Raw genomic sequence first — 56,846 nt, forward strand, 5'->3', positions numbered from 1 at the left:
AAGCTATTTATAGCCCTTTGTAACTTTTTAATAGTTGGAGCAAAAAATTACTTTTAAAAGCAAAAAGTAGCAAAAAAATAGTAAATAATTTTGGTATTATTAATTTTTTGCTTTGACTTATGTATATGCTTTTTTTTTACAATGATGTGGAAGCTTAATCTTAAACTATCTGGCTCTTTGTAATTTTTTAATAGTTGGAACAAAAAATTACTTTTGAAAGCAAAAAATAGCAAAATAATTAGCAAATTAATTTTATATAATTTATTGCGTTCTGATAATTTGGCTTAGATAGCTTTTAATATACCTCTCGCGTAAATTGATACAACCCCAGTGTATCAAACGCTCCTTGCAATTCTTTTTTCTGTAGAGCATCAACGTCTGAAATTCGATCTTGTGTACTATTTCAAAACGTCGCCGTCGGCCCTTGAAAAATCAATCTTTGAGACTCTCAAAATGCTTATAGTCAAGCTTTTGATGATGAAACTTTAGTAAGTCATACACAGTGTTTCACGTGTGGCATTGACTTATAACACAGATCGAACGTTGGAAATAGAAATTACAGTCAACTTATTTTATGTAACACGTGCATGGAAAGTGGCCCATTACGCACGCTACGCGTGCGTGATAGACCACTTTCCACGCACTTGCAACATAAAATAGGGTGTGCAAGCCGTGCGTAAAGACTCGCCTTCGGCTCGTGCGTCAACTCCGCACCCGTGAATTTTCATCTTACAGCACTTGTTACACAAATAACTATTTGCACATTACGTTTTAGCATTGTAAAAAATATTGGTGTACGAATTTCTTGCATAGGATCTCTTAAATTTGGAGCAACGTGTAAGACGTCATATGAAGTAGAAAAGAATTGGAGCATTAGAGCCTCCACACAAGACTCTCGTATGCTAACATAGCGTAATGTAACGTGAGTCAACGCACAACGGTTACGGCGTTAGGTATACGTAGAGTCTTGTGCAAAGGCTCTAACCGATACGTTTCTCGTGCGTTGACCCACGTTACGTTACGCTACGATACCATACGAGAATCTTGTGCGGAGGCTCTTATCCAATTAATCTGCATGACGAGATGTTTAGAAAAGTTTTGTTTCAAATGTTTACAAAAGTGTAATTAGTATATTGTACAACTAGTGGGAAAAGTGGTCGATTCTGAATGAGTGTGAACTCGCTTCGCTCGTGCGACCATCACACTCATTTGGGCTCGACCACTTTTCCCACGAGTTGTTCATACTATTTTTCCTAACAAGAGCGTGAAACAGGCCGCTTTTCCCGCTTGTTTTACAATTTCATTTCTCCACTAGTTAAGAAATGGCTCCATTTCTCAACGCTTACGTCACGATTGCGAAATGGATCGTTTTGCTCACTCAAAACAAGCGCGAAAAGCGGCCCATTTCACGCTCGCGTTAGGAAAACTATATTTAAAAGCCAAAACAAAGGAAAATGAACAACTTTATTCGATCATATACGATATATTAATTATAATAAAAGTAAGTACCAATGTTTCTAACAGTGTTTGATTTTCAAATAGTTTTGTTTTTAAATAGTTCTGCAGGTTTTTGATTTATTACTAACAACATTATGCATAAGATGTAAATAATTTATGCATATTTCATTATATCCTAGTAGTAAGTATTAGTAATGTCTTTTTAATGTGTGTTATCATCTAAAAATATTATTTTATATATTTTTGATTAATTAATAATATATTACAATAAAAGAAATTAGACCGTTACAATATACAATCAATCAATATTAAATAAGCCACTTATGGTCCGAGCTTAGATCTTAATTAGTAGCCTAATAATATTTTTGTGTACTATAAAATAAATTACTACTAATAATAAATTATTTATTAAAAGTATTATTTGTTTCATATAAAAATATTTGCATAATAATTATGTAGGTACTTGCTTCTTACTTTTGACATTAACACATTGCACAAAGTTTAAAAGTATAAAACAACCTGTCTTCCGAAGCGCGGATCTAGCTCGCGGCAGGTCAGGGTTCGGAGAATGCGTGAAGAAACAGATTGTAGATTAAATTAACAAGATGAAGTTTATTACGCGGCTAATATAGATATCAAATAGTGTACACGATACGTGGGTGGTCGTGATTACAAAAAGATCGAGTTATTTCCCGTAAGTTTTACAAAATGTAGTTATGGGCGTAATTACAGTGGTCTGAACGCATAAATCCCAATAAAGTGTACGCAAATCGTGTCGCGCTTGGGCGGCGCTGGCTGACGGAAGCGCGCGACGAGCGATCGATAGAAGTGATCAATGCGGATCGTAAGGGCCCCCGCATAATAAAAAATATACGGAACAAAAAAGAGATATTAGCGATTAGGAATAAGAAATCAGGAATAAAGCTGGTGTAATATAGTTACACGGCTTCCGATAGGTTAAAAATCTATTGCCTGATATGTTATTCCCTGTTTCTGTTACCTGTGTTTTTCATCCAATTTTTTTCTTGATTCTTTAGTCCTAATCGATAATATCTGTTCCTTGTTCCTTATTATTTTTCATTGCGCGGGGGCCTTAACGCGTGACAATTGTATGCCCGAGCGGAGCTGGATTTTCGGGCGTCGCGGATCGTGAAAATGGCGCAAAGTACAAAATGTACGCGAAGACGGAAACGCGTGAAATCCCGTCGCAGAGAACGGAAAAGGGAGTCGCCGAGACGTACTCGGCGGAAACAAAGAACAGATTCTCTACCCTGCTCTACCCCACCCAGGTAGCAGAGTTACATTAAATGACATATTAATAACGTCTTAATGATGTCTCTAACGTCAATAAAATGTCATTAAGACGTCTTTAAACGTCATCCTGCTACCTGAGCGGCTGATAGCTAGGATCTGGATTTCGGTAGTATGAAAAGCGGAGTGATCGATGAGATCAGGAGTTGACTAACGGCGAAATCTGATAATTACAAAAATCCACGGAGTTTTATATCACTTTATACCCCGCGGATCGGCGACGCTGGTGGCGGGGGAACGGTGCCGGCGAGCGTGAGTCCGTTAAAACTTCGAGCGCAATGATAAAGTTTAAAAAAAAGGTGGGCACACCGTGCTGGAATAAATACTTAATTCGTCCTTATTTTTTTTTTACATCATGCATTTAAGTACATTATTTTATTAATAAATAACAGGATAGTTTGCAAATACATTCTGATTTTTTTTGATTATATCAAATTAATTTTATAATAAACTAAATTTTAAGTAATAAGTGACTTACTATTGAGACTTACTTTCTTATACATACAACTGGTTATAAGTAACTATAAATACTTGGCCAAGAAACATCATTCTTTTCTTTTCTATATTAAACTATACTATATTAACTATATTAAAATACATTGTAAAATCAGATCGATGAATGTTGTTTGTAAAGACAATATCGTTATTGTTTGTAAAGAATAACCATTCTTTCGTTTTTTTGGTCTTTAAAAATGGTCTTTGCTGTAACAATCCGAAAACGATTGATAGTACACAGAACTTGATAGTATATAAATAGATATATAGAATAGCGTTTTTTTTATATTGCACCAGTTTGATTGTCATTTTTCCTTCCGTACTTTTCCCCTTTGCACTTATTAGCAGTGTTAAAAAACGCAAGAAGTGGTAGGACTTATGAGGTACTTTTTTTGACAAGAATATAGGAATAATAGCAAAAAGAATATTCACGTTTCCATGACGTCATTCACATATTGTTAGAACTTTCATAATATTGCTTATGCGCTATAAAATGACACGGATAGTCAAGATAATAGGGGGTTAAGGGTAATATTTTTATAATATTAATCTCTGTAATCCCTGCTTTTCAAATAATTACAATAAAAGCAATTTACTGTCCACGGAGTGAAACTCCACTAACAGCACGCTTTCTGTCCTAAAAGGTTATACGGGAACAAAAACCTTTGTTTGCAAAGCTTTTTACACGCTTTGTCATCAAAGAAGCTTTCATAAATTTCTCTCTCTAATGGAATAGAGAGATTATACGTAATAATGATTATATGTAATAATGTTTCCTATTACCTTTCCCGATTCCGTGCACGTATTTCAAAGAATAAATTTCGATAGTTTAAAAGCAATACCCAATTAAAAGTTGTTTGCGATATATACTTAACACATTTCAAGAATTTTTGGTGAATAATTTATTCACTTTCTATTTTTTCTAATGTTACTCTCTAATCAATGTATATGTTATGGTCAAAGAACGGAGCACGATCACTCCTTACAATTAGTTTGACTGGTCGAGCCTGAGGATTGACCAAGACGCTTGTGTGTGTTTTTAGTCAGGGTAACTCCGGTATTTACGCCGCGCGGGGTTTTACGCCGCAGATGTCAGAAAAAATGTAAGGAATGAAGGTACTTGCTCGCAATTATTCTGTTATGTGCCTTTATACCATATTAGTATTGTGTTGTAATTTCAGTTCTTTACTGTTAATATTAACAAAATTATCGTGAGTTGAATCAATTTCTCACCGTAGTAAGAAGCGCGATCTTGTGTTACGACCTATGTAAAATAATTACTGTAGGGAATGTAAAAGGTTTAATGGTTATCTTATGATACATAAGTGTAAAGCGAGAAAGGGATAGTAAATAATGAAATACAGCAAAATACAAAGTGCATAGCTCTTGTATTTTTTGTTTAACTTAATATCTTGTATATCCCTCCTGCATGGCTGGGCAAAGGAAAAAACTAAGAATAACACTTTGGACCTTGCCTAGTCAATTCTAGATGTGCCTTTATTTGGTGTTTAATTAATTAAAAAAACCTGCATGTGGCACCTCGTTTCGCGTGGAAAATATGTATGTGTGGAGGCAGCAATTGGATACATGCTGTAATTTAATCTTCAAATTAAAAATTACCACACACACACACACACACGCGCGCGCGTTTATTATTAAATTGTTTATTATTAAATTGTTTAACACGATTCTCTCAAAATAATTATATGAACACTCTAAATTAAGCATAACAAATTTTGTAAAAGTTGATATATCAATATGTGTATAGGTAGGGGAGACCGGGGCACCATGAGCCACGGGGTACCATGGGTCATTGACTGTTTAGGATAATCTAGAATGTTTAGGTTTGGTATAACTATTATCATGTGACAGTTTATACTTCATTGCCCATACTTCGTATCTAGGTGATAGTGATCAAAGTCCGTTGTCTCGTGACGCACGTGACATAAATGATTTTCGTGATACATAAGTAACCTTTTAATTGATTAAAAAAGTTTTAATATTGGTTTTGTAGTAGAATATACATATATATGTACTGAAACTCAGGTCCAACTTTCTAGCTTTCTTTTGTGATTTTATAACACTATATAGATAATCATGTATCATTTACTTTTTTAATTACATTTTACCGTTTTCTATATTAAGTGCATTCGGGGCACCATGGGACACTCAATGCTGGGGCACCATGGGTCACACATTAACCTATGCACGCCATCGAGGATATTGATAAATAAAGATTTACAGTCAACGGCACAAAAAAAGAAGTAACTGATGAGGTCCCAAGCCAGTTTAAAAGTTGCGCAGAAATTAGAGGCTATCCAAAGACAATACATCAGTATGGAACTAGAAAACGTAGAGAGCAGAGTAGCAGCAAAATTTTGACTGATTCTCTAGAGAAAAAAAGAAAAAACAATAAAAAAAGGAAAATAAGACACGGAAGAGAAAACTAAAAAAGTAAAAAGACGTCCTTATATACAATTATTAATAAAGAGAGTTATTAATTAATTAGATAAAGAAAAGAGTATAAACGTTTATGTTTTTGTTTGTAAAAGAGTATGAACATTTGTTTTTTGTTTGTAAAAAATTATAAACATTTGTTTTGTTTGTAAAAAAATAAATATTTATGTCTTTTGTTTGTAAAATGTTATTTTTGATCAAAGAAAACATGTCAGAAATAAGTTATTCTTCCAGAAAATAATATTTTAATAGTGAGTAGTTCGGATATCTTGTCTGTCTTGTAAAATCCTGAACAGTGTGATAAAAAATGTATAAAATAAAATATATTTTCAACTTTTGTAACATTTCGTTACTTCTTGAATGAATAAATCTAGTTTTTGTGTGTGACCCATGGTGCCCCGGGTATGGGGCACCTTGGGTCATTTCTCAAAAAATGTGTTTTAATTTTTTTCTCAAAAACTAATCAATATTTATCAAATATGCTAAATAAACTTTAAAATATACATTGTGCTTTAACTATTTAAAAAAATGAGACAAAAAATCTTATATTTAAAGGTACTTTTCAGAGTTTGAATTTTTGTGGCTCATGGTGCCCCGGTCTCCCCTATACAATATTCGTGTTATTATTACAATACAATAATAAAAAATACAGAACAAATAACACAATCCTTACGTCGCGTCGTTCATTACCGCATTTACAAGATCTTATATCTTATCTTTCGATCGTTCGTAATCTTTTGAAATAAAAGTCGATCGCGCGCGCGCGCGAATGCTCCACTATAAACTCAAACTTGAATGTATCGAATCTAGAAATTATCGAAAGAATAAAATTGATATTCCATAATTCTAAAGTAAATAAATAAAGTTGTCCTCGAAATTCCCAAAATACTTACATTTTCTTTGCTGACAAAGTGTAGTATTTTATGTGTGATAAGATTTATACATAAATAATTTCGATAAATATGCATAAAAGGTTACACCTTCACCGATTTTATCACCTTAAATATGTTGTAGGGGAGGTCTTTCTGAGTAATTCCACGCAAGAAAAAATGGGGACGATATACAATAGATTTAAGTGGTGATAAAATTGGTGAAATGTAACCTTTTATGCATATTTACTATAATTTCTATAAAAGGTAATAAAATTCCCACAAAAGCACCCACACTTATGATAAATGAATAAATAATAAATAATATATTACATTTATTATTTATTTATTTATGTATCATAAGTGTGGATGTATTTCTTTCAAATTTACATATACCTATACTTTGGTTTTTCATGTACTTGGTGTATTTTTTATCCTTCGTAAAGACTTTTTATTAATGGTTATTTTTCACAACTTATAAATTATTAATAAAATTCGTTCTCCTAAATAAAACACATCTTGCAATAACTTTACGAGTTTATAAACGTGTACATACATCAATCGTATCTAACATACTTAAATAAGATATTTATAAAAATGTACTTTTATAAAAAAAAATGGCACCAAAAAAAGCGCTAAGTACACGCGCCTGTCTCTACTTACAAAAAGTATCGAGCAATGAGCAGATAGGGCGTTCCTATAAAGACTATGCCTACAACCATGTACCAGTAAATTTTCCTTCGGCGGTGTATTATATACCCCAATCAGAAAATCAGTAGAGTTGAACAAATACGCGGCAGGACTATCATCGACCATCGCTATCTCGAAAAGATGACGGACGAAGGTTTCAAGTTCCTTCAAATCATATTAAAAAATGTCATCAAGTAGGAATAAATCTTTAAATAAAAGTTGTTACCTATATATTTTTAACAATTAAAAATTTATTTAAAATAAAAAATGTATTTATTGAAAAAAAATTTCACGTTGTTACATTGAATAACTTAAATTTATAACATATATATATATATATATATATATATATATATATTATTTATAATATATTTATAATATATTTATAATATTTAATATTATTTATAATGTATTTAATATATATAGGTAAAGTAATATATATAATGTTAAATTAAATAATTTTATCATGTCCATTTCACACATAAACATACGAACATTTTAATTGTTTTTGAATATTTTTAAGTGTAGCCACACCGCAACAAGTTCTTTGCATTAAAATTTTTTTTATTTTGATCAATTGTTGTTAAATATATGATAACTTCTTTCCAAAGATTTATTCCTATGTGGTACCATTTTCTGATATCATACTTTTTGTATAGGTAGACAGGTGCGTAGACTTGGCGCCTCTTTTGTACCTTTTTTTAAAAAAATTTAAAAAGTTTTTAAGTTTTTAATAATTAATACAATACCGTTAAAAACAAAAAATACGTCGACGTTTTTGCGATTCTTGATAAAGAGACGTATTCAAAACGGAAATTTAGCGCGGATTTTTTCGTCAAGGACACTTTCAGGCTGAAAGGATCAAATGATAGATGTGGTGGGAGCAGGCCGCCGATAATTCGTGGTTATGCTCTATAAATAAACAAATTTCTCAAGAGTTTATGGTTAGAATTTGCACTCTCGAGGTTGTTCGCTGAAGCACACAACCGAAGCACAAAACTTGATTACGCTTTGCAGTATTAATATATAATGCGATGAATCGCAGTAAGCGTTAACGAGCTTTTAAGTTCACTTTGAATTAAACGTAAAGTTGGATGGCATATTTATATTATACATATATCGCCGCGCTGTCACATCGAGTCACTGAACATACTGGAATATACATACATACACACTGGAATAGGTGATCTATTTGTTCTGGCAGTTGCCGAAAGAGAGGGTCATTTGAGCGTAGGTACTTTTTTCCCTTTCTAATACTTCCCTTTCTAATACCTGATTGGTCAATCGCATAATTCGTATGGTGTATTGAGGTGACGCAATAGAAGTAGAAATGAACCGTGGAACACAGAACGTAGAATTAACAACTTGAAAAAATGCAGTGAAAAATTCAAGAATTTGTTTCTTGACGCCAAAAACAAGGAGAGAAAAAAGCTCCGTCATTCCGAAGACAATACAATATAGTTAATTACCATATTTTTTTTTTTTTTAGACCACCCACATTTCAGAAACCATGTACACCGTCTGAAAAGCATAGTTGCGCGCGAAGGAGTGCCTCATCGCCATTTTGAAATTTTTTTACACCAAAAAATTTGTACATGTTCTTAAAACCCTAATAAAGATAATGAAAAAAAAACATTCATGTATCACCAATATTTTGTCTGAAATTAATTCCTGAAAATTCGCCTGTTTCTGCCCGATCTAGAGTAGACTATAACCCCTTAATACATTCGACACGTCTGGTTGACTGTGTAGTCCGAGCACCAGTCTCGTCGGCTATCGTCCGAACCGATCAGCTGGCGCCACACAGTTCGCTTTCCAGCACGCTCATGTATCACGTATCGAGTGTACCTACTAGCCATCTCGCTTACATCGTTCTCTTTAAAAATGCTAGCCGAAATACACTACAATTCGCATTCTAGTATGTATAGAATTATAGATACCTAGAGTTTAGTGCATCGCACAAAATAATGTGCGATGCGATTTAACATTCTTACGACTGCCAGTCTCGACTCGCGTTCTGCAAGAAGCCTCGCAAGAAGCAGGAGAGTTGTCCACGATGACGCTGTTGCGAATAAACGTTGCAAATAAATTAGTCGGAAAGAATTTGTGGAAGCAGACAAAAACGTTAGCTTCCGTTCTGGCGTTAGCTTCCGTTCTAGGGGAAGACCTATAACTTCTTCCTGTAAAGTTTATTTTATGCGATAGAAACCAAAAGCAAGAAGAAAAGTAAAAAGTTAGGGACGGCAAGTCACCGGAAAAATATTAAACAATGATTGGAACTGCTCGGCTAATTACTTAAAATACATATAATACTATTATTTTATGCTAATTTATGTGAAAATAGTAAATACGCGCGTCTTTACCTTCGTTTACTTTTGCATCACATTGACCTTTTTAGAATTTATTGTAACATATAGATACATATCAAATCTTGAGTAATCAAAATCGAACTACGTGTATCAAATGAGGCCGCATTCCCTTATATCAATAAAGATGATTAATTGAAATTCAGAAGATAAGAAGCTGCGAGACAATAATTTTTTTTTTGTACTACAATTTCAATTTTTTCCTCTATTATTCTCTTTTTTAATTTAAATTAAGCGTATATATGTCTAATAAAATATACATTATACCTTTGCTTTAAAAAATTGCTCTTTTAACTCGAACGTGCTAAATAAATTCAATCTCATATACATCTTGTACAATTAATCAGTCATTTGTAATCTTTACGTAAATATCTATCGCAGAAAATTATGATATAGATTAATTGCGGCTTATTAAAAGCGTTTTTTTAATAATGTTATTTTAACGTGCAATTTGATCGCTAGACGTAATTAAACGTACATAGATTACTATTTTTTGCAGCCCAAAAGATACCATAAAAGAATAATTTGCATAACAATTATTATATCACTCAAAAATGGCACTACACATTTTTGCAGAATTAGAAAATTGTAAAATTCGTACATGCATCTGGATTTTCACTATGCGCATCATCTGAAGTCCTATTCTCGGTGCTCTCATACGCCTTCTTATACTAGGAGATCTTATACTACACTATACAATAAAATAGCATCTGGGAACTGGATATTGATTGTTACCGGACGGATTAATTCTTTGAAATGGAATAGAGGAGTTTGGTATAATTATAAAACGACCCCACCGTGGAAAACGGCCTCTCTCTTGCTTTCCCACACACACACACACACACACACACACACACACACACACACACACACACACATATATATATATCTAAAATTTTATATATTTGAAACAATAACAGACTTGAAAGGGCGGCAGTGTGGTCTAGTGGTAAAGCGCCAGACTCGTAATCTGAGGAACCAGGTTCGAGTCCACTAGAGCCATAAAGCATGGAATGTTTTTCCGATAGCTGCGCCCCTCCGTGCAAGATAGGCTCTTATGCGGGGAAAACTGTGCTCCGTCTTTCGGAAAGAGACGTTAAGCCGTTGGTCCAAAGGGTTAAAGTGAGAGGAGAAGGGTAGTATTGGTAGTAGATTGCGAACACTGCGGGGATATGCAATAAATTACAAATTTTACAGGAATTTTACAATAACAGATTTGAACATCTTACATAACAAACTTTACTTACATTCGTGTTTTGAATATATCCATTACCGAAATCACACAACGCATTTAAATATAATACTGGCGTCAACGGTTGACACCAATTGAGTACAAAGTTTTTTTTATCTACTCACGTTAAACTATATTTTCTTCTAACTTTTTTATATAACACATATTACCATTAAATAAATATCTACAGTGACTATAAGATAACTAAACAATTTATTTTAGAAAAATTGTGGTATAAGATATACATATTGATACTAAAGAATACGAAACATTTAATTAATTGTTTTACATCAAAATGTAACATAACACAAATGTAAGGAAATGATATGTAGGTAGCATAAATTGATATTACAGGCTTCAAAACATGTCCGTTTAGCCTAAAATCACCTGATTTCCATAATTCTTATAAAAATGAAACGTTTCTGATATTTTTAAATCAAAATCAGAGGGAGCCGAAAACCGGCCTTATGGACCCTCCACCTTCGATAAAAAATCACCGGGTTTTATTCAATTGTCACTTCTCGGCAGATAATGGCAACCCATCGAGTATATCGTTTTGTTATGAGACCCCTCTATATTTGTGCCGTTCAGGACCGGCGTTAAATTTACAACATATAAATGCAGAGGAGTCACGACGCTCGAAATCAGAAAAGATGACTCAGGAACATATCATCAGGCATCGTTAATAGTGTTTTGATATCGCTTACAAGTAAACTTTCGACTGCTACAATAACAAAAAGTTAAATGTAAAATTAAATTTTATTTTAAAAACTTAGTAAATTTAAGTAGTAAATTTAATAGAAAATAATGACTGCTATTCATGAGAACAAAATATTTCAAAATGTTCTATAAATACAATGCAAAATTTATTTGTTGTAAAATTGATCTGCCAAACTTGTTATGCAAATAAAAATGCGGTAAATAAGATCTTCCGAGGAAACATAACAACAGTTTTATATTTTATAATATTTTATAAAAGAGACTATATTATATGAAAAATGTTAAGAAAATATGCATCATTAATAAAGAAAATATAAAATAATAGTCATTTGTGTAACAAATGCGAGAAGTTGAGAATTGGACACGGGTGCGGAGTGACGCACGAGCCGAAGGCGAGTGCGTCTACTCCGCACGCGTGTCCAATTCTCAACCCGCACGTGTTACACACACTATTTTATATCACAAGTGCGTCTAAAGTTTAAAAAAGGACTTGCAGGGGCGAGGGGGGGCGAAGCCCCCCCGAGCCCTTAAAGAAGGACTTGCGGGGAGCTATTTCTCCCAACGAGGGGGGGCGATCAAGCCCCCCCGAGTCGAAAAGTTGGGCGCAGGCGGGGTGGGGGGCGCGGTATCTCATTCCCGCACGGGTTCGAGTGGGAAATTTCTCGCGTGGAGAATTGGCTATTTGTCGCACAGATGGCGCGCGCGTAATGGGTCACTTTCCACGCACGTGTGATATAAAATATATTTATGCAACACGTGCATGGAAAGTGCCCCATTACGCACGCTACGCGTGCGTGATAGACCACTTTCCAGGCACTTTGCAACATGAAATAGGGAGTGTAAGCCGTGTGTAATAATGAAAATTTCCGGGTGCGGTAACCGCACTCGCCTTCGGCTCGTGCGTAAACTCCGCACCCGGGAATTTTCATCTTACCTCACTTGTTACACAAATAACTATTATTACACTCGCTCTGAGCCCGCCCTTATACTAAAAAAAAAAGAAGTGTCAACACTGATATACACTGATTTGTATATAGATAAGCTTTACAAATTCGCGCGGACAAATTTTCTTCAACAACTGAATTGACTTTCAGCTTGAGTGATCAAAGTCATCGCTGTATTCTATCTGCATTAGAACTGATTGATCGCGTATACTTTTTCGACATTTCACCGAAAATTCAAGAATTTTCCTGAAAGAAATGCACAGCTGTGGACAATTAAAAAAATATCTTTCAAGGAGAATGTTATATGCCATGGTATCGCTTGGTACCGTATAAAATTTAATCCTAACTCTCACACCGTTGATCTCTAAGATGCCAAAAAATTCCTTTAACTCTCAACCATGAGCTATTAATTCCGCAAAACTAATCGATAGTTTTCTTTCTCCAGTAAACAACTCTCCCAGAATTACGTTACTTCGCACGAGACTGATAGGCGATTCTGAATCGGTCATTACATCGACAACATAATTACACGATTCACTGCTCGTAATTTTCACGCGAATCATATACGGCTTAACTCGATAGATTGACATTTGTCGATATCGTTCGCGTAAAGTCTCCAGACAGCTCTGTTGAGAGCTAAACTCCGTTTTCGAGTATTCTCTCGCCAAAGGCTCCATTCCGTGACTCGCACACATAACACGCTCTTTTCACCAGTGCCCGCTTGTATCGCGTTGCGATATGCCTCACGGCATTTTTAACATTTTGTCGGTTTTCCCCTTGTCGACGGTATATCTGCCTTCTCGCCACTGATCACTCTCGCTCCATCCTTCCTCGTTCTAACATCACTCAAACTTTTATATTCCGGTTAAACTTTTCCAACGTTTTGAATAACTCAGCTCCTGTCCAATAATTCATTAGGCAGGCTTGGTTTTGCAATCGCTGGTTTGCCATGTCTTCAATAAGGTAGTCTAGAACCAGAATTTCGTTCTTTGTAATCGGATTCCTTTTTCAGGGTCAATTTGCCTGGACGCAGATCAAACATCTGCTTCATTTCCTTGAGTAATTTTTCCACACTCAATATTAGATATCGGCTTTCGAGTGAAACCATGATAGCGCGCATCCCTTCAGTCGCGAGCTGATCAATATCCTTGTTAAATTCTCGTCTAAATAATACGAGTGTTTGAGTAACCGCAGTTGCTATCTCTATAATCCACATCGCTAGAAGGCATTATCTGTTCGAACTCGGAGTAGCAATTGTCTAATGTTTCTAACACGCCTTCAGTGTAACCCGATTGTACGAATTACACTGGTGGAATATGTAATTTGACGTAAAAGTGTAATGTGTAATTTGGAAAGAGATGTGTGACCAAATGTAATACTTCTTTAATTCGCTTCAATAAAAAGTAAATTATAGAGAAGTAAAAAGTCGAAGTGTATAAGAAAATTATATGTATGTAAACATTGTGAGAGGATTACATATCTGATTATTGTGGACGAATTATATATTTATTTCAAAACGGTTTAGAAATCCGATGTAGCGTTCGAGTTGTTCAAACTGTTGCGACTCGAATTTGAAGATCAACGAGTTTCATAATTATTATGACTATAACAAGATCGAGATGTTGGCCGCTTAGATCATATATAATGAAACAGAGTTAAATTTTGATAAGAAGATACTTTTCACATATCATATATTATAAACATAATATCATTATATTATATGATTAGACTTTAAGCCTATTGGAATATTTAAAAGACGTTGATATAATTTTTAAATATTGAAATTTAATTAAAAATTTACTAACTTAGGGGTAACTGATTTAAAATTTAATAAGAACGTATTAACTTTAATAATTACGTTGTTTTGAATATAAATAATTTTCAGTTTCTTAATTTTTTTATAGAAAATGTCCTATTTGAAACAGCCCAGCCAAATATCTCGAAAACTAACAATAAGTCTGACAAGTATACAAATGTTTCAGATAAAATTTATAAGATTTTGAGGGGAAAGAATATTGGTGATCGTGAACTTTAAATGTTAATACTTTTAAATATTTTATTAAAGGTTAGGGATACTTTATACACGTAACAAACAAAGGGGCACACATTGATCCCCGAGAAGATTCGGATATTTGATGAATCCTGAATATGAGAGGCCAGAGAATTCAAGTACCCCAAAGGGATCAGATACCCATCATGTGTTTGTCATTAGTCCTGGCCTCAGCTAATAAGAACTGACATTTACACACATTTACACATACATACGCACGCACACAATATAAATTCGCGCGCGCATCATTGTTGATAGAAATTAAACAAGTTACATTTTTCATTGCTAAATAACTTCTAAACTATTGGAGTTAACTATTACCTTAAACTATTGATAAGTATTTAAACTAGATTTAAGCTATATTTCGTAAATATATATATTTATTATAACAAGATTTCTTAAAAAATTTTGGTTTTCGTAAGATGCGAAAAGATACTACAATCAATTTTACCAACAGTTTTTTTAAATTCTCGTTAACAAATCTTACTTTATTGTTACATTAGTATCCAAAAGTCAATTAAAATTCAAAATAGTTTACCAATTAACGGCACTAATTAACAATTTTTTGATACAATATTTAATTCAGGAAAGGTTGATAAAATCAAAAATATTAATATCACGCGCATAAAAAAGATATTAATTAAAAGCGACATATGTATATCAACCTAACAAAAAGTCTTTACAAAAGAAAAAAATAGCACGAACAAATAATATATGTATATTCAATAAATGTTTATAAAAACTAATAGCATTTTAAATAGTGAGGGGTCAATATATTTATTTGAACACACCAAGTTTTTGAATCTCGGTGTTGAGTTTTTCCTCAAATTCTCACCTGGGTATTTTGTTTATTATTAATGCGTACATGTGTAGAAGTGGTAAATGAGAGAGCTAAATACTTTTTACTTAATAGTAATTTATGTATGTATTAAATTTATGTTCCGTCAACAGAACTTGATGGCACAATATAACAGTAAAATAATGTTAATGAAAGTATTATAACATAAAGCAGTAAAATATTATTAAATTAACTGAAGATACAAACTGATACATTGCATCGCTTACATTTTTACTGTGTAGAAATGGGAGAGAAAATAAATCTCCCTTTTTGTTGAAATAAAAAACTAGAATAACGCGTGACTCCGTATACAGAAGCGCTTAGCTTAATTTATAGGCAAGTTTTCATATTCGATCTCAAGCCTCACTTCACATATGTGACTTGATGTATAAATAGTTGATTAAGTGCTAAAGAGAAAGACAGTTTTAAGAAGCATGGTATTGCGTCCCAACTAAAGATAAACATTCAATAAAGAAGAGTGAGAAAAGAAGCTGTCTTTCGACAAATCTATCTCTGTAAATTTGTATGAGGCTTATATGGAAAGAAGAGTTTCAAAAAGTGTATTATCACAGTTCAAGTAATCGCAAACTAGTCTGTGAATATAAACTAATAAAAAAAAATAGAAGCGTGATGTGAGAAGGAAAAAATGGAGAATAGAAAAATTTAAGAAATAAAATAAGATACAGAGTATGCCAAAGATTTCGATATCGTGAATAAATTTAATCTGTTACGTGCAAACAAAATTTAAATCTAGAGTGTTTTAATAATCAGAAAAGTAATTATCAATTGAGCGATACCTATTAATTATATTTATCCGATTTCTGACGGCGATCGTATCAGGCGATGCTGTTGCCGAGCCGCGGGTCAGACAGGCATAGGATTACACTCGGAGACAAAATCTTCCTCCTCCACTAACAATAAGATATGTACGAAGTGATGAGAAGCTCGCGCGGAGAGGGGTCTCGCCACTTGAGTATAAACAGGCGTGAAAAAAATGTCACGGCACTCTTTTAAACTTTAGGTCTTTCAAACCTTATCGCTTTTTATCGCTTAACCTCGGTTTACCATCGGCGATTTTATTCATTAACTCATTTTATTCTTAGACTTTTGTTTTATTCGAAAGCTAATTTCAATTTAACAATTGTAATATGTCTCGAAATAAAAGTAATACACTTTTAAAATCATAAAATCTATTTTACCTAGAAATACTTAACCATTTCCCTGAATACCTTATCCAGATCTGTTACTGCCTATAATAAGTGAGTGGCAACAGAAAAGTTCATTTAAAATTGTCGCTGCCAAAAAGTGTGGCAACAGAAATTCATATACTAAATCCTAATTCCATACCTAAGAAAGGGGGCAAAAAAACTCAATTTAAAAAAATTAAATAAATAATTAGATCAAACAAGCGATCCAATTAATCCAACCAAGATTTCTTTCCGGTTTTCCTAAAACTGAAAGAGTTAGAGAAACCCTCGAAATTCAAAGTCACCCAAATTCAAGAAGTTCTGCGTTATAAGCTTATTCCCTTGGATTCTGAAGTTGATTACCCTAATTTCAATTCAATTAATAAATCCGATCCTCGTTATAAAGTTTAGAAATTACGATATCTTTTCGGCTCAGAGTAATCACACGACCTAGTCCACAATCCCGGGTAAAGTACTTTAATGTATTAACCCAAAAATGGACGAATTCTCTTTGTCAGTTCGTGACATAATTTTTGGTGACAGCGTTCGAATGTCAAAGTTCGTGTGAAAAAAAAAGAACATAAGTGCACAGTGACAGTAAGTGAATAACAGAACTAAGATAATCCATACGCCACTTTCCGAAATAATAGAAACAACAACGGGTTCCGTTTCAAAGGATATAGACATCGACAAGCTACAAAGGATCTTGGCTCACAAACAACAAGTAATTCAACAATTACAGCAGTCACAGAATCAACGACCACTAAATTCAGGAATGGCAGTCATAAATGAAGGAACTTTAGGTAATTATTTGCACTTTTAAATTAAAGACGTATTAGAGGTAGTGCCGTATTTCGATGGAGGAAATATTCCTTTCGTAAATTTTTCGAGGCCAGGAAGCACTCAGCATGATCACACCAACGCAAGAGATAAACTTGGTTCGCTCAGTACGTAATAAATTAAAGGGCGATGCACACAGGTCAATTCTCGGGAAAACTTTTAATTGAATGCAAAAATTAGTGTAATTTTTAAAAATAAAATACGGGCCTAAGAAAACAGTTTATGAAGCCCAGGTTGGACGGTTAGCTTTTATTTATATAAGAAAAAAGACGAAAAGATAGTTGCACATGTAAATCGCATCCGAGAATTAGGAAAACGAATACTTGATGCACAGAGAAGAGAGTCGGGACAGATAAGCTCAGAGTTTCGAAATTTAATTAAAAATCACTTAAAAACGAGTTTCTTACGCGGTCTGAATAGAGAAATTATAATATCGAAGGAAAAGGATCGATATTCGAAGAAGTTGAGAGTCGCACTATGTCTGGCGAATTCCATAAAGAACGCCGAACGCAAAGCTTACATTGTGTAAAAGTGGAGATGTGATAAAAAAGTTGCGTTTTACAACAGAATAAATTAAAAAATTTCTTTTTTCTTTTTTTTAAGCGGAATGGAGCAGAGTACTGTTGAACAAAGTTATCATATGTACATTCAAATATATATTTATCTCAGGTTTATTACAGTTATTATATTAGTTATAGGGTCGGTATCACAGTCTCCGATTAACGTGATTCTCCGATTAAACTCACTCTTCGTCTCTTTCTAGGGGGACAGTTAGAAAGAGATGCAGAGTGAGTTTAATCGGAGGATCATGTTAATCGAAGACTGTGATACCGGCCCTTAGATTTATTATATTGGTAACAAACAAACTTACTAGAGTAAAGGTTTTCTATTATATATTTTTTTGGGTCTCATAATAGAAAATACTTTATCTAAGAGATCCCGTCGCCGTACCCGCGCGCAACGAACTGACGCGCATTTGTGCAATATTTCTGCTTAGGCATGACAATGATAAAGCATACAAAAGACTGGGCACGGTTCGGGAGAGTATGTAAGTGTTTAATCATACAAATATTGGTGCCGCAAAAGAATTAGAGACTGTAAAACTGATAAGAAACGTTGTACTTGCGGAGAATGCACCCGGTGAGAAACGAGTCTTGACGTGGCGCATAGAAGTCGTAACTTGTCAGTACTGTCATACAGAAAAACCACAGCAGATCGATGCTGGCAAAGTTTAAAAAAGATTTTACAGGGTAAACTCTCTAATATAAGATGCTTTGGTTCAATTTTCACTCAAGTTAATACTCAAAGGCGTGGTCAGCTTTGAATAAGGACGTATTTGAGATATCCAAAATCTTGAAATTTGCAATCTTCCACCGCCTAATAAAAAAATTGGCGAACATAATCATTAATATTATCTCAAAAGTACGGACTTTGCCCTTTCAAATTAAAAAAAATTTTGTCCTACGCCGATTATTTAGCGAGATATCGCAATTTAAAATAACCCCTGTTTTTTTATGATTTTAGCACGATACCGCCGGCATTTGCGTAACCTGATGTGCACCACGGGGAGGTTGCTCGGTCGGATTTTGCATATTATGTATGTGTATGTGTATGTGTATGGAGTGTACATGTGTATGTATTGTGACGTTGCGGCTCGCCGCATCGTCGCGGCGCCCCGCCGCCGTCACAAGACGCGGAATTTCGCGCCCAGGGACGGACCAGGGAGGCAACGGCGAGATCTCCAGGGGTCGTATTTAATCGCGTTTCCGCATTTTGATTACTTTTTTTTGTTTCTTTTTGCAATGTAATACGCGCGGCACCTCACCCACACCACGGCAAACCTTCGAGGGAGTATTTGGCGAAGGAAATCAAGGACGATCGATAACCAAGGAGGGGTGGCAAGCACGGAAGCAGCAGAGATCACGGGCTGGCGAGAGCAACGCGGCAGGCGTGCGGCACGTGAGGCAGCGACGGACGAGGCCGCCAATAGCGGGGCCCCAGACGCCTGGGTAAAAACCCGGCTTCAGCAAATGATCTCCACAAAACACCGACCCACGGGGTGGCTGGCCACCGCCCTAGGGTCAAACCGGAGGCACACCGGCACGAGCGAAGTTCCGTCCGCCGCTAAGGACAAAATTTGAGGAGTTGTACGCCGCCGAGGGACCGTTGCCCGCCCCCGAAGGATCTCGTATCGACAGCACTGCGCCGGGACACCGCGGGCTTGCAAGCTCGCGCCCGATTGGCTCGCGCGCCCCTCAGGAAGGGGTACCGTATCGATTCCGCAATCGAGCGGGTCTAGCGTTTTCACTCTCTGGTCGTCCGTCGGCGAGAAAATACGTTTTGATTGATACGCGATAGCCACCCCGAATCGGGTATTCCGAATTATGTCTGGCGGATCGAGGATCGTTGGAAGAAGGTGACGGCGAGGAGCTCAGGAGGAGGCATATCACCGGTGAGGTTGCCCGTAAATCGCGATATGTAAAGCCACGACACCGCCCTCCGGTGCACGCTCTCGCTCGGGATAACGCATGTTAAGATCGAGTGTAATTTCGCGATCGATAACGAGAGCGAAGGGCCTCGGGATGGTATCGTGGCCGTGGAACCGTGGTACAAGCGTTATGGCGAATCCCTGGAGATCGTGATAGGCGTTAATGAGTTCGATATCGCGAGTATATTGCGTTGTCCTCGCGACCTTGGTGTACGGCCGCATACGGGCCGGTATTTCGTCAATTGCGTTACCGTTTCTTCGCGTCGGGAAATTCTTTTGTTCGAGCGTCGGTGTTAGCGTATCGATTTGTGTTCGGATCTCGTTATTACGGGTGATAATTGTGCTCTCGCGTTGAGAAACTTGCGTCCGGTAGTAATCGCGTTACGTCCTATGGCGTCCCGGCTCGTGATAATCTCGAATTTTGCGTTGGAATGTCGATAGCATTGTTAATCGCGGTCGAATGTCGTTCCCGCCGATTGATTAATTATGTTAGACTTGTATTCGCGTTAAGAAATTACCGGCGTTCACACGCTTCGTGCGTTTAGATGTTACTTGCGTAGTTCTTCCTGGCGTTCCGTGGTTATTAGACGCGTACTTCGAGTCAAAGGTGGTGTGGCCTTCTCCACACCTGGCGCCCAACATTATTAGCGATATCGCGACTTGCTTGGTTAAACGACTCGGCGCCTCCCCGTTGCGCCCGAGCCGAATATCTCGCGTTAAGTTAAGATATCATTGCGACAGAGTTTTCGTACGGTTTTCGACTCGGATTATTAATTGTGTGAGAATAGAGCCTTCAGCGTGTTTATTAGAGACTCAATTTCTTGATTTGTTTATTGAATTTATTTTCTCGACAACCAGTACTCAATAAATGTTATTTTCTTTGTTATCTGACTGAGTATGAAATTATCGTGTCACCCCGCCGAATATAGCGCTGCCCTTCATTAACCCCGCCCGTGATTAGGTCAAGCTAGCCGATTCCACGCACCTCCACACTTCGTTTTGCGTCTCGTTTAGGTTTTCGCGATTTCGTGGATGCGAATGTACGCGTCTGGCGCCCAACATTTGGAACATTTCGTGGAGTATCGGAGGTGCGAGGAAATCACTGGAGAGGCCAACCATCCCGCTCTCCTAAGTCCTTTTGATCCGGCACACGTCCCGGAGCGGTCCGGGAGTGTAAAAAGTCGTGACAGTATGTACATGTATTAGAATTCTAATTTGATTATTTATCATAATGGTAAAACATAGAATATTAATTGTGCAAAAACGTAAAATAACTCTTCATGATGACTCAATTGACGTTACAAATTCTGCAAAAATTATTGGAGTCTTTCCGCGTGTACTAATGTAAAATCTTATATACTGTCACGACTTTTTCCCGGACCGCTCCGGGACGTGTGCCGGATCAAAAGGACTTAGGAGAGCGGGATAGTAGGCCTCTCCAGTGGTTTCCTCGCACCTCCGATACTCCACGAAATGTTCCGAATGTTGGGCGCCAGACGCGTACATTCGCGTCCACGAAATCGCGAAAACCTAAACGAGACGCAAAACGAAGTGTGTGGAGGTGCGTGGAATCGGCTAGCTTGACCTAATCACGGGCGGGGTTAATGAAGGGCAGCGCGATATCCGGCGGGGTGATACGTAAATTTTGTAACTCAATCTGATAACAAAGAAAATAACATTTATTGAGTACTGGTTGTCGAGAAAATAACAACGTTTATCCATCCGGCTTCGATCAAACACAAAATAAAGCCCATAACAAATCAAGAATAGCCGGTGGCGGGATGCCTGGATTTATTCCACAGAAACAATCTTTAACGCGGCTATTAAACATACGCGAAGCAAAGCTTATTGTAGGCGCACGGAAGGCGCAGGTCTCAAACACTTAATAGTAATAATACTAACGCGAGATACGAAAAGTAACGAAAAATGTCGCGAAATGGTGGTGCACCACGCTCGATGCGCGTGAACACCACGCCCGTACGAGAATTCCATCGCCAGGCTATCTTAATCTACACGAGAATTTTCTAAATGGGCGCAACACGGAGGCGTCGAGATTTGTGACAATACAAGGAATACTATTTCTAACGCAAAATTCGAGGTCATCGCGAGCAGGGCGGGACGCCATAGGGCGTAACGCAAGGAATACCGAACGCAAGGGGCTTGTGAACGAAAGTTTCTCAACGCGAGAGCAAACCCAACGTAACGACTCCATCGACACCAATGGGAGTTTGACACAATTAGCAACCCGTAATAACGAGATCCGAACACAATCGATACGCTAACACCCGACGCGAAAACACAAGAACTTTCCGACGCGAAGAAACGGTAACACAATTTACGAAGTACCGGCCCGTATGCTGTCGTACATCAAGGTCGCGAGGACGACGCAATATACTCGCGATATCGAACTCATTAACGCGCCTATCACGATCTCCAGGGATTCGCCCTAACGTTTGTACCACGGTTCCGCGGCCACGATACCATCCCGAGGCCCTTCGCTCTCGTTATCGATCGCGAAATTACACTCGATCTTAACATGCGTTATCCCGAGCGAGAGCGTGCACCGGAGGGCGGTGTCGTGGCTTTACATATCGCGATTTACGGGCAACCTCACCGGTGATACGCCTCCTCCTGGGCTTCTCGCCGTCACCTTCCACCAACGATCCTCGATCCGCCAGACAACGATCGAAATACCCGACTCGGGGTGGCTATCGCGTATCTTAATCAAAACGTATTTTCTCGCCGACGGACGACCAGAGAGTGAAACGCTAAACCCGCTCGATGGCGGAATCGATACGGTACCCCTTCCTGAGGGGCGCGCGAGCCAATCGGGCGCGAGCTTGCAAGCCCGCGGTGTCCCGGCGCAGTGCTGTCGATACGAGATCCTTCGAGGGCGGGCAACAGTCCCTCGGCGGCGTACAACTCCTCAAATTTTGTCCTTAGCGGCGGACGGAACTTCGCTCGTGCCGGTGTGCCTCCGGTTTGACCCTGGGGCGGTGGCCAGCCACCCCGTGGGTCGGTGTTTTGTGGAGATCATTTGCTGAAGCCGGGTTTTTACCCAGGCGTCTGGGGCCCCGCTATTGGCGGCCTCGTCCGTCGCTGCCTCACGTGCCGCACGCCTGCCGCGTTGCTCTCGCCAGCCCGTGATCTCTGCTGCTTCCGTGTTTGCCACCCCTCCTCGGTTATCAATCGTCCTTGATTTCCTTCGCCGATTACTCCCTCGAAGGTTTGCCGTGGTGTGGGTGAGGTGCCGCGCGTATTACATTGCATAAAAACAAAAGAAAGTAATCAGAATGCGGAAACGCGATTAACTACGACCCCTGGAGATCTCGCCGTTGCCTCCCTGGTCCGTCCCTGGGCGCGAAATTCCGCGTCTTGTGACGGCGGCGGGGCGCCGCGACGATGCGGCGAGCCGCAACGTCACAATACATAGACTGGCAGACAACGATTAGAGGCCATGGGTATACTTTTAAATTCCCTCCTTATCTTAGGAAACGAGTCATTGTCCGCCAGTGAATGTAAGATTTTACGTTAGTACGCATGCACGGAAAGAATCCAATAATTTTGATTCTTATTAGATTTAAAAGTTATCATCAAGATCAATCGAAGATCATTTGGAACGGACTACATACAGGTAAATATTTACCAAAATTCAAAAATATGTACTCATATAACACATATCATGGCAAATACAAACTGTACATACATGCAATCATTAGTGTTCAATTCATGTTTAGATCGATATTCTCATATCAGTTACACATGTTCGTGTATGTAGGGTGATAAAAATTAAGAGAATTTTGTTAGACTGTGTCAGTGTGTGTCGCAAAATATTTGACTAGCTGGAAAAGAATTTCAAATAAATTTCGAAGGTAGCGAGTTCATAAACGTTGTTGATTTGTTATATGTTAATCTTTTTGAAATCTAGTTGCACGAAATTATTCTGATTGAAAACATTTTCAAACAAATCCATTATAAAGGTACCCTTTAAATTTTCGTATGTAATGTTTTTTTAAGGAAACATTGCGACATATTTTCAACCCGTTATTATCCTTAGTTACGCACAATTGGAAATGTGATACATAAAACCACAAAAAGAAAATATTTACAAATAGCTTATGTTCAAACTTTTCTAGTGTACTGACAAAAAGAATGAAACTCTCCATAACCTACAACAAATTTCTTCGTCAAAATGCAGTTTACAGTGTAATTATTTGGTTTAGAAATTTGTATCAAATGTTAATATCAATAAAATATCACATTTCAAAAAATGTAAAAAAAAGTCGCCAAGTGCATGCGCCTGTACGAACTGTTGTATAAAATTGATTTAATCCAAATTTTATCCAATCAAAAATGTAAAATAATTGTGCAACATAAATGGTGTTGATTTTCGTAATAAGAATTAATGTTTAGGTGAATAATAAGTGTTGTTCAACATTTCATAATTTTAAAAATATAAAAAATGTTTTTCAAAAAAAGTGTTAAAATCAGAAAATTGTATCAAATAAACAGAAGAAATATGATAAATGTTTTAAAAAATTAAACATTTTTAAACTTATACCAAGAATAATAGAAGATATTTAAATGTATATAATACCTTTTTTAAAAAAAAAGTAAAGAAAGGCGCCAAGTACACGCATAGTAGTGTATATGTTGTTACCTCGAAAAAAAAAACAGTGGTAGTATTATACCTTAAAAAAATCTAAGTAACAAGTGGTAGACGAAATTTTTGTATCTTGAAAAATCTCGAAAAAACCTAAACAGTAGTATCTTCACCTCGAAAAAAAACAAAGTAGTAGTATTATACCTCGAAAAAACCTAAGTAACAAGTGGTGGACGTAATCTTTGTATCTCCAAAAATCTCGAAAAAACCTAAACAGTAGTATCTTCACCTCGAAAAAAAACAAAGTAGTAGTATTATACCTCGAAAAAACCTAAGTAACAAGTGGTGGACGTAATCTTTGTATCTCCAAAAATCTCGAAAAAACCTAAGCAGTATTATTTTTATTTCCAAAAATTATTACTCAAGTGATACACATCACAAATTACGTTACCTTATCAAAAAATGAGTCGCGCTTCAAGTGATCTATTATTACAATTACAAAAAAGAAATGATATCTCTTTTTAAATTACAGCGCCAATTACAGAGAACATACACTGAGAAAAAAAATTTGTCAATCCCAAGAAATATTTAGTCCGATACGTTCAACTAACCATTTTAGTTAGTTAACTAAACATTAGTTGAATTAATTAATTCTTGATTAAAAAACGAAATAAATTGTTGAAACAACTAATATTTAGTTAACTAATTAAAATGTTTAGTTGAACGTATCGAACTAAATATTTCTTGGGATTAACAATTTTTTTTCTCAGTGTATTTTTCGAGATACAAAGATTACGTCTACCACTTGTTACTTAGGTTTTTTCGAGGTATAATATTACTACTGCTTTTCTTCGATTAGAATAAAAAATTGAATCATGAAGAATTACACAGAGGTAACAGTACAAAATACAAATATTTTATTAAAATATTTAAACCCAACAAGAGAATACAAGGTATTTAAATACAAAGTTTATATATGTATTTTAAAAAATTTAATCGCATCCCAAAGAATTACAGAGGTAACAGTACAAAAAATAAAAATATTTTATTAAAATACATAAATTTTTCTTGTCAAAAAACTTGGCGCTGCTAGAGAGAGAGAGAAAGAGAGAGAGAGAGAGACCTTTTACAAATGTAGATAGACATGTAGATAGATAGAGATTTGACAATGTCCACGGAACATCTTTTACTTTTCGAAAACGTTTTTTCGAAATAGGAATCGTTTGTGCTTGCGGTAGAAATGTTCGTATTAGTCGATTATATTCGCTAATAGCTCTTTCACTTACTTTTACAGCTGAAGGATCAAAGTTAATTAAATGCAATCCATCCAAAGACGGTAGTCGGGATAACGCAACATATGACTGAGCACAACTAAATATAGAATTACCTATATCCATAACAGCGTTTTGCAAGGTTAATCCTTGACTTTTATGAATGGTTATGCCATAACTGAGAGTTATGGGAAATTGTTTTCTGATAACATATGCTTTCTCCATTACTTTAAACTTGACACTTACTCTTTCAATACAATACTCCAAACCAGACGGTAAAAGAAGTTTAATCTTTTCTACACAATCGGTAGATATATCCCGCACAACAGAAATAACTGTAGCAATTGTACCATTTGCCAGGCCCAAAGTGACATCAATATTGCGTCTTATCATAACTTTCGCTCCAATTTTAATTGTAATTTGTTTCAAAAGCCCAGCTGTATTGGTATCATCGTCTTCATTATCCGTCAATCGCTTTTGTACCTTTCGTTTAATATAATTATCACAGTCAAACGTATCTTGAGCAATTAATAATATTTCTTTCGAAGCAATACGACTTAGCATTGCAGTGTTAAGAACATCGCACAAATAACGAGTAAACAGTGGCAAATACTGGCCGTATTGTCCTCTGAAAAGAGGCAGGAGCCAACGAAACCACCGTTTCATACTGATTGTGAGAGAAATCGCGAAAGTACAAATGGTATACTGTCTTTTCATATATATATATATCGCAGACCAAGAGGCAGAGCCGCGGGATATATATATATAATGTCTCTCTATAATATCTCTATATAATGTCTCTATATAATTATAAAAAATTTGTATCTCTTATAATCTTGTCTCTATAATCTCTATATATGGTCTCATATATAATCTCTATATATAATAATGTCTCTATATAATCTATATATATATATATATATATATATATAGGTCTAGAGGTATGTTCCGGGACTGTTTACGTTTTTTGAAATGTACAGTCCTGGAATATAACGCATATATATGTAATCAGATTCAAAAATTGTCCCGAAACGTGCCGTAGGACATGAATTTTTTCCAGGACAGTCCTGGAAACTGCCAAATTCCTGGAATATACCGATGTAAAAAAATAAAAGTCCCGGAACATACTCCGGACCTCCGACCACATAATATATATAATATATATATATATATGTAGGTCCGGAAGTATGTTCCGGGACTTTTATTTTTTACATCGGTATATTCCAGGACATTGGCAGTTTCCAGGACTGTCCTGGAAAAAATTCATGTCCTACGGCACGTTTCGGGACAATTTTTTGAATCTGATTACATATATATGCGTTATATTCCAGGACTGTACATTTCAAAAAACGTAAACAGTCCCGGAACATACCTCTAGACCTACATATATATATATATATATATATTATCAAATCCTCTTGATTCAAAACGATCTTGATTACTTTTATTAATTTGTATGTAGCTGTTTTGAGACAAATTAGTTGTTTCGACGCTCTCAGGTTGTACAGGTAATTTATCCTCGAGAAAGTCGAATAGGGATATTTTTTCCGCTGCTTGGTTTACTGTCCTCGTTTTCTTTTTCCCGTTTGCCACGCGACTCTCGTGGTTCCAATAATACCAGCTTTAAATGGCAATCCTTGACCTATATCTCCCAAAATTAAGTCACCATCTAATTCTCTTTCATCAACAGCTACGTCTAAAAATAAAATAATGTATTAATATGATATTATGGCTACGGTCAACGTGACACTACAAATGCTTCGAAGCATTCCTCTTCTCTTTTCTTTCAATGAAGAAAGAAGGAGAAGAAGAACGCTCCAGAGCATTTGTATCACGTTGACCGTAGCCTATATATCAAGATATATATATATCAACAACCTGTTCACCGTTCTCTGGATAGAATTGTAACACTGCTCTTGCGCTTCTTGACAGACATGCATACAACGTTGATAAGAAACGATATAAACGTTTTATAGGATTGTGCAAAGTTTTTGCTTGCATAGCACAACCACAAGCGCAGAAATACTGACAGCCCCATCAAACGTACCAGCTTTAAATGGCAATCCTTGACCTATATCTAAAAATAAAATAATGTATTAATATGATATTATGGCTACGGTCAACGTGACACTACAAATGCTTCGAAGCATTCCTCTTCTCTTTTCTTTCAATGAAGAAAGAAGGAGAAGAAGAACGCTCCAGAGCATTTGTATCACGTTGACCGTAGCCTATATATCAAGATATATATATATCTTTCAGCAACGTGCACAACTTCATTTGAGGTTATAATTGGGTACAACATTCATCGCACGATACTTTTATAATTGCAAATCGGAAACGTACCTCGAGTTCAGCTCTTCTGCGATCAACGAAGTCGGGATCGAACGTGTCAGTCGTCACTTTCTGCCAAGCGTAGAGAACCTTCTTTTCCGGCAGCGATGGTAACACGATGGGTGCGTTCAGCCGAATACTCCGCTAGCCTAGCAATCGTGAGCAGTCGCTCGTTTCCTCTCCTTTTAATCCATTGGGTCAAAGGAGAGGAAACGAGCGAAAACGAGCGACTGCTCACGATTGCTAGGCTAGCGGGAGTATCGGCTGAACGCACCCAATGTAGGGAATCTAGGGATACGAAATCTCTAGATAAGCACGAAGCAATTCAATTCAGTATATCGCCGGCACGATTACGGTGTTACTGCCGTTTCGCGTACGCGCGTATGCGCGCGTTGTCGCACCTTACCTCGCGACGCGTAATAAAGAGTCACACGGTCGGTCTCGCTCCGCGCGTACTACCGTGTCTCTCGATCGATCGAGATAGGTTAACTGATCAGATGATGAACTGACTGACAGGAGACATCGAATTCAAGCTTGATTCATAAGAATCGACTTAAAATTCCCTAGCGGCACTTTCTGCCAAGCGTAGAGAACCTTCTTTTCCGGCAGCGGTGGTAATACGATGTAAGGATACGAAATCTCTCCAGATAAACATGAAGCAATTGACTCAATATATATTATATAAGTATATACCTAATTTACCTAAATAGAAATCTTCCTCCTGACCGATAAGTCTATCGACCTAATTTCGAAATACGCGCGCGATATCGAAACTGGCGATACCTGCGCCGCCAGCGTCGAAAAAGTGAAAGTGACGTTTCTGATTATGACGTCATCATACAAGAATGTCGGCGTTAGAAGTATACGTATCTTAAAAATAAATTTTCACATTTGGACTTTGCGTCGCAATATCTCCGCTCGTAGGGCACGTAGCGGAATATTATGAGAGAAACCCCCCCCTAATTGGACCCCAAGCTATCGATCAAGCCTACTTAGAACTTGATCCGTTCACTCGTTATCGAGATCTCAACATCGCGGGTACTCGCAACCCGTCGCGTCGCGTAAAAGAGTCACGGTCGGTCTCGCTCCGCGTGTACTTGGCGCGAGACACTACCGTGTCTCTTGATTTAATTAAGATAAAAAAATATTTAATGCAAAAAAACTTGGCGTTGTCAGACTAAATATGGCCGAAATAAATAAATAAATATGCTAAGCATGTACGATACGTGTGTCATGTACAGGTCTAAATTAAAAATATTACTTGTTTTCATTATCTTATTATATTCCGAGATCTAGTAACGCTAAGTTTTTTTTGTGCACTAAATATTTTTTTATCTCAATTAAACATTATATATACATTTAAATATCTTCTATTATCTTGGTAGGCTAAAAAATGTTTAATTTTTTAAAACATTTATTATATTTATTTTTTATATTTAACGCAATTTTCTAATTTTAACACTTTTTTTAGAAAACAAGTTTTACATTTTTAAATTATGAAATGTTGAACAATACTTATTATTCACCTAAACATTCTTCTTACAAAAATGAACACTATTTATGTTGCAATGCACAATTATTTTATATTTTTGGTTGAATATATTAAAACAATTTTGTACAATAGTTTTTCATATAGGCATGTGCACTTGGCGACTTTTTTTACATTCTTTTAAAAAGATAATTTTTGAATAATATTAATTCTTTTTTTAGTATGTTAAACACTTTTAAGCAATATATAATTTAAAGACAGTATAATATTTTTATGCCTTTATGTATTCTGTAATATTTTATTTGTTTTAAGAGTGCGTTATTATCCATCCCTTGCGATCATAATATTCCTAAGTTTTCCATCCATAAATACGAGAAATAATTTCGCTCTTCCTTTTTCCAAAACTCTTCTCTGTCTATCACTCACGTTCTCTCGCTCTCACTCTCGCTCCCTCACACACGTTTCCTCACTTTCACTCCTTTGTTCACGCTCTCTCGCTCTCGCTCCTTTGAAATGGTAATAGACGCGCTTTACTCCGTTTAATTTTGGTCAGTCTGCCTGCATCGACTTTACCAGGGGATATTCGAAGTGGCATAACTGAACGATCAGATTCGTTCAAACCTTTAATAGCTTTAAACAATCAAAAATAAAACGGTGACTTACTGAAATAAGAAATCCAGCCTCAGTTGTATGGTCGGAGTAAAGAGGTAGGATGTGTCGCTGCATGATGTCCTCTTCTTGAAGGGGTTGAATCAGGGTGAAGTTCCGCTGGCTTTCTGAGACTTCACCTTCACACATCTTCAGAATTGCACAAATTTTATTAACACTTTGCAACACAGGTAACAATATGACCGTACTAAAACTCATTGAACGCGGTGAATAATATTAAAAAAAAAAAACGCGGTAAACAATATAAAATAACGTAGTAAACAATATTAAGAACACAGTGACTAATTAATATTAAAGATCTCAGTAAATAATATTAAAAAACGCTGTAAACGCTGTCAGAGTTAACGCACTAATATCAGACGCGTACTTAACGGAGTCGCGTATTGGAATGCCCGAGATGGTTCCGACGCCGGTCTTCGATAATCCTTTGTTCTTAATAGGGAGTGATGGTAACTTTCTGCTCACCGTGTGCCCCACAGTATTCCTGGTATTTCTGTGATGATAACGACGGTATGTGGCTTTAAAAATAACATGGCTGTGCCGCTTAAGGAGATCCTATAGTGGCAGCAATTTACTGACGTTTTGTTTTATACTGAAATCTTTGAATTGACTTTACAGAATTGCAAAATTCTTTTACACAATTAAAATACGCGAAAAAATATACTGGGCATCAGTCGAGTTTGTATCATAAACGAAAAAGAATTAAAAATATTACTTAATTTGGGCACATACATATATAGATCTGTCACCCGACGACAATATTTGCTTAACATAAAAATACTGTACTTCATATATGTAGGGAAAACCGGGGCAAACTCGACACGATTTTTTCAAAGGCAATTTTCAACAATTAATTAAAATTTTCAAGCAAATTTAATGGTACACATTTAAAGAGTGTTCCTTCAGGTACAAAATTGCTTAAGGAAATTTTGCTGTACGTCGCTTAGTTTTGCCCCTAGAAAAGGAAAAGTGACGCAAAGACAAGCATTGTTTGTTATTGGGAGCCGATAAAACGGCGTGGTTTCGACTTTGCCCCGAACTTCGTTTTTCACTTTTGTTACTCCAAAACCAAAAATATAAAAATTTTGAAAATATGCAAAAACTATTATCGGATTCGTATAAAGCATCGAATTTCCCATCAAAATCACTTACCGGTAGATTCACAAGAGTAAAGCTCGATGAAAGAGTAGAAATTTTCGAGAGATCAGAATTACTAATATTCATCATCAAAAACGCTTATGTCGCGCTAAAAATTACACCATAACTCAGAATGTCACCAAATTCCGTTGATAATACTGGCACATAAAGACGCATTTACAGTAGGAAAGGCAAGTTTCTACGATAGATTTAAATTGGCAAAAAGCCTAGTGTCAAGTTTGCCCCCCCCCCCCCTGGTGTCGAGTTTGCCCCGGTCTCTCCTATATAAAATGAGATATATTCCCTATAGGGAAAACATGTAAGGGCCATGGCACACAAAAAAAAACTTAAACAGTAAAATTTAAGCAGTAAGCAAATCAGCCAATTACAGTCAAAAACTTTTAAAGTATAACATCAGGTACAGGCAATAGAAATTCAACGCGTCGGAAATTCTGTTTCTGTCTATTGCCTGGCATTGTGCCTTTAAGAATGACGTCCTAGGGCACATTTTCAAAATGGGATCAGATAATCCTACGGTTTTTTTTGCTATATAGGTTATCGACCTGATTTACTTTGTTGGTCGTTATAACAACGTGTGTACGATTCATATTGCCTCATATGTGAATATAGTCCTTATTTTTTTCTTTATTTACTAATAACTATTCAAAACAAATTTAAATCCTATTTGATCGTTCTCCCCTTTCATTCCGGTTTTTATTGCTTCTTCATAGAGGAAGCTTCGTTTTTGTAAACCTCGTATATGGGTGTGTGTGTATGTGTGTGCGTACGGATCTTTGTACACGCATCTACTTCTACAATTTTTTAGATACCGGGCTGAAATTTTGTACACAAATAGAGTATGATAAAAAGTATGTTCTCCTCTAATTTTCTTAAAATCCGTTAAACGGTATAGATTTTAGGGAAGTTTTCATTTTTCAGAAAGATGATGCGTTTTACGCTGTAACTTTCTCAATATTTGAGATATCGGTCTATTTTTAATTTTATTATATTCTTCAGTCTTTTCTATCCCTATTTCATATATAATTTTTTAAGATTTGGTTGATTAGTTCTTGAAATACAGACATTTGAAATTTCGGGGAATCCGTACAAATATATAGGAGCCTTATAAAGCTACTGGGTCTAATCAACTAAATCTTAAAAAATTATATATGAAATAGGGGTAGAAAAGACTGAAGAATATAATAGAATTAAAAATAGACCGATATCTCAAATATTGAGAAAGTTACAGCGTAAAACACATTTTTCTGAAAAATGAAAGCCTTCTTATATACATATATAGTCATTAAATGTTAAGACAAAGATAAATTAAAGTTCTATTATTATTTTTTCACTGCTAGTTGCTCCGTTTTTGCTTGATAGATCGATTTTTTCGCAAATTAATTTCACCATTATTTGTTCCTCTACAAACTATGCAAGTTTTATCTGAAACATTTTTCCGTATCTTCTATATTAAATAATTTAATATATGTATACATATACATAGTGAGGAAAAAGTATGGAAACACTTAACCAAAAGATCGCGTTCAATTAAGTAAGCATATACAAACATTGCGTAAATGATAATACATTCTGCGCTATGCGTAATGATTACTGGTGAAAATGCATTCTGCGCTGTGCGCAGTGAGTACTGTGTAAATGCATAACTTTTAAACGCGATAAAAATGTATTTACGCTAAGTATTCGTGATTCGCGATTACGTATTTTTAAATTCCTTTCGTGAACGCGAAGTGTCATTATTACTAATTGTAAATTGTAAAACATACAACATCTTTAGTAATATTCTCGTTATTTCATACGTCGTTCGCTATCTCTCTCGTGTTACTCTAACACGTTGTTATATTCATGTCGGGTTGAACAGTTGCATCGCAAATGAAAAATACGTGCGCTAAAAGAGTATTCGTGTCACCAGGTATTACCGGAATGCATGTTCCGCCGTTATTATTACTGTAAAAATGAGGCTGTTCTCACTGGTATCACATAACGAGCCGCGGTATCCCGACTCGCATTCGCAGACGTCGAATTACGAACGACTGCAAAATGTGCAGAAGCATGTACCTCGCGTACCGGATACACGATTACTAGCACGTCGGCAATGCCAGACCAAACTGTGGACCAAGAAGCATGCCTAACAATACAGTGCATTATATCAGTATACAGTGCTTACACAGCTTGTGTTTCTTGCGATGTATCGATCGTCTTATATTGGACTTTAGACTTCAGATAAGCGTCACGAAGAAGGATCATTTCTTTCAAGCATTTCCGGTCATAATGTCCGTCACGATAAATATTAGGGGTGACGAGCTAGGCTATAATATTTTCTTTATAATATCAAGTGACGATAAGATGGCAACCGATATCCTTAAAAGCGCGATTGCTGATGGACATTTATCACTATATTATATGTCCGCTTAATCGAGAGCTTTATGCGTGATCTTTCTTAAACAAAATTAACTTTAGCATAATTGTTCGCGCGGCGCGTGAAAAAGGAAGTAGCATTCGCGACAACAAAATTTAAATAAGATTTAGTATTTAGGGGTAGACCGAGTGGTGAAAGTGTCCCGGAAATCGCTAACGTTTATACATTTTCGTTTACTGTAATTTAGACTGCTCGCGTCGACTGACCGATGATCGACTGACAACTGCCTGATGAATGAATAACCATGAAAATTCCGGGGTTTTTTATGCGATAAACATCAAAGAATATGCCAGACACTTTGGGCACACTTGGCGGAAGTAAAACAGCGAGCGGAAATGATATATTTATCATTTATTAGCATTAACTGGCTTCGCGGAATTGTTAAATTGTGACTGGATTTTTCGATGCCTTGCTAGTGACCCAGGTAGCAGAGTGACGTCGAATGACGTATTAATAACGTCTTAATGTCATTAAAACGTCTACGTCATCCTGCTACCTGGGGAGATAGCGGCTTCCGTTTGGTCCAGTTTTAATTGCGAGTTTGAAATCAACACACGTCTCCAAACATCAGTTGTCGAAGAGGTTTTGCTGAAGTAGCTGCGAGAACGGCTGAAGCTCATTGATATGTGCGTATAAACATATAGAGACAAGAATTGATAAAAATGTCACGGCGTCTGTGATGAGTGTTATTTTTAAAGTTATTGCATTCTCAAACAATAATAACATTTAAATTTGCATAATAACAATTAAATATTAATAATTGAGAAGGAAATATTATATTTTGTAGTGTTCTTTTAATTTTTATTTAATTTATTTTATGCAACACGTGCATGGAAAGTGCCCCATTACGCACGCTACGCGTGCGTGATAGACCACTTTCCAGGCACTTGCAACATAAAATAGGGAGTGTAAGTCGTGTGTAAAGATGAAAATTCCCGGGTGCGGAGTTTACGCACGTAAACTCCGCACCCGGGAATTTTCATCTTTACATACGACTTACACTCCCTATTTTATGTTGCAAGTGCCTGGAAAGTGGTCTATCACGTAAACTCCGCACCCGGGAATTTTCATCTTACGACACTTGTTACACACAAATAACTATTATATTTATATTTATAAAAAGAATAAAAAGAGTACTACAAACTATATATGTATTTTTAATATAACCAAGATTTATTCACCACCCAAGATTCACCATGACGTTATGACCGTAAATATTCGCCGACAATGAGTTGAAAAGGATAATTCTTTCTTCGCGGCGCTTATCTAAAGTCACGGAGAGACGTACGCCTAAGAGCAGCCATTGTTTTGATGATGCAACCGCTATAAGTGATACTCCAACATATATATCCACGAAACATGGACGTTGAACTAATACGTAATTATGCCCATAAAATTCTTCAGAGGGTTTTTAAAAAAATGTTCAATAAAAAGGCGTTATTAATAAAAAGTTATTGGCTAAGAATGGATTTTTATACATTACATCTACAAATTACAATTATTATGTTTATCTATACATATTTATATTTATAGAATTTTTCGCGATAAAACTTTTGAGACATTAAAAGATCTTGAACATTTTGCTATAAATATTCTCAAAATCTAGTCGATGATAAAATCTAAAAGTGTGCAAATAGAAACTTGCACATTGCTTCCTCATAGTTTTTAAGTGTAAAAATTATAAATTTTAACATTATTTCCTCACAATTTTTAAGTATGCAAATTATTACAATAATTTGCACGTTGCTTAAGGAACATTTTATTTCGCTCATAAAGCTTCTTCTTTTGAAAAACCCTGTTTTTTTATGCATAATTATTAGTAGATATTTTTTAATTTGGCTTCCTCGTAGAGAAAGCTTTATGAGCGAAATAAAATGTTGCTTAAGCAACGTACAAATTTATAATTTGCAGCCCTAAAAATTGTGAGGAAATAATGCTCAAATTTATAATTTGCACACTTAAAAACTATGAGAAAGCAATGTGCAAATTTATACTTGTACACTTTTTTATTAAGTGAGTCAGTGGTTTTGATCGTTAGATAATATCGTTTTCTAATAATTCATAAACCTATCTGTTGATTTCTTCTCGATGTACTGGTGGATATCTATATTGCTTTATGTGTACGGATATTTTTTTATTATAGATATAACGGATCTTGCAGATTATTGATATTCAAGCATCGAAACAAACAGAAAAAGGAAAATAGGTGAGAGATACATATACGTTAGAACACATAAAATAAAAATAATTGACACACGTATTACGTATTCGGTAAAAAGAACTGCGAAATATTTTGAAGTAAGCAAAATATTCGACAGTGACATTATAAGATATTTAATTTCTTTTCATATGTATATTATGTGTTATATTTTATATATACAATCTTTCCGATTAGTCACACAAAAATATTTCTCCATTCAAATTACCACTCACAATTTGACGGTATAAGTAGTTTTGTCACAGGAAATAACGGAGAAATTGCAGGTTACAATTGTGCTGCACATACATCATTATTATATCTTGCTAGATCAAGCAAAAATCGGTCCTGTGATTCGAAGGTAAAAATATGAAGGTAAAATTAATATTTCTAAATAAAATATTCTTTTCTTTATATAAAGCGCAGGTAATTATGAAAGAGAGGGGTTTCCTCACCGATTTGGCTGAAACTTCACAGTTTTGTGTATTTTATGGTGCATAAAAATTTTTTTTCTAATTGAGAGCGATAGTTCTAACTTACAGATTTATGTTTTACGCACCAAAATACACAAAATTGTGAAATTTTAGCCAAATCGGTAAGGAAGCCCCTCTCCTCCATAATTACCAAAGCGCGTATACCGTGTATGTTTCGTGATTAATCTTTAAAAACCATATGTGTGATCCGACCAGTGTGACATCTCATTATCATTACATTCAACCTCATTTTGATATGTTTTTGGATACCTTTAAAATTTTAGCTATCTTATTTAAAGAGCAAAAATTTGCGAAATATTAAATAATGATATTAAAATAAATATTTTATTATAATATAACAATATCATATAAATATGTGTAATGCTTATAATAATTATATCAGATATCGCTTTTATTAAGATATTTTATTTTATATAATCTTAATAAAATATTTTACATTGACATAAAAGATTTAAATATTATAAAATTAAATTTTCCAAAAAATGTTTATGTACAAAAGTTGCTCCTATTGTGCAGAAACGACGACCACGTGCAAAAAACTATTCTTCTCTACAAAAATATTCTCATACGCACGAACGTTTGCCGACCAGAGCAAAGAGTTCTCATGATTCGAAGGGACAAAGCTTCAAACAAAGCTGTTCTAAGCTTCAGCAAAATGATGGATATTATGATAATATATCATGCTTAAAGAAAGACGCGTTTGCTTCGCTGGAATCTCTCTTCGACTTGAAGAAACCATTGAATTTGCATGATGTATTTCCTTTAGCATTACATTGTTACAAACAAAAGTCGGTCAAAATATCTAATGCCACAAAATCAGAACCTCATGTAGAAACACTGTTTCTGCAATCTTTTTCGCCACGGACAACAAACCTCAAGCAGTTTGTTTTCAAGGTGGTAATTACGCTATTGTATCGTAGTATTCTATTTACGTCCATTCTCCAATTATTTAATTGATTACTCGTCTTTGTATTTGACAAGAATTAATTTTGCATTATTCAAAGTATACATTATTAAAAAATAAAAATAAGGTTGAGATAATTTGTATATTTCATAATATGATAATAAAATTAATACTTCTTTCAGTACGAAAAACATGACGGCGTCAAAGTTGAACAAAATGCAAAAAATCAGATAAAGGCAATCAAAGAAAAAAAATTTCCGTTGGAAGTGTCGAAATCGGTGGAATTTCAACTAAACGATTTAATTCACAATCAACAAAACCGCTCAAGGTAATAATTGTTTTGTTTTTATAATATATTTGTATCTATTAACATTACAAAATAATAAAATATATGTATGTAGAAATATGGCCGAAAACAAAATATCAAATAGCGAAATACAAGAAGAAGAAAAAGAAGAAAAGAAACTAGTTGAAGATGTTATTGTAGACGAGGGATCTGCTGCAACGATAGAAGATCTTAGAGAAGATCAAATAAAAAAAAATAAAGATGAGCGTGAAGATAAGAATAAAGATAAAAATGAAACTGTAGAAGATAAAGCTAATAAAGACAAAGTTGAAGAAAATAAGACTGATGACAAAGACACAGTTGAAGAAAATAAAACTGATGACGAAGACAAAGTTGAAGGAAATAAAGCTGATGACAAAGACAAAGTTGAAGGAAATAAAACTGATAATGAAGACAAAGTTGAAGGAGACATTGATGACAAAAACAAAAGCAATGATAAAAATCAAGAGGAAATAAAAGAAAAAGTTAAAGATGGAAATGATTTGCCAGAAAAATTTTCACCCTCTCCTATCTCACTTGATGATGTGGAAGGTATATTTCAATTACTTGAAATATAAATTTATAACATCTAACCATTTATCTCTCTCTCTCTCTCTCTCTCTCTCTCTCTCTCTCTCTCTCTCTCTCTCTCTCTCTCTCTTTCTCTATCTTACTCTAATATATTATATTCTAAAATTGCAGATAAAGTAATAAAATCTAAGGAATTTGTACAACCAATAATCAGTTCACCTCTTTTAACCGATGACATAATCATAGAATTAAAAGTAATGAATGAGAGATGCATTCTGCTAACAGATGAAATCCAACAATTAAAACGTGAAGTTTCTGAATTATCGGAGGTAACGTTTCATTGTTATTTGGTACGACGTTGTTAATGAGATAATTATGATAATTTATATCTCATTTATATCTCATTTATATTTCGTCATCAGTTTTATTTTCTTCAACTGTGTCTTTGTCATCAGTCTTATTTTCTTCAACTTTGTCTTTATTAGCTTTATCTTCTACAGTTTCATTTTTATCTTTATTCTTATCTTCACGCTCATCTTTATTTTTTTTTATTTGATCTTCTCTAAGATCTTCTATCGTTGCAGCAGATCCCTCGTCTACAATAACATCTTCAACTAGTTTCTTTTCTTCTTTTTCTTCTTCTTGTATTTCGCTATTTGATATTTTGTTTTCGGCCATATTTCTACATACATATATTTTATTATTTTGTAATGTTAATAGATACAAATATATTATAAAAACAAAACAATTATTACCTTGAGCGGTTTTGTTGATTGTGAATTAAATCGTTTAGTTGAAATTCCACCGATTTCGACACTTCCAACGGAAATTTTTTTTCTTTGATTGCCTTTATCTGATTTTTTGCATTTTGTTCAACTTTGACGCCGTCATGTTTTTCGTACTGAAAGAAGTATTAATTTTATTATCATATTATGAAATATACAAATTATCTCAGCCTTATTTTTATTTTTTAATAATGTATACTTTGAATAATGCATTATGATAATTTATATCTCATTTATATCTCTTTTCCTTAATTTGCAGAAACCCGAGTTAACAGAAGAAGATACGCTAATGATTCAAGAGAAACAAGACGTTCTCACGTCAAAAGTAGCTGAACTGGAGCAGTTGACGCAAAAATTTCAGAAAGTATTACGAAAAGATTTAAAAGATGTATTTAGTATAATTCTGCCTAAATTATTTTACATGTGATCATATCTCCGCGATATACTTAACATGGAAATCTGCAATAATGCGTGCCAATAAAATGAAATAAATGAAATAAGCAATAGATATAGAAGTAATTGTTAAAAATATAACGCAATAAATATATTGCAGGCGCGAGAAGAAGTAGAACAGCTCGGTGAAATAGAAGAAATTGAGATTAAAAAAAGAGACGAAGAACCATTCAAAAAGATTCTAGAAGAAGATCACTTCGAGATACCGCAAATACAATATCCCGAAGATAAGTAAGTTACATTTTATTCTTATAACTATATATGTATATATAGTTATATACAACAATTTGTTGCTAGCTAATCTCGATCGCATATTCTTACTAGACTTCCGAGAATAATTGTTTGCGGTTACACGGACGTGCTTCCAAAACTCGTGGTAGTGGACACTGAACAGAAAGAAAGAGAAAAGTGTTTTGAAAAGTTAACTGGTAAACTAACAGAGTCGTTAACGATGCAGGAAAAATTGGTTAAAGAAAATGCGCAACTGGAAGGTGGAAAGTATGTTTACCTTTTTATAATATGTAAATTTTAAACAAATTTAATATAATATATAAAGCAAACGGATCATATTTTATCTGATGAAAAAATTTCTATGTATATAAATTTACAAAAAATATCTTATATCTGATTATATTTTGAGGTATATAGGTGAGTATTTGAAAATAGCACAAAACGTGAAATTTTAGATTTGTTTCAGATATCTGCATATTTTAAACAAAACAAATATATATAAACAAAATTTAATATTTTTTAACTGAAATTAAAATAGTTATTATAGTTTTGGGTAAAATAAAAACGATTGTGTTGGTCAACTTTTTCAGAACACTCAGTATAAAAAGAAATTTAATACTTGATAGTTCCCAGATAGCAACGTGTCTGCATTGTTGCTGGCCTATTGCCGACAACATATGTGTGTGTTGCTATCAGAATTGTGGCAACCGAGTCCGCATTTGTCGGCAAGTTGATGCCTTCACGATATAACAATTTTGTATAGCAACTTGCCAGCAACTTGTTGGCAACTTATGCTGCGGTCTAAAATCGTCTGATTCAAAATTCGAGCTGTTGCTGTCATGTTGCTGTAATAATTCATAGGATCACACAATGCTGTCATATTGTTAGCAGCGCGAAGTAAATTTGATGCTGCTCTCTTGCCGACAAATTGCTGGCAATACATATACCCTGCGTGTTGCTTCAAATATTTAATTACGGCAAGTTACCAGCATCATAAGCAATCACAGGTTTGCGCGATTTTGCTCAGACACGCTTTAGGCCAGTCATATTAGACTAATTTAGGGGGGTAACTTTCCAATCACCCTTTTCAGGTTGCAACCACCATGAATCGCTTTGATTTAAGGTGCTGTAAGTGGGAGTAATTTTGCTTCGCATAATTAATGCGCATTAAAAAGTTATTAACAATATTATCAACAAAAAACGCGATTTTTTTTATTTTTTTTCAAATATCTCGAAAACTAAGCAAGATAGAGTAATTAACTATACGTACCTTTTTTGTAGAGCGTAAAATTATCTACAATAATGATCTGAACAACATTTATCGTCAAGTCAGTCGTTTAGCTTGCACGCGCCGTCAAAGTCCGAGACTCGGATCTCGAAAACCCTCGATTTCATCGTTTTTTGATGTTGCGTCGGTGATTTTTTTCAGTCATTTAAAATGGAATTAAAAATTCCCAAAAAATCACACATCATCTGAGAACTACAAAGAATACTTTTTAGGGTGTAACCGATTTTTTAGACCTTTTTTCTTTAGTTTGTAGCTATGTAAGCAAAAAATTTTGATTTTTTGGACTACTTTTAGTTTTTCGCTGTTTTCCGGCCTTAGAATTTATTTGAGACGAATTTTATCGTATGCATCTTGTTGTGGACGAAATTTGCAACAAAAAAGGACCCTTGTATTTTTTTCGTACGACAAACGCTGATTTTTTTATTGACGCGCAAAGTTATCCAATATTGCGTACAGGTCGGATAACGCTTGTTTTACACTAAAATAATTATTTTTTATTAAAATTTACGTAATTTTTTGCATTATTATTGAACCATATTGCAAAGCCGTTTTCAACACATTCTCTCATTTTTACTTATTTATTAACAAATTGTTTACTTAAAAATTATTATAAACAATTAGAAAAACATGTTATATTCGTTGTACTCGTCGTCTCATTTCAACTCGAAAAATGTTTTTAAAAAATTTATTTACATTATTTATAACATTTATTCAAACATACAGACAGTGCAACTTTTGACTATTTTCCACACCACCTCTGAGGTAAAGTCAATGGTGCGTTTTTTTTCTGTGGTTTCCCCAGTAGACCTAATCCACAAGCATTGAAAATATGTTCTTTTGATGTGATAATTATTTGGATATTCTTTGGATGCACTAAAACTATCCAACACGCAGATGTTGATGAAAATTAACATCCGCGTCTTGAATAATTATTTCAATCCTCAGTATCCGTAGGTTCAGCTTGAATTACAATATCTTCTATGTCACTTTCATCCTTTTCTGTCTCGTTTTGCTCAACTTCTTGATTTTGAAAGGACATAGAAAGGACATATCTTCAATGCTTGTGGATTAGGCCTACTGAGAAACCACAAAACCACAAAAAAACGCACCATTGGCTCAGAGATGGTGTGAAAAATAGTCAAAAGATGCACTGCATGTTTGAATAAATGTTATAAATAATGTGAATAAATTTTTTAAAAACATTTTTTGAGTTGAAATGAGACACGAGTACAACAAATATAATATGTTTTTCTAATTGTTTATAATAATTTTTAAGTAAACAATTTGTTAATAAATAAGTAAACATGAGAGAATGTGTTGAAAACGGCTTTGCAATATGGTTCAATAATAATGCGAAAAATTACGTAAATTTTAATAAAAAATAATTATTTTAGTGTAAAACAAGCGTTATCCGACCTATGCGCAATATTAGATAACTTTGCGCGTCAATAAAAAAATCAGCGTTCGTCGTACGAAGAAAATACAAGGGTCCTTTTTTGTTGCAAATTTCGTCCACAACAAGATGCATACGATAAAATTCGTCTCAAATAAATTCTAAGGTCTGAAAACAGCGAAAAACTAAGAGTAGTCCAAAAAATCAAAATTTTTTGCTTACATAGCTACAAACTAAAGAAAAAGGGTCTAAAAAATCGGTTACACCCTGAAAAGTATTCTTTGTAGTTCTCAGATGATGTGTGATTTTTTGGGAATTTTCAATTCCATTTTAAATGACTGAAAAATATCACCGACGCAACATAAAAAAAACTATGAAATCGATGGTTTTCGAGATCCGAGTCTCGGACTTTGACGGCGCGTGCAAGCTAAACGACTGACTTGACAATAAATGTTGTTCAGATCATTATTGTAGATAATTTTACGCTCTACAAAAAAGGTACGTATAGTTAGTTAGTTATCTTGCTTAGTTTTCGAGATATTTGAGAAAAAATAAAAAAATCGCGTTTTTTGTTGATAATATTGTTAATAACTTTTTAATGCGCATTAATTATGCGAAGCAAAATTAATCCCACTTACAGCACCTTAAATCAAAGCGATTCATGATGGTTGCAACCTGAAAAGAGTAATTGGAAGGTTCGATGTCTAATATGACTGGCCTACTTTGCTATCTGGGTTATTTTATTTGCATAATAAATAATAGAAGATCGAATAAAATGCTTGATTGTACGGTTCCCTCGGTGACAATTTCACGATGTTTTCAGCATTAAAGCATGTCAATTATATGTCACTTATACGTAACCCGGGTTTTACGGTATATCGATCTCATAACAATGAATTAAATATGCACATTGATGGTCATTTCATTTGTGAAAGTTTTATAACATCTTGAGCTTGAAATGATCCCATTTTTTCCCATATTTTTATCCCATTTCAATTATACGTTCTGATTTTATATAGCGAAAAATTAAAATAAAGTACTTCTGATATTAAAATAAACCGAAAGCTCAAGAGTGTATGGAAAACTGTATTGTCCTGCAAACAGGTACAAGTTAGAAGAAGCCTTATTAGAAAAAGATACAGCTCTCGAGAGTTTACAGAGGAAGGTATGCGGCCTGCAGGCAGAAATGCGTATAATTATCAAAGAAAATATGGAGTTGAGTCGCCAATTGGCCACTTTGAATCAGCTAGTGATTAGACCTACTTGCTGTTACACCTGTCCAGGTGTTACTCCGTCTCCTCCATCAACGTCGCCGGTATTATCCTCGCGTCCACAAGCTAACGCGCAACTCCGGGACGACGTTTACTACCGATGCAAATGCTGTTTTCGATCATCGTTCACTGACACCTTGTCGCCAACTACAGAAACCGCATGCAGTAAGAATAACTAGTATTAATCATAATATCTAGTTGAACCGTTAGAAACAAGATGTTCTGCATATTATTTGTTAAAAAAGGCTTGTGAATGTGAAGAATTTTACTAGTAAAGAAAGAATGTTTAATCTCGCAGATTCACCGAGACTTACAGGAGGTGGATCGCCAATCGAGGAGCGTTATCGCACAGATAGCAACAATTTGCAAAACGTGGAGATGTGTTCCCGAGGTCCAACCATTGTCAAGCCATTGCTTCCTCGAGAAACATGTCCCGCAGAATTGGGAGATAAACTTGCGACCTATGGCACTAGCACTAAACAATTAGTAAGTTTTAAGAACTGTTGGAAATGAGTGTAATCCTTTCCATATGTAATAAAAGTTAAGAACATTGTAAAAAAATTATTAAAAAACCTTTTTTAAAGAAGTAATTTTTATATTTTCTTAAATATACATACATCGTGTCATAAATTATGTTCCTAAGAAAAGTGGATTTATTTCATAACTAAAATATAAAAAGCAGCACGAAATATATACCTATTTTATCGAGTATACATTTTACGATGCTTTTTATTTTAGTTATTAAATAAATCCATTTTTCTTAGAAACAGAATTTATAGCATGACTATATAGTGTCTGATAAATTATGACACGGTGAGAAAAGATAATAATTCTTACATTTTATACATATTTTCTATTTTAAAACTAATCAATTCTTTATCTAGTATTGTCTATATATCAATTATATGAGGTAGCAAAATAATAAATTCTATTTCTAATGTTCTGTATAAAAATTAGTTAAAAACCGATTGATTAAATCTATAGAATGCAATCTAGAGTTTATTTTACAACTTCAGGAACAACAATTAGGCAGTATGGAAACTGAGGTACGTAACATGCAGATCGAATTAGCAAACGTACAACGGGAGCGACAACAACTGGAACAGCAACGTAAATTGCTCAAATGTACAGGACCTTGCGCACCGTGCGCTTGTTGCCCACCTCCGACTTCGACATGCGTAACACCCACTCTGGGACTTCCGTCTATTTCGTCAAAAGTACCTGCTGTGTCTGCGATGCCTCTCGCTCAAGTATCTATACAGCTTGTATCTATACTATATTATGTATATATATATATATATATATATATATATATATATATATATATGTGTGTATATATTTTTTATATAGTAGTACATTGTATTTTATCCAAATTTTTCAAGCAATACTCACTTTTCAAATAATATGAGTTTGTACATACGTACCTCTTTTTAATTTAATATATTTTTACAATTAATGTGTTTTTCACAATTAAGTCGTAATATTTTGTTGTTCGTTTTTTTTATTAGAAAATTAATAAACAGCAGCAAACAAAGAGTAATATATTTTTTATATCGAATACAGATAACTACGCAAGCTGTGCCTCCGATGTGCCCTGGTTCTTGCACAAACGCAGCCATGGTAAGACTATAAGAGAATTTATTTTGCACACTTTGGATAATCGCAATAACGTAATTTATGACCAAAGGGAACCAGTACTTGCGCTCAGCAATTGCGCGATCTTCGCGAACAATACGCTCGACTTCAAGATGATTATAAAAGTAAGTTGTGCGAGGTATCGTGTATGAGAACAGAAGCGGAGAAGCTCAAGCAAGATACGCGCGATGCAAAGGAAGAGAAGGAACGAATGGAGATAAAGTTGATAGATGTTCAAGAGCGACTAAAGTTTCTAGAAGCGGAAAAGGGAAAATTCGAGGGTAATTCATTTCACTATAGAAAAAAGAAAAATGGTACATAAATCTCCAATTTAATGTAGGTAACAAAATGCATTAATTTTGAGACAGGTCATAAGGAACATCTCATCGAGCAGGAACAGGCTCTGATGGTGGCAAAGCAACGCTTTCGAGAAGCGCAAGATGAATTAGAGGAGCTTCGTTCTTTGATTCAAGATCAAGCTGCTCAATTGGAGGATTATCGCAATAAATATTTGCAAGTTGGTGTCATCGTTACGATTTTTTAAATAAATTATATTCGACATTTATTCTTAAGCATAAATGATTAAATTATAAAGACAAAATTAATGTGATCTTAGGCCCAGCAACAAGTTGAAGAACAGCGCAGACAATTAGATCTTATGGAAATGGACAATGCGCGAATGAATGAGAATGTTACTTTGGAAATCGGACGTGTTAAAGTATATCAAATACTTAGTTCTAATGCAATTTGTTATTCAAATTATGTAAATTGTAAAGCTATATTCTCAATTTATATGTTAATGCAATTTAATCAGAATCAATTTCAAGAAAAATTAGCCGAACTTGCACCGTTGCCCGATATCTTGAAACAGATGCAAATAAAGATGCAGGACGCGCAAAAGATGCGCTTGGTCGCCGAACGTAGTTGCGAGGATCTGTCGCGGGAATTACTAGGGTGCAAAGATAAGATTCAAACCTTGCAAAATCAATTGGACGGATTGCGCAACGAGCATCAGACACTTCAGGTTGCGATTATTTAGCTCGTAATTTGTCGTTATTTCATAACTACAACTTCATAAAAATTTTATTTTTATTAAAAATAATCTCAATCGCTTATATAGGATGAAAGGGGATTCGGATCCGGCAAATCCGAAGAGATGGAAAGAAAGTGCAGCGAGTTGCGAAACGAAAACGAAAGAATAAAAAACACATTGGCACGATTTGAGGAACACGAGGCGCAGATGCAAAAGCGCATTGACGAGAAAATGCATGAGAACACACAGTTGTCATCGATGTTAGAACAGGTACGTATAGACTTGGAGATAAATAAGATTATTCGGGAATACTAAAGTCTCTTTCTGTTTAAGGTAAGGGAGGATTCCGCTCGACAAGTGGCGAGAACAAAGGAGCGATGCGAAACCATGCGAAGATCGATGCAAGGCCAGATCGGCGAAATGGAGAGGCAATTGGCTCAGTGTAGAGCAACAGCACGTGCCGCGCAACGGGATAGGGACGAGGTAACAATTGTAGATACTACGTGGAAATGTTAATGGACATAGGAGTGTATTTACGACACATTTCTTGTTAACGTATGCAGATCAGGCAAAAGATGCAAAGTCAAATAACTAACTTGAACGAGGCATTTAAACACGCGCAAGGCCGTATAAAATCGTTACAAGGTCACGTGAACTACCTCAAGACTTCTTACAGTAATATCTTTCTCGGCCAAGGAGAAACACCGACAAGTGCTTTGCCGGTAGATGATTCGTGCGATTGCAACTATTAAATGTGTGCACATAATTTTTCCATAATAATGCTATATATTTTTGTTCAACATAGCAAAATTAAAATATGCTACTCGACGACGCACACAGGCCTTGTTATGCTTTATATACTTTAAACAATAACATTTTGATACAATTGACAACGTTAATTGATAAATAAACTGTCATCTTTTTTATAAGTATGTAAACTATAAACGACATATCTGAAATATAAAAGACAAACTCAAGAGTCAAGTATATTTACTGTATGGCGATTACTTATTTCATTATTTTTAACACATAACTGTAATACTTATCGTATACTTATTACACACAGACTAATTTCTTCACATGGAAAATATATTATGAATGTAGATACACAGCGCTATCTTATTAGAAACTTTAACAAAAAAGTGACATGTATCACCGTAGCTATGCATATATTGGATGTATAAACATATCTCTCATATTATTATATATATTTTATTTAACAAATCGACTATACTTCTTTTATAAGCAATGAAGTAGGACGAGGCATGGTTCCATAGTGGTTAGGAAAGAAACTAAAACAATCAAAATATGATATATGTACATATGAAAAAGAAATAATTAATATTAAAATGGATTCCTTTAGTCTGTATCCACTGAATGAAGCATATTGAGCATATTAAGAATAGCATCTGAACGCGATCGCATCCTTTCCATCTCCGTTCGAAATTCTTCCAGTTGAGATTCAATTCGCTGTGCGTAAATATGGCAGCATCTGTGAACAAGTAAAACAATCTTGATATTAAGTCAAATATTTAAAAAATAGATATTAATTCTTATTAAAATCTAATATTTCCATTTTTACTAACAAAACATTGTAAATTTCACAAATAAAAATGTTACATTTATATACCATCACAATTCTGAAACACGTATTGAAAAATTTTTACGAAATATTTGAAAGCACACCTTCCAGCAGGTTGTCCTGAATTAGAACATGATGGTTCTGGAGATGCGCACGGCGAAATTTTGATTTGTGGAGAACAACTCCTTAAATAAGATTCCTTCTTATGCATACAGCTTTTGCTATTACTGGATACATTAGGATTATAGCAATCTCCACACCCTCGTATAAGATCCATTAAAATTCCTCGTACCCTTCTCCCAGTTAATCTTCGTCGTCTCGTCTGAAAAAGAAATAGTTATACTCGTAGTCAAAATTATGATAATACAAATTTTGGAATATTCATAGAATTATTTGGAAACTTACCTCTGGTGTTTCACCTTGTTTTAGCGTTATTAATGGCTCTTCTTCATGTAGAACATTGGGAGACGAGTGATTACATGATTCATTATATTCTCGATCTGTATTCATTATTAATGGCTCACAAGTTTCTTTCAACGTGTTACAAGATTTATGACTTTCTTGATAATTATCTGAATTATGCAGTGAATGATGACATGCCGTGCAATTTCTACAGTTGTGCTCGTTGTTTTCTGAAGCAATATTTTCATATAAATGCTTGTTAGGCTCTAAATGTTTTGAAAAACTTTGTCGATGTTCCTGGGATGTACTTAATTTTTCTTTGCTACAATTAAAATTATCTTCGAATTTTTGCCTTTCCTTGTGCAAGGAACAATTGCACTTCTGCTCTGACACGTCTGTATTGTGAATGCAGCAGGAATGTAATTTTTCTTGAGGATGTGTTCGTTTGTATCTTAACCATTCTTTACGATGTTTTGAGAGATCACAATCTTGGCAAGAGGAAATACACGCATTTGGACTTTTTGATTTTTTACTTGTTGAACATACTAAATTACTGCCATTAAATCTGGTATGCGGTGTTTTTTGCCAGCAGTGATAATTTTTATCTTTCATTTTAGTAGATGTTTCTGCCTCATTTTCAGTCTCAGCAGTGGATTCTTGACTGATCTGAAAAATACATTTTTAGTTTAATTATGATAATCTTGAAATATATTTTTTTAAGCTAGAACTTATAAAATCACTTACCTCTTTACCCCAAATGTTGATTGTTCCGTTTATTTCAGACATTCTTACTTCTACATTACCAAGTAAGTATGGACCACATTCTCGAATACGTCCTTTTTCATTAATAGTCTTATCCTTTTCAGGCTCCTGTGCTAGAATTAAAAAACTACGATCTTTACTGTTTTCATCTTCACGATATACAAAGCATTTTACATTATCGTCTGGATCATCAATGGTATCCGTCTTGCTTTCCATTGTAGATGTAGTAGCTCCTAATTGACTTGTATTAGTATGAGATGAATTTGCTTGCAAATCTATATTTTTATTTATCGAATCACATGCATTTTTAAACTGAGATTCTGCATTAGGTATCTCATTTAACTTTGGATGTGATTCCGCAGCAGTTTGGGAAGTTTTAAAGGATTGTAGAAAATTAGGTAGCCCAAGGTGGTCCGTAATCTTTCTTTTCTTGGAGCTAGAAGGTTGACATTGATAGCTATTATCGTCACTTTGCAGATCCATTGTTACACTTTCGTTTAATCTTTTCTTTGAATTTTGTGTCAATGGACTTTCTGGATTTGTTTTCCCCTGTGTAATACTTGAAAGAGTTTGCAAGATTCGGGATGAAGTAATAAATGCGCGTGATAGTGAAAGTGTTGTTTTCCGTGGTGTACCATCAGTCAGTATCATACTATCGTCAGAATGTAATGTTTTTGTTACTTCCGGTGGTTTCATGGATATTGATAAATTACCGGCACTAGAACTCCACTGATCTATAGAACTTAGCGTTGAAGCGACACTACTACCCGATACTTTATTGTTAGATTGCTTGACCTGTGTAGGTTCCGTTTGATCTTGATGTTGATTAGATATAGAATCGATAATAACGTCTGTCTGAACCGATGCAACCTTCTGTTCCGGTTTGTTTTCTTTCTCATATTTTGCTAAGGTTTTTCTCAATTCATCTAATTCCTGTTTCATTTTTATATTTTCCATAAGCTGTTTTTGATATGTATCAAGCAAACCGTTGTATTTTACAGTTTTCTGTGTTAATTTCTTTTGTAATGCGGTAACTTCTGAAGTGTCCAAAGCAGCCTTATTAAATTCATTTGTTTTTTCAAAAGTTATTTGTTCATTATTATTTTTCACTTCATCTGACATCGTCTTAATGCTTTTTATATCCTCAATCCTTAAAGGACAAGTGTCTTCATTATCTGTGGATATATCCATTAGATCTGAATTATATGTTTCAGGTTGAACAGATTCTTGTTCAATAACATGTGCATTTCTATTTAGATCAGTTTTTTGACTAGAATCAGAAGTGCCATGCATATACTCCTCATAACTTAAGGTTCGCAAATTGTAAAGTACCGTTGGTACTTCTTGATGACCATTTTGGATAAGAGGTGGTTGTATAGCATCTCCGAAATGTGAAATTTCTCTGTCAGGGTAATTAAACTTGAGTTGTTTAACTTCGATTGTTCCATTTTGTTTTTGTATCTTATTATCGGTGTTTGCAAGATCTCTTTCATTTTGTGTCGACTCAAATGGTATACTTATTTGGACTTCATTTTGTACGGATTCTTCATGTATTGATTCCAAACAATTTTGATTATCTTGTCCATTTAATATCATTTGTGGCGAAGTACTAGCATTGTAGGCCACTTTATCCATGTGAATGTCGCATATTTCTGCGATTTCCAACTCTTTTATCGTTCTTTCGGCGTAATCTTTTATCGTCTTGTTGGTCGCTGTAGGCTTTGTCTTTTCTGTATCATCATTTTTATAATCGTTACTTATACTGTAAATCGCATCTTCCTGATGCTGTTTTATATGTTTTTCCATAGAACGCCTATTTTGTTCCTTTATATCTTTGATATAACGTTTAACTTTGCTTTGTACATAATGATATTTTCCTGGCATTGGTTGCTTTTTCTGGATCATAGAATATACAATAGCTTGTTCTGGAATGTTTAGATAATTTGGCTTTAAAGCTTGCGAGTGTCTTCTCTTAAAATATTCAGTATTTATATTATTCTCGTACGTATTTAAATCTTGAAGAGAAAGACTCTTTTCCTTGTAACGATTTTTCAATCTCTTATTTAAGATAAAATCATCAGATCTTCCATCGTAATAATCCATCGTAATAGCCTCATAATTATCATCGATACCGTCATCATCATTATGCATTTGTCTAGGACTGTCTTCATCATCTTCCTCATCTTCGTCGTCTTCGTCATCATCATCCTCGTCATCCATCAAATGCTTCATGTCTCTTGGACGCTCCGAATCAAATTCATTGTCAAGTTCCAAATTTTCCATTTCTATAACAATATAATGATTCTATATAAAGATACATACAAAAAAAAAATTCAATTATATATCAATATTAAGTGCAAAGACATCGTCTATCTACTCGGGATAAACCAAGCCAATCCAATTTCTTTATTATTTGTACATTCTTTTATCAACTTACCGTCGCTATCTCCATACTCTTCTTCATCATCCTCGTCGTTATAAGGATGATCGGTTTCTTCTCCGGATGACAAAACATACACGCTACTCGCTCCTTGATCGTCGCTGGGATATGGGCTCAGGCTCCGGTCTCTGTCCACCTCTCGCGAGGACTCATTCTCTGGCTGTTTCGCGTTAACAACATCCGAATCATCCGGTCTTGTGGTACTGGACACGCTGATATACGTCGGCATTTCCTCGTCCTCGAGCAGAGCCGCGTCCGTCTGATTCATCATTAATTTTACTTCGCTCTTGGATGAGTCGTTAGGTTCCATCGCCTTTGTCTCCGTCTCGGTGTCGTCGGGCGAGTGCTCGCTGTTCTCCGACATCGTGGGAATCTGTGGGCGAGATAAAACCACGAATTATTATCGATTGGTAACGTATCGCTGTTGATTACCCGACGATCGGAGGCGTCGCGATGACAATGTTCCAGACTTATCTCCGACTTCCAAACGCTTGCTGGCCCGGTGAGTTACGCGGCGCGCGACAGAAAACACTTTTTATGCTTTTTAATCAGCCGCCATTACGGGCCGCGCTTTCGACGTACGTTGTCGCGTCGCATTGTTCGCGACGCGCCATGTCGCGAATGATCCGCGTTCTCGTTTAGCAACGTGGACGGCTAGCGGAACGGACAATCAGCCGTTAGATGTGTTCTCTTTCTTTCAACACCGAGCCATTATTCTCGCAAGATTAATGATCCGCACGTCGCAGGACCGTACATACGTGATGGCGAGAGCCGAGCGGATCTGTCCAGTTTCACCCGCGAGCCTCGCTTGAACCTTCACGCGTCCGCCAGGTTGATAATCGAGGGTTCGATTTGCCTGTCCGAGATTCGAGGATCACTTAAGCAATAACCGGCTTTAAATGTGCAACGGAGAAGTACCTACTTTTCGCACCGCGTATGTACAAACGCACCGCGGTAAGTGCCGAGGTTAACGCCACTCGCGCGCATGCGTGGTAGAGAATCGCACGTATGTAAGTTGTATGTATGTACATGCGTGCACAACTGCAGACGAGAGAGCTCAGAGCTCTTGCGAATTCGTTTTTATCACGCCAATCGATTTCGGCCCTTGGCGCGTACGAAATCCGGAAATTCGTAGCGATTCTCCCTTTCCTCTTTTTTTCCGCGCGTTAACGTATCCGGCATTCCACGCCGATCATCGCCGAACGACTCGTGAAGGCACCGTGCAAACGCGCCCGCGGAAATCCGATTCTAACCTCATTAAAGCGAGCGAACGAGAGTGAGAGAGAGAAAGAGAGAAGCGTCCTTCAAATCTCGATTTCGACGCATGATGACGGCGAATGGACTCCCTCTCACCGTCGAATTCGGGTAAGGTCAAGAAGATTGGAATTCCGATACGCGACCGCGATTATCGTTGCGCGGGATTAACAATCACGCATTTGATCGAATGTTCGCAGGGGTGGGGCAGAACTGCTGTTCGACGGTAGGAAGCGGCACGAAGTGGACTTACCTGGCGAGGAATGTAAGCAACGTCACGTCGCGAGCCCCTTTGCGTATCAGTGCTCGTTTTCCGTTTTCTCCCCTCGCTAATGTAACCAGTGATTAATTTCGCAGGGACGCTGAAGCGGCTGCTGGGCTGGCTGCGGGATAACCTCTTGACGGAGCGGCCGGAACTCTTTATGCAGGGTGACACAGTGTAAGTGTAAAAAAACTACGTTCGTGCACTCGGAATGCGCGCGTGTTGTCGGACAACGCAGATCGCGTACTACCTCTGTCTGACGTTTCGCGGCCGTGCGTCAAAGAACTCCACGGTGTTTGCGCCGTGCCAGTTGAGCCCGCGCAGGTGGCCGCAAGTTCACTCCGCGCGTAAACGCGTCACGTTTATACACACGGTCCCGTGTGAATGAATGACATCGGTCGACATCGTGAACAAAGATGGCGGCCGCGCATCGCGCCTATAGGCATATGCCTATGATCATCGACCTATAGTGGCTGCTTTTCATTTAGCGACAAGTCGACACAAGCATCATTCTGTCTTTTTTCAACATCTACTAGGCTGCGTTCGAATTTCCTACTCGAGTGCTACAAATCCTTTTTCAACACTCGGTTGGGGAATCCAAACGCAGCCTAATGGGGGGTCTACAATGCGAGTCGTGGGTCGTGAGTCGTAGGAAATGGACCAATCACAATCGAATTTGAGGAGGATAATCGACTGTGATTGGTCAATTCTTGCGACTCGCATTGTAGACCCCGCATAATGAACAACAAAAAGATAGCGTGACGCCTGTGTCGACTTGTGTCGCTAAATAAAAAGCATCTAATGAGTCGCAATCGTAAAACGGGGAGCACACACTTCTGCACAACGCATAATGCGTAAGCATAAGAAAATTGATTGGTCGAAACACATGTGCATAAGGAAATAGACCAATCAATTTTCTTATGCTTACGCATTATGCGTTATGCAGAAGTGTGTGCTCCCCGCTTAAAGCTATATCCACACAAACTTGCATAGGTGCATAACCATATGCATAACGAAACGGATTGGTCTATTTCCTTATGCACATGCATATGGACCAATCACTCTTATGCTTATGTTTATGCACCTATGCAAGTTTGTCTGGATAGACCTTTAGGCTAAAGTTTTATGGCATGTATTTTCCGCGTAACACGTAACCGCGTAAAGCGGGGAGCACACACTTCTGCATAACGCATAATACGTAAGCATAAGAAAATTGATTGGTCTATTTTTTTATGCACATGTGTATGGACCAATCAATTTTCTTATGCTTACGCATTATGCGTTGTGCAAAAGTATGTGCTCCCCGCTTAACCAATTAGAGAGAATTAGAAGCTTATTGGCTAAAAACTGTGCGATAGCCAATCAATTTACCTTTCTGTTAGAGCGTTTCGCATTTTCGATTACGCATATTTGCGCTTCTGATTGGTTACGCAATACGTATTACGCGGAAAATATCAGGGGCCCGATTCTCTAACAACAAACGTATGCGTAAACTCTGCTCTAACAGAAAAGCTGCAAGCTTATTGGCTAAAAACTGTGCGATAGCCAATCAATTTGCAGCCTTTCTGTTAGAGCAGAGTTTGCGCATACGTTTCTCGTTAAAGAATCGGGCCCCAGTCCATGTGACCGCACCCTAAAGTCCGTATCAGACTACGGATTGGGATTGAGATTGGATTGAAATTTAATCAATTAGAATAGAGAAAATTGATCTCAAGTTTAGTAAACTTTGCTCTGATTGGTCAAATTTTAATCCACTCTCAATCCCAATCCGTAGTCTGATACGGGCATAAGAGTCGTAAGAAATTGACCAATCACAGTCTGTTATTCTCCTTGCGGTTGAAGAATAATGAACTGTGATTGGTCAATTTCTTACAACTCTTACGACTGCGACTGAATGTAGATCCAGCAGCCTATGTACTGCGCGACGCAAGTCGAAAGTTTGTATTAAGCCGGTATTCATAGAGTGCGTTCCGCTTTGTGCAGGATAAGTGATGCAATGCGTATCATGCGTAAAACGGAACGCACTTATAGTCAGATCTTACCCCGGTTCTACTCATGTCGTATCGTAGCATAATTTGTAAGAAATTAACCAATCACAGTCGATTATTTATTCTCCTTAAATTTGCCTAGGGTTATGTGGGGTGATGTGCAACACGTTCACGCGTTGCTCGAAAAACATATCCAAAAATCAAATTCTTGAATATATCATGGCTGTATAATGTAGAGGAAGGAAAATACTACAATTCTGCGTGATTAGATTTTCAAAATTTTAAATTTTTCCTAAAAATTTTTCGAGTTTTCGAAAACGTTTGTTTTAGCATTTTCAAATTTTCTTGGGGTGATGTACAACACAGGTAAAATTAAGGTAAAGATGCATGAATATCGACATCAATCGACTTAAATGGTAAATTTGGGCTTCTTAAATACAAGTTAATCGAATAATGAAAGGAAAAATGCAAAAAACTTTATTTTTCATCATCTGAATCGCAGTTGTCACAAGTAAAATAGTTGCGACCTTGCATGTCGACACATTTCAAATGATAAGGAATGTCGCTAGTGTTACTAGTAAATTGAATCGTTGCGATTCTTTTTTTTTTTTTTTTCATATACACATGTTCAATCGTAAAATAGCGATAAACTAGCGAAAAATGAGTGTTGCACATCACCCCAAAAAAATTGTTGCACATCACCCCAAACACGCTATTTTGCGCGGACTGGCGTGACACCAACACAACGTAAGAAAATCACAAAATCGCTGTGGATTATCAAAAGTACTTAAAAAACTAACAATATAAAAATATTTACCTATAAGATGACCTAAAACCAATTCACAAAATCACTATGAATGTGAAAAGCGAAAATTACATTGAGCTCGAGAAATTTAACTCGCTTTTCGTACAGCAAAACAGGGTGCGTGCCATCTCGCGAGTTATTTATCCAAAACAAGGTACTATTGACACAAATAGATGGCAGTATGCGGTTTTGTCAAATGTCGACATGCAGACCAGGAATCGGAAACGTTGCACATCACCCCATGTTGCACATCACCCCACTTAACCCTATTATTGGTCAATTTCGTATGAATTATGCTACGATACGACCAATGTAGAACCGGCCTTATATTTAAGATTATCTTGAGTTTATTTTTAGATGCTGTACGACTCGTTTTATTGGCTGCGGAGTATCTAAAGATGAACTTAATCACTTGAGTGGCATTGATGCATATACGCGCAGAAAAAAGATGTGCCAAAAGTGGCATTGACGCACATTGTTTTATTTTTCTGCAGTTAGCAAGATTTTCACGAAACTTGCTACTTAAAAGGTGATCCTAAAGCCGTGATCCTAGCCGGTTTTTTTCAGTTTTTTTCTTAGCACTAATCTTTTAATTGGCTTTATAGAAATGCAAAATTCTTGTCTAGAATTAAAGTACGCATCAAAATCTAGGTCATGGTGGTCGAATTTATATGTGGTGGTCGTCACGTATAACAAAAAATATTATTTTTTTTTTGTTTTCGATATAAATTCGACCACCATGACCTAGATTTTGATGCGTACTTTAATTCTAGACAAGAATTTTGCATTTCTATAAAGCCAATTAAAAGATTAGTGCTAAGAAAAAAACTGAAAAAAACCGGCTAGGATCACGGCTTTAGGATCACCTTAAAGGTTTTTTGTCTTTTTGAATTTTTATCTTGTTATTTTTCATCCGTTTGGTGTTTATTT

General features: G+C 35.8%; 3 protein-coding genes and 1 long non-coding RNA gene across 10 annotated transcripts; 1 reads left to right on the forward strand and 3 right to left on the reverse strand.

Annotated features, from left to right (window-relative positions):
* Window positions 1-25,934: 25,934 nt before the first annotated feature.
* Window positions 25,935-26,484, reverse strand: LOC139824933 (ATP-dependent DNA helicase PIF1-like; the record flags this gene model as incomplete). The annotated part of the gene is made up of 1 exon (XM_071797480.1): window positions 25,935-26,484. A coding segment is annotated over exon 1 (550 nt), but the record flags the coding sequence as incomplete, so codon positions are not given.
* Window positions 26,485-26,684: 200 nt separating this feature from the next.
* Window positions 26,685-28,570, reverse strand: LOC139824930 (uncharacterized). 4 transcript variants are annotated; one of them, XR_011735367.1, is made up of 4 exons: window positions 28,556-28,570; window positions 28,162-28,437; window positions 27,203-27,514; window positions 26,685-26,721 (listed from the first exon to the last, which is right to left on the reverse strand). It is a non-coding gene; the product is annotated as an uncharacterized lncRNA (long non-coding RNA). The 4 variants fall into 4 exon arrangements; XR_011735369.1 differs by lacking the exon at window positions 26,685-26,721 and adding an exon at window positions 27,697-27,889 and having other exon boundaries at window positions 27,040-27,514; XR_011735368.1 differs by lacking the exon at window positions 26,685-26,721 and adding an exon at window positions 27,697-27,895 and having other exon boundaries at window positions 27,040-27,514.
* A 4,847-nt stretch (window positions 28,571-33,417) lies between these two features.
* LOC139824931 (uncharacterized) lies at window positions 33,418-47,245 on the forward strand. Its single transcript, XM_071797479.1, has 20 exons — window positions 33,418-33,516; window positions 36,345-36,439; window positions 37,022-37,469; window positions 37,659-37,804; window positions 37,878-38,353; window positions 38,504-38,661; window positions 39,377-39,481; window positions 39,671-39,801; window positions 39,895-40,068; window positions 43,587-43,918; window positions 44,052-44,239; window positions 44,770-45,003; window positions 45,317-45,373; window positions 45,441-45,669; window positions 45,757-45,905; window positions 46,005-46,106; window positions 46,203-46,412; window positions 46,509-46,691; window positions 46,755-46,904; window positions 46,985-47,245. Exons 1-20 carry the CDS (start codon window positions 33,418-33,420, stop codon window positions 47,171-47,173), a joined length of 3,855 nt encoding a protein of 1,284 aa, XP_071653580.1. The 3' UTR covers window positions 47,174-47,245.
* Window positions 47,246-47,617: 372 nt separating this feature from the next.
* LOC139824929 (uncharacterized) lies at window positions 47,618-53,535 on the reverse strand. Of its 4 annotated transcripts, XM_071797475.1 has the most exons (7): window positions 53,374-53,534; window positions 53,115-53,279; window positions 51,605-51,980; window positions 49,150-51,452; window positions 48,409-49,071; window positions 48,108-48,325; window positions 47,618-47,913 (listed from the first exon to the last, which is right to left on the reverse strand). In XM_071797475.1, exons 3-7 carry the CDS (start codon window positions 51,969-51,971, stop codon window positions 47,781-47,783), a joined length of 3,684 nt encoding a protein of 1,227 aa, XP_071653576.1. In that variant the 5' UTR covers window positions 51,972-51,980; window positions 53,115-53,279; window positions 53,374-53,534; the 3' UTR covers window positions 47,618-47,780. The 4 variants fall into 4 exon arrangements, with proteins under 4 accessions (XP_071653576.1, XP_071653575.1, XP_071653578.1 ...); XM_071797474.1 differs by having other exon boundaries at window positions 53,115-53,535; XM_071797477.1 differs by lacking the exons at window positions 53,115-53,279; window positions 53,374-53,534 and adding an exon at window positions 52,530-52,661.
* Between the last annotated feature and the right edge of the window lie 3,311 nt (window positions 53,536-56,846).

The sequence above is a fragment of the Temnothorax longispinosus genome, unplaced genomic scaffold (genome assembly GCF_030848805.1).
Source record: "Temnothorax longispinosus isolate EJ_2023e unplaced genomic scaffold, Tlon_JGU_v1 HiC_scaffold_69, whole genome shotgun sequence".
NCBI lineage: Eukaryota > Metazoa > Arthropoda > Insecta > Hymenoptera > Formicidae > Temnothorax > Temnothorax longispinosus.

Excerpts from the sequence above, each read along its gene's own strand:
- LOC139824931 (XM_071797479.1), top strand. The coding sequence starts at position 33,418 with ATGAGGCTGTTCTCACTGGTATCACATAACGAGCCGCGGTATCCCGAC. Across the intron at positions 37,805-37,877 it reads AATCAACAAAACCGCTCAAG|AAATATGGCCGAAAACAAAA; the intron begins GTAATAATTGTT and ends ATATGTATGTAG. Across the intron at positions 39,482-39,670 it reads TGACGCAAAAATTTCAGAAA|GCGCGAGAAGAAGTAGAACA; the intron begins GTATTACGAAAA and ends AATATATTGCAG.
- LOC139824929 (XM_071797474.1), bottom strand. The coding sequence starts at position 51,971 with ATGTCGGAGAACAGCGAGCACTCGCCCGACGACACCGAGACGGAGACA. Across the intron at positions 51,453-51,604 it reads AGAGTATGGAGATAGCGACG|AAATGGAAAATTTGGAACTT; the intron begins GTAAGTTGATAA and ends ATATTGTTATAG. Across the intron at positions 48,326-48,408 it reads AACAAGGTGAAACACCAGAG|ACGAGACGACGAAGATTAAC; the intron begins GTAAGTTTCCAA and ends TTTCTTTTTCAG.